The sequence below is a fragment of the Saccostrea cucullata genome, unplaced genomic scaffold (genome assembly GCF_032062105.1).
Source record: "Saccostrea cucullata isolate Sc308-1 unplaced genomic scaffold, CSIRO_AGI_Scuc_v1 ctg312, whole genome shotgun sequence".
NCBI classification, from domain to species: Eukaryota; Metazoa; Mollusca; class Bivalvia; order Ostreida; family Ostreidae; genus Saccostrea; species Saccostrea cuccullata.
In genome coordinates, this window is record NW_026929887.1 from 138,362 (window position 1) to 210,450 (window position 72,089).

Below are 72,089 nucleotides of genomic sequence, written 5' to 3' on the forward strand. Positions count from 1 at the left end.
TGGTGTTGGGGGGGGGGGCTCTATTGATTATATAGTGAAAATGCATGAATTCTTTAAAAACCTTCCTCTCTGCTCCTAGGTATTAAATAAACTAACTAAGTGCATAGTTATGATAAGCAAGAGTGCCTCTACCAAAATTGTGAATTTTGTGGCCCCAGGGTCAAGGGTTCTGGTGTTGGGGGGGGGGGCTCTATTGATTATATAGTAAAAATACATGAATTCTTTGAAAATCTTCTCTGCTCCTAGGTATTAAATAAACTAACTAAGTGCATAGTTATGATGAGAAAGAGTGCCTCTACCAAAATTGTGAATTTTATGACCCCAGGGTCAAGGGTTCTGGTGTTTGGGGGGGGGGGGGGCTCTATTGATTATATAGTAAAAATACATGAATTCTTTGAAAATCTTCTCTGCTCCTAGGTATTAAATAAACTAACTAAGTGCATAGTTATGATGAGAAAGAGTGCCTCTACCAAAATTGTGAATTTTATGACCCCAGGGTCAAGGGTTCTGGTGTTTGGGGGGGGGGGCTCTATTGATTATATAGTGAAAATACATGAATTCTTTGAAAATCTTCTTCTCTGCTCCTAGGTATTAAATAAACTAACTAAGTGCATAGTTATGATGAGAAAGAGTGCCTCTACCAAAATTGTGAAAATCATGGCCCTGGGGTCAGGGGTTCAAGTGCTAGGGCGGGGCAAAATAAGTATACAGTGAAAATGCATTATTTCTTTGAAAATCTTCTTCTCTGCTCCTGGGTATTACATAAACCAACTAAGTACATAGTTATGATGAGCAAGAGTGCCTCTACCAAAATTGTGAATTTTATGGCCCCAGGGTCAAGGGTTCTGGTGTTGGGGAGGGGGGGTGGGGCTCTATTGATTATATAGTGAAAATACATGAATTCTTTGAAAATCTTCTTCTCTGTTCCTAGGTATTAAATAATCCAACAAAGTGCATAGTTATGATAAGCAAGAGTGCCTATACCAAAATTGTGAATTTTATGGCCCCAGGGTCAAGTGTACTGGTGTTGGGGGGAGAGGCTCTATTGATTATATAGTGAAAATACATGAATTCTTTGAAAATCTTCTTCTCTGCTCCTAGGTATTAAATAAACTAATTAAGTGCATAGTTATGATGAGAAAGAGTGCCTCTACCAAAATTGTGAATTTAATGGCCCCAGGGTCAAGGGTTCTGGTGTTGGGGTGGGGGCCTTATTGATTATATTGTGAAAATACATGAATTCTTTGAAAATCTTCTTCTCTGCTCCTAGGTATTAAATAAACTAACAAAGTGCATAGTTATGATAAGCAAGAGTGCCTCTACCAAGATTGTGAATTTTATGGCCCCAGGGTCAAGGGTTCTGGTTTGGGGGGGGGGGGGGCAGGGTCAAGGGTTCTGGTTTGGGGGGGCGGGGGGGCTCTATTGATTATATAGTGAAAATACATGAATTCTTTGAAAATCTTCTTCTCTGCTCCTAGGTATTAAATAAACTTACTAAGTACATAGTAATGATGAGCAAGAGTGCCTCTACCAAAATTGTGAATTTTATGGTCCCAGGGTCAAGGGTTCTGGTGTTGGGGCGGGGTTCTAGTGATTATATAGTAAAAATTCATTAAATCTTTGAAAATTTTCTTCTCTGTCTCAGGGTATGAAGTAGATGAACTACCTATATAGTTATGATGAGCAAGGGCCCTAATCTTGCAGAATTGTGTATTTTAAGGCCCCAGGGTCAGGGGGGGGGGTGGGGGTGGGGGCTCTACTTATATACTGAAAATGAATTTCTTGTTTGAAATCTGCTCCTTTGTATTTATAAAACATTTATTTATTTTTTTGATAGGCAATTTTAAGGGTGCCTTTTAAAAATTTGTGCAATGTTTGGACCTAGGGTCAGGGGTTTATGTCACAGTGTTAGGGGCACTACTGATTATTGCTGAATATTACTGATTAGTTGGAGTGCATTTTTGTTCCCCTACATTCAGTTACCAAGCTAAGCAACTGTTAAGTGTATTGTTATGATGATCAATGGTGCCTCTTTCAAAATTGTGAATGCCATATAGCATCTGGCTTAAAACATGAATCAAATTCAATACACTGTAACTGGAAAGTTGTTGCATAATGCTCAGGTGACCTATAAGGCCCGTGGGCCTCTTGTTTACTTAGAAAATATGGCGAAGATAGCATGTCCACAAGGGAATTTAACTTGACGTGCAACTCTTCGGCAGAAATCCATATCAAATAAAATAGAAATTTACATAGTTCATTTTAAGTCATTGATGCCATCATTTATTAGTTTGGATTTGTTTTTGTTGGGGGTTTCAACCTACTGAAGAACATTATACTTTAATATATGGAAATCTTTAATATATAGATTTTATTATAAAAGTACTTTATAAAAAATGTCAAAAAGTGTAAACTTTTAATATCTGATTATTACTCTTAAATTTGAAAACACTTTAATTAATACAAAAGAATATTTATAGAATTAAATAATTAATACAAAATAATATTTATAGAATTAAATACCCTAGGCTCTTTCTTCTTTTCATTAAATCCTCTGAAATTTTCAAATCCATGAAAATAAATTCCACGCTGCTCAAACTTGGGGACATGAGGATCAAGATACCATTGTGTATCAGACAAAGCCTTTACTGTACTCTTCCCCAGTGTGCCGACCTACAGTATACACAATTATTTTGAAAAACAATACTACTATGAAATTTTCTTGATTAAAAGGGCACGCATGTTATATGACTGTAAGTTTGCTTCTATTATAAGAAGTGCTATTAATGGACAACCAAAGCAATGAAGCTGGTTATTTTTCCTCATGGAATAAATGAGTAACCATATAAGTGAATATTTAAGCGAGACACAAATTTAGCGATTGGATCGCAAAAAGTGGCATTCTATTTTTAGCTAGATGTAATTTTAGCGATTTTTAAATGCTCACAAAAGGAGTTATTATAAATAAAAAGCAATTAATTTTTAGCAATATTCAATTTTAGCAATCTGAGCACCCTCACAAATAATGCCAAAATTAAATTCTCCCTAAAAATTCTGCTTACAGGGTATAATTTAAAAAATATGATTTAATCAATGTCTGGGTTTTTTTTTACCTGTAGAGGAGTAAACCCCACCCCTCTTTCTTTCATGATCTTCAAAACCAGGCTATATAACTTGTCTTTCGAGTTGATCTCATTTCTGAAAATATTAAAAGAGTTCCTTTCAGACAAGATGTTTAAATTATTAATATATGCTGCTCTCCATTTTTTTTTTCTACATGGATCAAAGTCTCATACAAACCCCAAAGTAAGATCCAAGCTTTTCATTTACTGACTAACACCATACTTGACTGGCACAGCATTAAAAAAAATGATAGGATACAGGTTATAGACAGATAAAACAGGGATTGACGGTAGAGTTGAAAGGATTAATATGTGCGCTTATGTATATAAATGAGCTAATGCTAGAAAGGGTTATACAAAGATACTAAATCCAGATAACATTGCCACATTGCAGCCACAACCATTAATATGGACATAGAAGAAAGGGTTAAATATAGTACACACACCTATGTCAAAGAGAAATATTTACCTTCTTACTTGGATATCTTAAAAAAAACCTGTATTGTATAACATATATTCATATTTCATTTCAAAAAAAAAAGTTAAGTTATTTTTTTTTAACCACAAATTTCTTGTAACTGCAGATTCTGATTTTTTAACTGAACTGAACAAGTATTTATCCAGGTTTTAAATATTTTAACTTTCTTTAGCACTATGAATCATTAAAATCTGTACCATATACCAACCTCTTCTCTGGCAGTTCTGTATAACTTTTGTTGATATTCATTAGTATGCTTAAAGCATTCTTTGCTTTAGATCCTGATGAGTCATCAGTTTCTTTTCCCACATCTTAAATTTAAAACTTGATGTCAGAACTATTTGATAGATTCATACCTGTACAAGTCAACATAAAATTATTTTATTTGAAAACATAAATTTTGCAGATTTTTGAAACGCACTTGCATTCAATTGAATACATGCTTAAATGTCATATTAAAACAGCATATGAACTGAAGAAACTAACCTTTAGATCTAATGGTTACAGTTAAGAACTTCGTGCCGAAACCTTTAAGAACAGACACAGGGGTGTCGGGTGGAGTACTACATGTAGTGTCAGCATCTGATTCGTTTGTTTTGACACTTATTTCATCCACCACGACATTCCATTCACTAATGAGACCGTATACAGCATCGCCGACTGTCTGGTCATCCTTACATTTCATGAAAATTGTCCTACACTTACTATTATCTTTAAAGCACTTAAGTTCTGTTTTGAAATAAAAGGCCATGCTTGTTCATGACCTCAAAACCATGCTTATTCATCTTATCTAAAACTACAAAACGCTTGAATCAATACCTTAAAAAGGTCACTATTTTAAGCGTTTACATGATTTTGATCACGAATATGTAAAATTTAAACCACGTACGATCATTTCCGGATTTATTTGTTATAATTGGAGAATAATTCGGTCGACGGTAATAAAAAAAGGACTGAATTGAATTTTTATTTTTATTCCAAAACTACAAAAATGAGGTTGGCGGATCCGTAAAACAACTACATAAAAAAAATGGCCTAGGATACATAATTCTGTGAATCGTTTTTGATGTAGATGAACGGCCTTGCCGTGGTTACTAAAAATAGAAATTTCTTTGAAATTCTTTCAAAATGCTACTCCTCCTACAGTTTTGGTCTGATTTCAGTATTACTTGGCAAACAACTAGAATACACTAAGATACATTATTCTGTGTATCGGTTTTTGATTACAATGAATGGTGTTGTCGTGTTACTAAAAATAGAAATATCTGTAAAATTGCTTCAAAATGCTACATCTCCTACAGTTTTTGTCTGATTTCAATATAACTTGGCACACAAGTATACTACACTAAGATATATAATTCTGTGTATCGGTTTTTTGATTTCGATGAACTGTGTTGCCATGGTTACTAAAAATAGAAATGTCTGTAAAATTGCTACTCCTCTTACAGTTTTGGTCTGATTTCAGTATAACTTGGCACACAAGTAGACTACACTAAGAACATAAAGAGACTTTATCAACGATTATTATTCTATTTAATGCTGTTTATAAAGTTTCAAATCCCAGCTTCTTAAGTATCTTGTCTTCCTTTGCTATAAGTTCAAACCAATAGAGCTTCAGTCTCGACAGAGACTTCTGGTTTATTTAAAAGTTTAAAACAGTCTTGTCATTAACAACACATGGATTAAAGTCTATTGATATATGTATATGATTCTAAATCCTTCCACAATCAACGATAACTAGAACTGTCCAATAGGGACAAATACCCCCCGCTGGGTTTTTCAGAGAAGGTGCCAATTAAAAAATACTTTATGGATCTAGAGATGTTCACAATTTACTTTAAAAAATTTGCAGTGAAATATAATTGCTCATCATGTTTCTTAATGAATGAAACGGAGGTGCAACCAAATGAAACATCAATACTAATACTGTAATACATTGTAATTCCATTGTAACATTTTTTTTTCATTTAATTTTTCTTCATTACTGCATTAAAAAAATATATTGCAATTATGTGTTATGTCACTCTGCAAACTGATTGTTGAAAAAAAAAACATTATACAAAATCAAATTAATCTTGATATATCAATTTGAAATGCATTTTGAAAATAAAGAACTGGTCATCCAGTAATGAAGTGTTTTGACAGACAATAAATTACAATTGAGAGAATAAGAGAAGAGAGATCTTTAATTCTTGTGCCTTATTCCCTGAAGATTTGATAACCACACACACTTGATAAGAGATATGCCTAAACAACTTCCAACACCAAACGCATTAATTTATCTTTAACTGGATGCATGTCCAGTCATTATTCCCAAGAGACAAATGAAATTACATTATCTTCTGTGCAATGTAAAAACTGTTTTTAACACTTGATGTTTCCTTTTTTTAAAAGTTTTTATGAGTAGTTTTAAGCTGTAGTTCACGTTTTTGTACAGATATTCTAGATTCTATGTCTCAAACCTTATACATGAGCCCAAAATGAACAAGTCAATTAAAATTTTAAAAAACCTATAAAATGCAGAAAAATGAACAAAATGAGTTGAAAATTCCAGGTGCACAACTTCATATGGTGAATAATAATTGTACAAATTTTCAGATTAATCTTTGCAATAGTTTCTGAGAAACGGTCCAAACGAAACCCCAAAATAAAAATGAAAAATCACCTGTAAAATTCAAAATAATAATCCAATCAAGATGAAAAATATCAGGTGCACAACTTCATATGGTGAATAATATGTGTACAAATTTTCAGACAAATCCTTCCCATAGTTTCTGAGTAATGGTCCGGACAAAGTCTCGTCTACAGACAGACGGACAGACGGACATGGTGATTCCAATATACCCCCCCTAAACTTCGTTTGCGGGGGGGGGTATAATTAATCTTGATATATCAATTTGAAATGCATTTTGAAAATAAAGAACTGGTCATCCAGTAATGAAGTGTTTTGACAGACAATAAATTACAATTAAGAGAATAAGAGAAGAGAGATCTTTAATTCTTGTGCCTTATTCCCTGAAGATTTGATAACACACACACACACTTGATAAGAGATATGCCTAAACAACTTCCAACACCAAACTCATTAATTTATCTTTAACTGGATGCATGTCCAGTCATTATTCCCCAGAGACAAATGAAATTACATTATCTTCTGTGCAATGTAAAAACTGTTTTTAACACTTGATGTTTCTTTTTTTTTTTAAGTTTTTATGAGTAATTTTAAGCTGTAGTTCACGTTTTTGTACAGATATTCTAGATTCTATGTCTCAAACCTTATACATGAGCCCAAAATGAACAAGTCAATTAAAATTTTTAAAAACCTGTAAAATGCAGAAAAATAAACAAAAAGAGTTGAGAATTCCAGGTGCACAACTTCATATGGTGAATAATAATTGTACAAATTTTCAGATTAATCCTTGCAATAGTTTCTGAGAAATGGTCCAAAATAAACCACAAAATAAAAATGAAAAAACACCTGTAAAATTCAAAATAATAATCCAATCAAGATGAAAAATATCAGGTGCACAACTTCATATGGTGAATAATATGTGTACAACTTTTCAGACAAATCCCTCTAATAGTTTCTGAGTAATGGTCCGGACAAAATCTCGTCTACAGACAGACGGACAGACGGACGGACGGACGGACGGACAGACGGACATGGTGATTCCAATATACCCCCCCTAAACTTCGTTTGCGGGGGGTATAAAAATACCGTCCTTTTGCAGCCAGTTAAGAATGTCCTAAATGTTATTCTTCATTATATGTTTGATTATACTGACATCTTTGTCTCGGGCAGATATGGACCCATCACTGAGATTAAGTGGCCAGTTGTTAACACAATGATCAAGGGCTTCAATAAAGGACGTCCTTTGAGTAACACGCTTAAAAACTGTCTTTGGAAAGAAAGTTTCCACGTACTCTTGTTTATGTAGATGTAAATGTCCCATTCGAAACCAAAATCACCTGATTTCCAGCTGGACTGCTTCCAGAAAGAGTTAGAGCGATCTTTCTTCTGTGGTGCTGTATGACATCAGAACATGTGATGGGTTGGAAACCCAAATTCGCTTACACAAATCTTCTTGTATGGACTGATCGCACAGAACTGATGCATCTTCTAATACTGATTTAGACACATTGAGGAGTTTGGACTGAACTCGATGACATTCTCTTCCTCTGATATTAATTAAAAATATCACTAAACCTGTCCTAAAACATCTTGCTGGAGTGAGTCGAACTTTTCCTTCAATGTAATATTACAAGTAAGTCTTTATACGAGTCCTTGGAAATCCCCAAGAGGTTCACATATTCATCATCACTAAGACTTTCATCGTTATTAAAATCAAGTATAGTTCTCTTGCCTTTGAATCAGAAACTTGACCAGTAGAGCTTTTGTTGTTCTATTTACAGTTATTGTGTCAGAAATCGGTTGAAGATCCCCAATGTTCTCCAGTTCCCACAAAAAATATATTTAGTTTCTTTTATAATCTTTCCAGCTTTCTCTGGAAAGACTCATTGATATTCCGTTGTTTCTTTTATTCCTTATTATTTATTTTTTTTCCGCTGTGTGATTTTTTGTAAAGAAAAAATTTAATGTTTGAAATAAACGAGGGAATGTATGTGTATTACAGAAATAAAGAAATACCAGGGAGATTGTAAGAGCGGGGATTGATTTTTTGTATCGAATGTAGGAATATAACAGAAATATAGAAATACCAGGGGAGATTAATTTAATATAATATTAAGAGCAACCTGATGCACATTGTTGATTTACTTCCTCGAACATTATCAAACGCACCACTCTGTACTAGTGATGGGACATCGGTTAATTTTCATAATCGATCATCGGTTGGAATCGGTTACTACTTCCGATATGATTTTACCGATAATAATCGGATGTCATAGATTGGTGTATAAAAAGCAGACCTGTTCATTTATTTTAAATTTATTTCTTTTACATAAATATATAAAATATGTAATTTTAATGTTTTCGTTGTTGTTTTGTTTATTTCATAATATTTACATTTCCAATGTCTTTGTCCGAGATAAAATTAGCAATTGTAAATGTAATTGATTTCTACATGAATGTCATGGCTCGGTTCCAAAAAAAAAAAAACACGTGCAGGGCGGGACAACACCTAGAGAGAAGCAGGCTCGGAGCCCGTGGATTGGCGGAATCAAGGCATGTAAATATAAGGAATAAATGTCAGATTTTCAAATTCATGAAGATGATCAATGGATTGACACCTTCGGAGTTCATGCAAATTATCACACAAGCCAATCCATTGATCACTTCATGAATTCGAAAAAAATAAGAAAGTTATTCCTTAACTTAATTTCTACATACAATGTCATGAATGGTTTAAACTTAACCAAAATTTCCGCTAGCCACGTGGGCTCCTAATGTTTCAAATTTTGAAGCCCAAAGCTAAATCAGCAATCTCTATGATTTTTTAACACTTTGAATATATCACTGGGTCAATTGATTAAAGTCTAGATATAAAATACACTTGTGCATTTGTTTAAAATAAAAATTGAAGTTCAAATTACTTTGTCAAATAAATTTCACATATATATTTCATAATAGGAAATGAAATTGAATTTAATTAATAATTTTACTATCCTCTTTTGCAAGGTTATATTCTAATCCCCTTTACATCCTCGACAGAAACTTCTTTTCTTCAAAATTGTAGGAGCATGATAGAGAATAATGAAAATAATGTTAATTATGGCTTGTACCTGAAATAAAGAAATTTGAAAACAATATGCATCTTGTTATTTTAATAATATCCATTAAAGGTAAGTAATAATAGACTGACGTATGAGCAGAGCTGAGTATATATAGACTGTACATTGTTTACTGTTCAAGAAGAAACCATGCAACCACTAAAAGGAAGACCTGCTCATTCAGCTAAGAGTAACTACAGAAAAATATTTCAATCACCACGAAACTATTTAGATTGATAGATTAATGTTTTACGCCGAATCGGCAATATTTCAGCCATATATCGGCGATAAAAAGTCAATCATGTGACCAGTCTTTAAAGTTTTGGGTTACTCTGACGGCTCCCAATAAGCCTACTCTTTTTGGAAAGACAGGAATAAAGTATAACATTGATAATAACAACAGTAACATAATACACAAATAATTCACATATAAAGTGTAACATATATAAATCACATGTTAAACACGTTTGATATGTATAAATATACCATATGTTTATTCTTACACATGTTTAACACAGGTATAACAAATGTTTAACATGTGTAAAAATAAACACCCTGTACATGTGTGCTTTTTTATGTGTTTTACAAGTGTAAAATAAATATATGTTAAACACATGTTTAACATGTGTTTAAGACATGTAAACATTTTCTGTGTATTACATGAATTTATCTTGTGGAGAACAAAAATGTATTCATCCCTATAATTCTCTTTCCCTTCCCAGACCTAAGCATGAAGACAAGTGGGGGCTGTTTCATGACAAATAGGTAATAAACTGAAACAAGAGGCCCACGGGCCTTATAGGTCACCTGAGCATTATGCAACAACTTTCCAATTACAGTGTATTGAATTTGATTCAATAACATGTTTTAAGCCAGATGCTACATGGCATTCACAATTTTGAAAGAGCACCATTGATCATCATAACAACAAGAGGCCCACGGGCCTTATAGGTCACCTGAGTATTGTGCAACAACTTTCAAACAATTAAATTTGGTTCATGTTATAAACCAGAGGCTATGGAATTCACAATTCACAATTTTGAAAGAGGTACCATTGCAGCATATATAATAATTTAGACTTAGCATGCTAACTCTATTTACTTAATACCCAGAGGTAGATCAGAGTACAATTAAGAGAAAATGCACTTCCACTTTATAACCAGTTGTACTACACCTCATCCCAAAGGAACCACTGATCCTGGGGCCACATATTTCAAAATTTTGCAAATTTTTAACCATTTTGCAAGGTGCACCTTTCTCCGTCATGAATATATATTTGGATCATAGGCATAAACACAGAAGCAAAGGAAAGAATTTCAAAGAATAAATGCATTTTCACTATATAATCAATAGAGCCCAGCTAACACCAGAACCCCTGACCCTGGGGTCATAAAATTCACAAGTTTGAAAGAGGCACTCTTGATCAACATAGCTATTTAATTACATAGTTTATCTAATACCCAGAAGCAGAGAAGACTTTCAAAGAATTTATGCATTTTCACTATATGATCAATAGAGCCCCGCCCTAAAACCAAAACCCCTGACCCTGGGGTCATAAAATTCACAATTTTGAAAGAGGCACTCTTGCTCATCATAACTATGTGCTAGGTTAGTTTATTTAATACCCAGGAGCAGAGAAGAAGATTTTCAAAGAATAAATGCATTTTCACTATATAATCAATAGGGCCCCACCCTAACACCAGAACCCCTGACCCTGGGGCCACAAAATTCACAATTTTGGAAGAGGCACTCTTGCTTATCATAACTAAGTACTTAATTAGTTTATTTAATACCCAGAAGTAGAGAAAAAGATTTTCAAAGAATAAATGCATTTTCACTATATAACCAATAGAGCCCCGCCCTAACACCAGAACCCCTGACCCTGGGCTCATAAAATTCACAATTTTGAAAGAGGCACTCTTGCTCATCATAACTATGTGCTTAGTTAGTTTATTTAATACCCAGAAGTAGAGAAGAAGATTTTCAAAGAATTTATGCATTTTCACTACATAACCAATAGAGCCCCGCCCTAACACCAGAACCCCTGACCCTGGGGTCATAAAATTCACAATTTTGGAAGAGGCACTCTTGCTCATCATAACTAAGTGCTTGGTTAGTTTATTTAATACCTAGGAGCAGAGAAGAAGATTTTCACAGAAATCATGCATTTTCACTATATAATCTATATAGCCCCGCCCTAGCACTAGAACCCCTGACCCTGGGGCCATGAATTTCACAATTTAAGTAGAGGACTCAATGTTCATTACATTCATAATAACAGTTTGCCTGCTTGATGTCCAGGAGTAAAGAAGAAGATTTTTAAAGATTGCAATAATTTAAGTGGTTTTTGCCCCACCCCCCAGGGGGGCAGGGACCATGAAATTCACAATTTTTGTTCCCCTTCACCCATAGATGCTGTATACCAAATTTGGTTAAAATTGGTTAAGTGGTTTCAGAGAAGAAGCTGAAAATCTTCAAATGTTAACACACGACGCACGACACACGACGACGGACGAAAACGGATAGCAATAGGTCACCTGAGTTACTCAGGTGACCTAATAAACTTAGCAGTCGCTTAGCTTGGTTACTGAATACCCATATGCAGGGTAGGGGAACAAAAAGGCACTCCAACTAATCAGTAATATTCATCAATAATCAGTAGTGCCCCTAACACTCTGACATAAACCCCTGACCCTAGGTTGCACAAATTTTTAAAAGGTACCCTTAAAATTGCCTATCAAAAGGTAAATAAATGTTTTATAAATACAAAGGACCAGATTTCAAACAATTAATTCATTTCCAGTATATAAGTAGATCCCCCCCCCCCCACCCCTGACCCTGGGGCCTTGAAATTCACAATTCTGCAAGATTAGGGCCCTTGCTCGTCATAACTATATAGGTAGTTCATCTGCTTCATACCCAGAGACAGAGAAGAAAATTTTCAAAGATTTAATGTATTTTCACTATATAATCAATAGAGCCCCACCCTAACACCAGAACCCCTGACCCTGGGGCCATAAAATTCACAATTTTTGTAGAGGCACTCTTGCTCATCATAACTATGCACTTTGTTAGTTTATTTAATACCTAGGAGCAGAGAAGAAGATTTTCAAAGAATTCATGTAATTTCACTATATAATCAATAGAGCCCCCCCCCCCCCCCAACCACAGAACCCTTGACCCTGGGGCCATAAAATTCACAATTTTGGTAGAGGCACTCTTTCTCATCATAAATATGCACTTAGTTAGTTTATTTAATACCTAGGAGCAGAGAAGAAGATTTTCAAAGAATTCATGTAATTTCACTATATAATCAATGAGCCCCCCCCCCCCCCAACACCAGAACCCTTGACCCTGGGGCCATAAAATTCACAATTTTGGTAGAGGCACTCTTGCTCATCATAACTATTTACTTACTTGGTTTATTTAATACCCAGGGGCAGAGAAGAAGATTTTCAAAGAAATCATGTATTTTTACTTAATAATCAATAGAGCCCCACCCTAACACCAGAACCCCTGACCCTGGGGCCATAAAATTCACAAATTTGGTAGAGGCACTCTTGCTCATCATAACTATGTACTTAGTTGGTTTATTTAATACCCAGGAGCAGAGAAGAAGATTTTCAAAGAAATAATGCATTTTCACTATATACTTATTAAGCCCCGCCCTAGCACTAGAATCCCTGACCCCAGGGCCATGAATTTCACAATTTTGGTAGAGGACTCAATGCTGATTACAATCATGCAAATAGTTTGACTGCTTGATGTCCAGGAGTAAAGAAGAAGATTTTTAAAGATTGCATTAATTTTAGTGGTTTTGGCCCCACCCCTCAAGCCCCAGGGGGGCAGGGATCATGAAATTCACAATTTTTGTTCCCCTTCACCCATAGATGCTTTGTGCCAAATTTGGTTGAAATTGGTTCAGTGGTTGCAGAGAAGAAGCTGAAAATGTTCAAATGTTAACACACGACGCACGACGACGGACGAAAACGGATAACAATAGGTCACCTGAGTTTACTCAGGTGACCTAAAAAACCAACTTAAATTGTCATTTAATAGTGATGAATACAAAATGTATAACTATACCTCGAGATCTGCCAAGTTAACCAGGTGTTTTGAGGTTATCTTCTTGCGAGTTCTGTTGACTGGCGAACAAGATTCTCTAAACCAGGTCTACTGTAGTCCGTTGCAGATGTGTTAACAATGACTCCAATGACATCCTGCACGATGCTGGCAGCAGATGCGAAAACCTGTAATAGCTATTTGCTTACCCTGCCTTGGATTGATAAATACATGTATAGTCGTTTGGCAATTCGTTTACCGGACGCAAATGCTACCTACAACAGAGCTCCGGAAAATGAATCGTCTGATTTCTCTTAAACTCTTAAACTACTCAAACTTTCTAAACCAGAAGTGTCTGTCGAGACTGAAGCTCTACTGATTTGTACGTATAACAAAGGATAAAAAAGATAGTGAAATTTAACACTGTCCTCTACATTTAACATTTTTTAAACCCTGAATTGCATCATAACCAGAGATTTTAAAATACTATACTGAAAAAATGCTTTTAACGAAATACCCTGCAATTCAATTGGAACTTTAAGGTGAATTAAAACATGAACAATTCTAAAAGTGGTACAACTTTTATCATGTCTTCAATTCGTATACCCTCTGTATCATCCCTCTGACTGACACTCTTTCACCCTTGACTTTCGTTTTGATGGTCATGAGTATCAAAGAATGTCTTACTGATGTATTTACTTTGTCAATGAATTTCTCCGGAAAGAAGAGGTCATGAACTTGTTTGTAGTTTGTTGATTTGCTCAGCGCTGTCGTAATCCCAAAGGAAGAGCCATTTGCATTTTTTCTTAATTCTGCTGGCTCTTATACAGAAACCTTCTGTTGTATTTTAACTAATTTAAAATAAGTTTCTAAATTTAAAAAGTGACATTCGATATTGGGTTCTACTAAACACAGAATTCCAGAGAACTTTAGAGAACCCTAATGATTTTTACTTATTTAGAGTCGCGAAGTAAGGAGTCAATCCTTATGTCGCAGGTTCGAATCCCACTGTGGGACATGGAGACCGTATAAACTGAGGCCTCGTGTCGCAGTAGGTGCTGGAACGAAAAAAATCCCTAAATGATTAAAGGCCATGAGTGCCGATCACGGGACAAAATTTGTAGCCCTCCACCGGCAAGTGGAAGCGGCTCAATATGAGGGAAAACTCTCGGTTGGAACGTTAAACAACATACAATCAATTAACCATACAAACATGTTGATTCATAGAGTACACTGCATGCATCGCTATGGAATTGACATTACTTGTTTCTTTCTTCTTCGTTTATGCATAATTTGTTTTCACTGTCAGTGTCATATTATAGATGTACCTGTAAAACCGGTCAACATAACGGAGGTTTATTAATTTGTGTAGTACGTCATCAAAAAAGTGGTGTATTGGGCCTCCTTAACCCTTTCACATTCGGGCATTTTTGACTAAATTTAAAGGCTGAAATAAGATTTTAAAAACAATGCTTCATACATGAAAGATACACACCTGAAGATGAAATGTTTTGTCTGGATGTCAAGATTAAAAACATCAACTAATATTCTGGTTGCCATGGCAACCTTTTGCAAAGTCGTCACCAACAGCTAAATAACGAAACGAAGTAACGAAAATAATTGAAAACCTGAAATAATTCTTTATAGTTTTTGCTAAAAGTTAAAAAGATAAAACTAACCTGTTATACAAATAGCCACAACATTCATGTTTTCACAAGAAGTGCATTTTTATGGTAACCTTGGCGACTCTTTTGAAATAAATGTTGCTAAGCAACTAGTCTATATGTCCAATGCTTGAAATTTTCCACTTTTTTAATGATAATCTTTGTTTAAACATCATTTAGCAATTATAAGCATGATTACCATCAAGACTTTTTGATAACATTTCTAGATTCAAGAAGCATATACTTAGTAATTAGTGCATGAAAGATATGACTATAGACTTGTAATGCCCCCCTTCGAATATTGCTTTTCTGCTCTCTGTCGGTCGGTCCGGTCAACTAAGTTTCCGTTCATTTTCTTTGCAACCATTGCATATACTGAAATGAAATTTGGTATACAGCTATATCACATGGATATCTAGGTCATGTAAGATCGCGCCATTTTTGACAAAGTTATGCACCTTTAACTAAGAAGAATTTCAATTATTTGCTGTTTCCGTTTATTTTCTTTACAACCATTGCACACACTTAGATTAAATTTAGTATGCAGATATATCACATTAATATCTAAGTCAATTTCTGTTTTGGGTACGAACGCGCTATTTTTCACAGAGTTATGCCCCTTGTACTTAGAAAAATTACAATTATTTGCAGATTTCATTCATTTTCTTCACAACCATTGCACATGCTGAGATGGAATTTAGTACAGTGGCGCCTCATTTATCCGGACGCTTTGGTTCCCAGGCAAATTGTCCGGATAAGTGAAGCGTCCGGATATCTGAATTCTATTGATTTCTCTTCCATGTATACTGTATTTGTATTGTAACTCTTATATATACTTCAATGCTATCAAATAGAAATAATTTATTTTTTTTAAACACTATATCTTTAGTATACATCAGCACTACTTTTACACTTTTTTCAAATATAATAAATATTTTTATAGCTAAAAACTAAATGCCGACTCACGCTCTCTTTGCCGGTGGTGTAGACATGGTTGTAGCTGGACAGAATGACAAACATTGGATATAGATCTAACGCTGCTTATATAGGCAGAATTTTCATTACCCAGTTTAGTTTTTACTTTCTTCTTCCTATAAATTGAATATAGCCAAGCGAATTCTTTGATTATACCCAAGCGAGATGTCAGTATCGAGTCTAATTTTAATTTGAACACTCATCCACACTAAATCTGACATAATAAAAATTCACGCAGTGATCATCCCAAGCGAAATCATTGATTGTCCAAAATTATTCAAATTTGATTGAATGTTTTAGGTTTTTTTTTCGATGATAACTGCCACCAATCTACAGATGAAAATTACAATACAGATTTTTGTGTGCACATGTGCAGACTACCAGATTATGAAACTATGTCGTCCCGTCTATAAATAGAAAAATATTTAAAACGAGCTCTGACAGCCTCTGTACTAAAATTATAAATATCTCGCAGATAAAAAATAACTGAATAGACAATTGTTTTTTGCTACCAACACAGTTAATTGTTTATTTTCATTTGTGTATCGATCTCTCGTATATTATGACCATATCCACTTAGCATGCTTAATCTGTGGACTAATCATCGTAAGTCATTCATAACAGGTCACAGGTGATCGTCTTGTAAAAACAATCAATCCGGACAGTGTTTTGATAACAATTATCACTCAGTTCAGGCGTGAATGTTGACAAGAATGGAAGTACAAATTAAAATTTACCGTCCGGATAAATGAACCAATTTATAACGAAAAAATACATTTTGTAGTAAAAAAGAGCCGTCCGGATACGGAACGCGGAATTCCGGATAAATGAGTCAAAATAACGTTGAAAAAATCCGTTCCCGAGAAAAATCGTCCGGAAGGTGAAGCGTCCGGATATCTGAAGGTCCACTGTATACAGATTTGTTTGATGAATATCTAGGTCAAGTTCTGGTTTAGGTATGATTGCACTATTTTTGACAGAGTTATGCCCCTTGGACTTAGAAGACTTCCAATTATTTGCAGTTTCCATTCATTTTCTTAACACCGTTGCGCATGCTGAGATGAAATTTATTATACAGATTTATCGGATGAATATCTAGGTCAAGTTATGCTTTGGGTACAATCGTTCCATTTTTGACAGATTTTTGCCCCTAGGAAAAATTCCAATTTGGGGGGAGGGGGCATAAGTGTTTTACAAACATCTCTTGTTTTGTTTAGCAAGAGTGCCTCTTCCACAATTGTGAATTGTGAATGCCCCAGAAAAGAAATTCGATGAATTATTGTTCAGTAATAATTGTTATTTTAGTCATTTAAATGGACATTTATAATTCAAAAAGGTACTTTAAAAACAAACAGGTACTTTTTTCACATTTCTGCTGCTTAGCAACCATATTAAGAAGTATGTGACAGAAACTTAGCAACCCCACATTCCAAAATCATTGAAGGAAGGAGTTTGAGAATTTACTCTGTTTTTCTACTCTTTTTTTTTTACAATGAAGTGCTATTTATTTTTGAAGAGGCAATTAAAATTTCCTTTTGACAAAGAAGGATTTTAGTGACTCCAAATGTGTGATGACCTTGACCTGAGGTATTTTAAAATGAAACATTGATACAAGGAGGGGCCCATTGCCACATCTGACAGAACACTCACATTGTATATCTTAAATGAAATAAAAAACAACATATTAACACATGTATCTGTCGAACTTTGACCGAGAGTAATTAATTAAACCTCAAAGTTTCCTTTTTCTTCCCTTATCTTAAGCCAAATCCTGAACTGTTCTTCCTTTTGAAGAATGCCACTTTAGAAAACAGTTTCTCTCTTTCTGCAGACAAAGAGGCACTTCACATTTCGCACAAAAGTACTGTGTCTTGGTACTTGGAAGTTTCTGTTCTTTCAAAGATGCTTCTTCTTTGCAGTATATGCAGTCTTTCCGATTTATCGATATGATCGGTAAGCACTGAAGTTTACATTCATAAGCAGGGAGACGAAGTTGATTTCCATCCAAGTTCATCAAAGAAACTCCAAGACTCTCACGGTACTCAAGCTGGCCGAATGTACCTGAAATCCCATGAATTGAACTTTCTGTCTTACACTTCATAAATTCCTTCATAATAATATAGGAATTTAACAATCATTATGTCTATACTATGAAAAAACAAGCTAATTCAGAGAATTCGTGTCCTCCGCTTAGGGAAAAAGTCGGATCCCCCTGACTGAATTTGTAGAATTATTACATGTATACTGAAGCAAATAAAATACATGTATATTTAATAAATATTTGCTAAATATTCCAATAATTGCAAAAATGTATAGGTAACCATATAATTCAAGATGCGAAACATAATAAACAGAAATGTATGTCAACATTAAAAATTTGCACCTTGAAAACAGTACTATGAAAAATATGTAAAGACTGGTTAAAATTCATAATTATGATGCTGAATATTCCCAAATACTTCCTGCTTTTAAGATCATTTTGAATTGTGAATATCAGGGAAGCTTTGCAGAATTACTGACGACATTGAGAAACGTTCTTTTGAAGTAAAAGAGCTAAAACTTCAAGAATTTTCCAACGTCTCCGCTGTAGATGACCTTGATCTCGGAAACTTCGACGAGATCGAGCACCGAATAGATAATAGTAATGCGCATCACATTTAGAAGCGGGTGAAGAATTATTGTATCTAGCATCTACCTCTGCGCTGATTGGTGAATAACCAGGATGCGCTCATTGGTTAAGTCCAGATTGAGAGTTATACATTTAAAAATTACAATTTACAAAGAAGGGAGGGTATATTACTTTACCGCTGTCTGTCGGTTAAATCAGTCTATCTGTCTGTCAGTCCACCAAGTTTCTCTTCATTTTCAAAGAAATATTTAAAACTAACTGATTTTATGTCGCTAAGGGTAAAAAACGGATAATTTCCCAAGAAGATGGACTGGAAGTTTCCAGGGTAACAATAGCTGGCCTTTGGAGTTAAGTGCTGGACCCATTCCCCAGCCTGAACTAGTTTCCATGGTAATGTAATAGATTTAGGTCATGTACTATTTTAATAAAAGCACATGATGCACTAACAAGTATTTCTCTCCTGTCCATACACGTACGGAAGGAACATATAGAAATGAATACATTATTTCTTGTTTAGCAAAATAGGTTGGCAAACTCTACATCTTTGAAGGAAGACAATGATGTCACACTTCAAGAAGTAAGAATAAGTCAAGTTGGTGACACAAAAATAATACATTACATCCACTTAAAAATTTAAAACAAAGTATCTTTCCCTTCCTCTTAAACGCTTATTCTTTGTACAGATACTACAGCCATTGAGAAGAGTGTCAGAAGCAGAATGTACTGTAAGTAATCTATAAATAACACCTACGGTACAATGTATTTGTAAACTCCTCCTAGACGAAGGGAGGGCATATTGCTTTGCTGCTGTCTGTCAGTCAGTTGGTCTGTCTGTCGGTCCACCAAGTTTCCATTCATTTGCTTCACAACTGTTGCACATACTGAAATGAAATTTGGTAAACAGATTAATCCAAAGAATATCTAGGTAAAGTTTTGTATTGAATATGATCATTTTTAACAAGATTTAAGTTCTGCATTGGGTACAATCAAGCCATCTTAAACAGACTTATGTCCTTTGGACTTAATATTTATAGGAGGGGGCTTATTGTGTTTTAAATACAAACATCTCTTGTTTTTTTAAATATGTCACAAGAATTTCATAGTTATACCAGAAATCATGTCAATGTAAAGAAGAGGGTATGATTCCCATACAAATTTTGCCCTGTGATTTTCTAAAAAATGAAACTGGTGTAAAAGTTGAAAACTCATGCTTTTTAAATAATTGAAATGCAATGCAGAGAAATCATACAAGTCATTTTTCTCACATGTGTTTTAAAATGATAATTATGACGTCATAAACGTGCATTTTCCCGTATTTTCTGAAAAAGTTGCAGAAGACACCAATTTTCAATGGATTTTTTTTTCAGATAACATTGTCCACAGGCATCGCCCACAAAGATCTTGAGATATGTGATTTGTTATTGAATTTTGCACAAAATATAAAATTAACGTGGGCGACGCCTGTGGACATTTTTTTCTAAAGGAAAATCACCCTTCAAATGTGCCATTTTGAGGTTTTTTCTGTTGAAAATAGAGAAATACTCCACATTAATGACGTCATATTTGCAGAATGGTTAACCTTCATGCCATATTCTTTCCTGATTTATCAGAGTCATTTATTTAACTAATATTTAAGCCTGTTTCAAAACTTTTGATGTCATAACATTTTTAGGGCACAATAAAGCTAAAACCATACCTTCTTCTTGGGGCTGGGAAAATACAACTTTTTCTATATGAATAGGATATACAGTGATGTGTCATAAGTGTTCCTCCAAATTCAAAATGGCCGCCAAAGCAACGTGATGCTTCGGAAAAATAAAAAACAGAAATAAAATAAAATATTTTTCTCATCTTAATACTAGCCTTTTGATCTTAGAATTTTCTGTATTCGTGTTTGGATAGACCTAAACATAAAGCCTAGAATAAAGTATCGTTTGTTTGCAATTGCCTACCGACCCACTGAACATGCACCCGACCAAACCTTTTTTAGCCATTTTGTAATATTTTTTCCAATTTTTCAGTGAAAAGAAGCGTTGTCGTCTTAAAATATTTAGTTATTTTTCGATGAAAATGACGTGCTATAAATGGCCAAAGTTGATCGTCAATTATATCAATGTATTTTCGAGCCTAGGTTTATACGGTCTCATCCGAAAGACAGCACTATTTAGTCACCTTTACAACAAGCAAGGGAGTACTGAGGACCTATTCTAACCCGGATTCCTTATGGGGTTATCTTTTGTTTTGAGTTTTCCTTCAATTGCCTGGTGGAGAGATTTGGCTGGTCGGGATGTTATTATAACTTCATCCTTGCCCTCCTCACTCTTTGTACATAATCTCTCCCACCGAGTCGTTTTTCAATATGAAGATTGTTTTTTTTACTCCTAACCTCTTTGCATAAACCAACAAATATTCCATTGGAAAGTATAATGCCACTTTTATTTCTTACACTGATTTTTTTAATGCAAGCTTTCTCCAACTCACCTTTGGTCCTGGTGGAAGGGCTTCAATGTATTTTGTTTTAAATTCCACCTGATCAAAATTGTAATTCTGAAATTTTTCAACATGTTTTTTATGTTTTTTTTTTTTTGTTTTCCCAGATGATACCTCCTTAACATGTGTCTCGCTTCCCCCTTGCAATCTCAGGGGTCTCAAAATAGGTAGCTAATCTATCTCTGTCTCTTTGATTAAAAAAGGTTCCAGAAGAAAGAAAGGAGTTGATTTCTGTTTCATTTGAAACTTGTCGAAAAGTTGCTTTCAAAAATAGGTTCTAATATATTGAGCATTTGTTGAAAAGCATTTGCTGCTCTGGGAGTCAAAGAGTTCATTTCTTCAACTAACTCTTCTGTCTTGGACATGTTTTCAGTTTCTTTGCTACAGATCTGTGCAGTGATGAAACTGTTGGGCTTGCTACCTCACATTGTACACACCCTTGAATTGAATGTAATTTTTCTTCTCTTTCTTTCAGTGCACACCAAGACTTTAGTGAATACTAATGTAGAAACTGCTTTTTTTCTCCATCTGAATTTGCATTTTTCCAGTACTTATTGTTTGTAATGTAGTTTGGAATCTTGAGATATTCTTGTAAAACACATTATATGGCAAATATATTTTAGATATTTGTGCATGACACTTTGGTAGAGCTCATACCGTTTGGGATACGATACCAGATTGCTAAAATATTTCAGGGAAGATGATAGTGTAGATGCTCCAGACTTGGTCTGATTTTCGTTCTCCCATCATTGAATTGACTGAGAATCTTTGGAACATCTTGCTATTACCACTTTAGCAAAGTTACAGTAATTCAGTTTGATGAAGAAAGTTAATTATTTCATTATTTGTACCTTACCATTTTTTAAGGTTGAACATAAGATGCCATGATGCATTCTCTAACAAAAAATTTTTTTTAGTAAATTTTTTTTATTAAAAAATTATTTTCAGCAGCTGTTGATTTTTTTGGCATTTTTAGAAAACACTATTTTATTTTTTAAGGCCCAAAATTGCATTAATTTTTGTTTTTTAAAATATTTCTTCATTTTTGATTTTAATTAAAAGCTTTATTTTCCTTTTTCAGATAAAGCTTCTGATGAAAAAATAATCGAAATGCATTTATATCATATATACTGAACTTTGATGTTGGACACCTTTGTTGAATCAGAGTTTGTTTCTGTTTGATTTTGGTTTAGGGGTTTTTTAAATATTTTAATTTATTTGAACTTTTCTGTTTTTTTATTGGGTATTTATTTCTTTGAATTGTATTTAATGGTCTGTTATGCTGTTATTGTTCCAGTAATAATTTTTATATGTGAAAACGTCTATAATTAGTATTTCAGGAAATGAAGAAGGGGGGGAGGGGGTACCGGTGTGAAGAAGACGTCTTAGCATTGTCCATCTGCATTTACTTTACTTGAACCTCACCTAACCAGATTCCTATGATAAAGGATGTAAAATATGAAAAATAAAAAAATAAAAAAGATTGATGAAAATTTTATTGCTTTTATTCCTCATTGTTCAAGAAATGTAATGACTCCAGTGTGAAGGAAATGTGTATAAAGTCCGTTGTAGGCTTGTTTACGTCCGCTAGCACCAACTGCATATAGCTCAGCGATCCGTTTGGAGCTGAAAGAAATAAATATGTGCTTGAATTAAAAAGTTTAATGATTTATATCTCATGATGAAAGGGGGAAAACCTAAAACAGACAGAAGAAAGGATTTCGTTTTGCTCAAAAAGAAGTGCAGTTATGCCCCTTGTCTGTTTATTATCTCCGATTAATCACGATCACTGATGCGTTTTATTTTGGATTGACCGAGGTTGGAAACGATGTAGGCAATTTAAAACGCTCTATTGCAAGGGCATAACTAGCATGGAATCTTGTGAAATTTCACAGACATGTTGATGAAGGATTGTAGTACTTGGAAACTGCTGCGAACCTCTTGAAATATTCTTCTTTGGATGCATAATTTCATGTTGCTGATGCTAGTGACCACCAAAAGTCATGTTTGCATGTGTTTGCTGGTGTTTTGTGGGATTATATGCTGGAAATATTTTAGGTTCGCAGCACTTTTCGTCGTAAGTGTAAGTTGTTTTATCGCTTTATTGTAAAAAATAACTGATTGAAAAAGGGTTAGCCCTCGCAATACTTGATTTTCTTAATGACATAATTAGTATGTTATATTTACTTACATCACGTGATTGATGGGTCACGTGATAAACATTTACGCATCCTTTGGAAGAGGAACATACGTAGTTGAGAAATAAAGGAGAGATAATTGAAATGAAGTGTTTCTGAGTGTATAAATAATATGAAGTATTCAGTACGTTTTTTGCTCTATTTTTTGCCATTATAAGCCATTGGTAACCTTAACTGTGCTGCGTTTACAGCAAACTTTTAACTTGAAAACATCTGAGTTGAATTTATTTATTTATTCTTTTCATTTTCTCTGAAAAAATACAAAAAAATTCATATAAAACAATTAAGAACTAATATCGACCTTACAATGCTAAAACCCTTGTTTTTAAAGTTTACGACAACAACGACAGACGACGGACAAATTTTGATCGTAAAAGCTCACTTGAGCTTTCGGCTCAGGTGAGCTATTGAATAAAAGGAGGAATTATAATCCTGTATTGAGAGAAATGCTACAACAACACCTTAAACAAGCACAGGAACCCTCAAAACAACAAGAAAAACAGAACACGTCTCCGAAAAACTTCTCGGAATTCCAAACACTATGGAACAATATAACAATTGGGGTTGAATTTAAAAAAAAATTCTTGGGATACTGGTCAAGTAACAGACCAAATAACGACAAACAGATAAAAAAAATCTTTATTATCTTTGGGAAATATGTTTTCAATATTTTCTCAATGTATTTAATCCTATAAATCATTGAAAAGAAGCTTCTCTGACATATGTAAATATCAACTCTCCGCAATAAGAAATCTTTCTCCAACCCTTGACTTCTCGGATATGGACGATCAAAGTATGCTTTTCCAGAAGTATCTGGTACATGACAAGCCCGCACCAGCCCAACATTTGGAGACATCAGAAAAGATATCTCCACCAGTGAGGACCATCCTCAAAAAAGGAAAATCAGCATCATGCAAATCAACAAAAACCAGAATCCACAATTACCCACTCAACGTTTATCCCTATAACACCATCAAAAGAATCGGAGAGTATCACCCCATCACACAACTCCGCCTTCACCATCATCTCCCTAAGAAATATCCATCAAGAAAACGAAGCATTCGCTGGCGTAGAGGATTCTATCCTAACCGAACTAAGGTGAGCAATCAATACAATATGCTTGAAAAATCACATACAATATCATTAACTGAATGCCTGCATGGGAAGAAAAGTTTTGGACTCTGAAAAGGGAGATGTGACAAAAACATTTTGACAGTTATTGATTTCCACCGAAACCAATATCCGCAAGAAAGAAGAACATGGTAGTTTTATGTTGATTCACAACTTTAAATTCAAGAATGTACAGTTGGTTTTATTATAAAACGTGCGAAAAACATTTTCGTGAAGTTGTACTCCACATGTCTTGGATACTTATTCAAGTGTATGTGATTTGCCGGATAGGATGTGGCATCATATACTGTCAAGAATCTTGATGTTTTTGATCTTATGTTTGTAAAAAAAAGTTTTGAATTGTGATAAACAAAGTTAAAGTTAACGTTTTGTTACTTTGTATATATTTATTATGATGTCCAGACTTCCATGGTATCGACTTGGAAGAAAAAAAACTATAATTTGACTAAGGCTTCATTCACTAGAATGGAAAATTATTAATTTTTGTTGTAACTAGAGAGGGTTTTTAATTAAATTCAATATCAGTAATTATCAGATTTAATATATCCTAAATACGGTGTTTAATGGTTGTACATTTTGTAAAGTCACGACAATGTGGGACATCATTTTTTCGTGCATGTGAAGGTAATGTAAATGTTATCTTTTTCAACTTTGACCTTTTTCAGAAAAACCAATTAAACAGGTCGGAGAGAATACTCGAAATCGGGTATTATCTTTGAAATCGCGTATAATACTGGATATTAGGGTATCGTTGAATCCGCGAAATCGGGTATTCCGTGCAACTTTCTTTAAATACTAAAGAATAAAGCAACGGCGCATTATGCCAGTAACTGTTACTTGTACATCAGTATCTTGTGGATTTATTTATATCAAACCTAATTCATAAGGTTGTCAAATAAGTTTAAAATCACACAACAAACACTGCTGGGGTAACAAAGAGGACACAATGGCGTTATTATTTTTCAATATAATTTCTAAAAACAAATAACTACACTTCGTTTGTCTTTATTTCCCATTAAAGTATTCCATATACTTAATTTTCAAATTTGTGCACTATTGACAAAACGTGAAATTTTAAAGAAGTTAAACGACTAACGCCGTGTTATGTATTTTTACTGAAAAATATATGGCGTCCCTTTCTCGTGAAATATAAATTACTCCTAACAGTTAGAGAGTACTGTATATAAGCGAGTCATAATTGTATATATCTGCCATTATAGAATACCAACGTTATTATAAAAAAGAAAATAAAATAAGATGAAATAAATACCCACGGGAAAACAGTTTGAAAATAGCTAATTGAAGCAGAGTATCATTTTTATGTCAATTTAGCATGAAATTTTTAATTCAAAGACACCGTAAATTTTTTGGTTGCATTTTAATCGATACAAAATATACTAATTTACCTTTATTTTATGCATTTGTGTGAAAATTGAGAGCAGGAAGTCATATGAACAGGATTTTCGTGTTTTTTTTTGTGGGGAGGGGGGTATAAATAAAAGTCAAATGTGTACATCTTTTCATGAAGTTAAAATATATTGAATTTCTCAATATAGATCGAGGTACAGTCATATTGATATATGAATTACATAGTCAGGCTATCATTGTCTCTGCTAAAATTTTGAAGACATTTTCTGCAAATATGTTTGAATGATAAATAAAAAAGAAAAGATTTTTTAAAAAAGAGAAAGAGGGTTCTTTTAGCCGAAATTTTAGACATTTTTATCATTACATTATTTAAACATTCAAAAATAAATTTGATTTCATACACAAGATGAATGTGAAAGTAATTAATGAAGCATAATTAATGACGCCTAGATACGATAGACAATCCCTTGTTACATGGCATCATATCTGGTGTGTGAAATGTGTTTCCGTATAATTTGATTTATTTACAAATTGTTCATGTTTGTCGTGTTGATGTGGAATTATTATAAATTCCCGATTTCTGATACTTTACAATTCTGTTGTGTTGGGAATTAACATTAAGAAGATGCATATACTTTCAACATAAGGTAAAATATAAAGCAAATCGAACGCCTTTTTGTGTGCAGATCATGAAATGTAACTGAGCTCCACGGGTATTTGTTGTCCCGAGCGCATTAATCTTGAAGCCCAAATTCTTACTGGGCTAGTGATACCTTTAGAAAACATGTGTATCTAGATGAAAGTTAACTCGGCAACATGCGCCATCCCATTCTTAAAGTTTTATAAGGTGTTTACACCTCCTATACCCGATTTCGCGGATTCAACGATACCCTAATATCGAGTATTATACGCGTGTTTCACGGATAATACCCGATTTCGAGTATTCTCTCCGACCTGTTAAAGGCATTGTAAATAATGAATTTACATTATCTTTACTAGATTTGTAAAGCCGAATTTTCAGGTAGTGCCGGGGTTTATTGTGTTTTTTTAACACAATAATGTGGCGAATTTTTTATACCCCACCTTTTGAAATTTATTGAAAGAAAAATGATTATATCTTTCAATTATTCAATCTTTCTAATTCTGAATTATATGTTTATATGCATGACATTTTGTGATTTTTATATAGTCATCTACAATGTAAATAAATGGCATTTTTCAATTCACACAATCTTATTCTTCGTATCAAACAGGGTTAAACTACCGTCAGTGGATTAACACAAATATTATTCTTATACCTCTACTGATTTTTCACTATTGAAAAGTAAATAAATATTTTGCAGATTTATTCTGTCACGAATCAGCATTTGCTTTACAGGTAATGTCTTTTATGTTTAGATTGTCATGCATGTTTAATGATGAGTTATGTTTCATTTGATTTTAAAGAAATTTAAATCATTTTAAAAAGGTATAATTCCTAGTTCTGAATACTGTACAGCATACACATTCAGATGATTGTTTTGTTTATATTGAAAATATGGAAACACCCTCTATTTCTCCATTGGATGCCACCTATAGAACCACAGTATGCTTTGCCTCTTTTCTTTCTGGCTGTGAAGACAAATGTTGCTTTTCAGCTTTGTGGCAATGTGTTGTCCAGATTGAGACATTAATTGTACAGGGTCTTACAAACTGTCAAAAACTGGGTCAATGGAGATCCAGATAAAACAGAAGGCTGGAAATGGAAACCCAAATTTCTCATGACAGACTCCTGCGATAAAGGGACAATTAAGGGACATACAGTACGTACATGTAACCTGGAGCAGTGATAGAAATCACTTGTTATTTCTTGGTTTAGAATCATTAAACTTTTTCAATTGATGTAATTGTGTTCTCTTTGTTTAAAAATGTCTTGTTTGGCATTGACTGCTACTGCATGCCCAAGTCACAGAAGAAAAATCATGTCACAATTGCGCTTCGGATATATGTGATATACCCCTGATAGAAAAAAAAAATATTTAAATGTGTGTGTTGAAGGTAAAACAAAATGTTGACATTGATGTCATTTGTTCATGGATTATTGAGGACATGAAAACAAATACGCCCATTTCAAAGGCATCTTCTATTTTGAACACTATTAAAGATTGTTCCTTCTATATAATATGACTTTTGTTGAACAGTTTGGAAGAAGTCACTTTTTAAAACATGTTTCACAGTAAAACCACAGATTGTGTAAGACAGCTATTAATTCTTACATCTACAAATGCTGCTGGCGTGGGGTGAACTATGGACCTCCAATCGAAACTAACACGTTCTTTCAACAGATGGGCCGTGCTCTGAAAAATTGATTATGACATTGAAGAACTTATGGTGTCTGACAAATGTAGAAGATTGATTTTAATGAAGTCATACATGTGTGATCATGCTAAAGATGTCAAGGGACATTTTCGTTGCGTCATTTGTGAGAGGAACTAGGCCCTTATAAACACCCAATTGTCAAAATCGAAATAATTACCTGATACTTACCGGATACTAGATTAAAATCTAATGACAGTGATGTAACAACAGCTGGTGACAGGGACGTAGCAACCGGAGGGGGGGGGGGGGCAGCCCCCCCCCCCCCCCACTTTTATCCCCAACATTACCTTTACTATAGTAAATGTTCATTAAAAGGTTGGTTGCCCCCCCCCCCCCTCCCCCCACTTTATGCCATGGTATCGTGATATCAAGGAATTTAAGGAAAAAAATTGTAAATGAAAGTAAGTTGGTTTCGAAAAAGTTGGCCACTACCCTCCCCCCTCCCCACGAAATAGGATTTTCGAGTTTGGTCAACTTTTAATTTTCGTTTTTTTTTTTTTTTTTGCTTGTCAACTTTTTCAGGCAAGTAAAAAAAAAATTCTGCCCCCCCCCCCACTTTCAAAAACGATGCTACGTGCCTGGGTTGAGAAACTGATTGACTGTATTGGTGTATTCATGCAAAGAAAGATACATTGCTTTCAAATATTTGAATTTTTTACGACACGTTGTCCCGTTGGACACTCTAAAAGTATATACCACAGCATGGTTTTTACTTTTATTTATATGCTATGTGTCACTCTATAGGTGGGAATCAGGTAGCGGACACTCTAACACTCATCAGTCTACATTGTCTACTTACACGTCCAGGATTGAACAGCATATACATGTTTAACAGCTACTTTACTGACACGCAGACGCCATTGAAAAAGCATTATTTTTGCAAGAATTTTATGACAAACATTAACGAAATTAACAAAGTCTACCCACCCATAAATCATTGGAAGAACGTTCAATTGTGTCAAAAACAAGGGTCATTTCAATATTTCAAATATCCTCAACAAAAAAAAAAAGAGCTGAAACTCGTATTTGTAATGGATCCCGCATACAAAGATATATCTTTCGATGGAGAGGAATTCAATGACGAAATTCCGGTGAACACTTAATCTGTAACTGACATGTGTGAGGACATCGCAAGTGACGATGAATTTAATTTAATGGACGCAATGGACTTCTGTATGGACCCCGAGTTGTTGAGCTCTACCAATGAAGCTACTGGAGACATCCTCAGCATAGTAGATGACCTTATCACCCAAAATCCGGGATAAGTCGATTTCCATGAAGACCCCTTAAAACTGCATGCGCAAAGGAAGAAGAAGAGACCGTAAACTGAAACAAGAATTGTTTGTCTATGCATGACTACCACAGTAAAAACCTATCCAGACGGTAGAAGAGAAGAGTTGAGAAACACGTCCATTACTCTTTACGAAAATGTGAGCATCGATGAAATAACTGTTACCGAAGTTGCTATGGACATTTTGAACGAAATACCTCGACATTTCGCAGCTCCAGCAATCCACATAATCAAAGACGATTAATTATTTCGGTAAATTAATGAACTGTAAAAAAAAAAAATGTAGAAATCAGGACTTCACTTGTGAAATATTTTTACTATTGTGTTTAAATTTAAATTTCATATTTAATTGTTTATATGTACAATGACTACTACACGCTTTTGTAAAATTGTTTAATTTTTCTCTTGTGTGTGATTTGTTTTCAATTTATTATAGCAATTGTGAATATGACTTATTGCTACCATAAATTTAAATGTACGTATATATATATATGTTTATGCGTTTGCGTGTATTGACTCCTGATCTTAAGGATCTTATTATAATGTGCTCCTGATCATCAGAAGCGGATCTTGATTTTATATATAACGCGACAGAATTTAAGAAAAGCATAGAATAGGAAAGAGAGAGATAGAAATATAGAGGACTTAGTAGGTAGAATGGTTAAAGATAGATAACACTTACTTGGATTATTACCTATGACTTGGAATTATACGTACATGTGATTGTTTTACTTTACAACTGTAGACTAGAATTTCGGCGTCTATTTTCAAGATGAGGAACAAGGATTAATTTATTCATGCAAACTGAAATCATGAAATGTGTTGTAACACCACTCGGTGCGGCTCTACACTACCCGTTTTCCTAATCTACAATTGTTCAGTTAAGCTGCCACTCCCATTCCCTAGAAGAAAAAAATCTGTAATAGCTGAGAAAAAAGTCACAGTCCACTGTTTATTCTGTGACATTAATGAAACCAAAGAGCTGTTTAATCTGTGACATTAATGAAACCAAAGAACTGGCATTTCAGGCTTTCTGGAAAGCCAAACTTGCAAACAGTTAAGATTAGATTGATGTTGATCTTCCTCCAGTTCCCTTTCCGATTGTTTTGTCCTTATGTAATAGTGATTAGTTTTATGTTGTTTTAATTATAATATTCAAATGTATAATTTATTACTTATACATTATGAATATGCCACAACTGATTTTAAACTCTAAAGTGCATTAAAAATGTGTGTCAATTATTGTTGACCAAAACAAACAATTTAGACTCAGATATTGCAATCTTCCATTTAAACACACAAAAAAAATTAAATTAAACAAACCAAATGAAACAAAACAAATGAAATAAACAATCAGCTAAAACTTTAGATCCACTCCTTTTCTATTTCTACACCTGTATTAAGCTACCTGAGTAGAATTAAATTTCCTGAAATCCTATTGGTCAAGACTTATACCTCAAAATTCTGGACAACAGACAAAGACATTTTCCAGTTTGACCATGCATGAGATTAGATACTTTTATATTCATAATTTCTTCTGTCTGAAATTAATAAACTAAATGAGAGATTTTTGGAGTGAGAGATTAAATTTATTTTGTAGAGTCCAGAATTATTTATTGCTTATACTCTGCTATATCTTATTTATAGAAACTAAGAGTCAGCTTTATTCCACAAATACGAGGGTCATTCAAAAAGTTGTACACTTATTTTAACAATAAATCTAAATAATTTGAGACAAAAAAAAATGGAAAATATCTTGAAAACTATCAAAATTATCAAAGATTTAAGACAGAAAAAAATTGGGTCACGGAGCAGGGTCAAAATTGACCTATTTTCTAATTATACACTTGATAATGTCTGGAGTCATACCTCTAATAAATGGCTCTTAAACAAAATAAATTTGAAATGTTTAAATTTAGAATTGTTCAATTACTTTAGATGCTAAAATTTAATGTAATTCATCGCTTCGTTTAAAAGATTTCAATCTTTAAAGGCAGATGGCCTTCATGAAAAAAAGCAAAAAAAAGGACGTCGAAGGACGTCACGGAGCAGCAAGTACCGATAAAATTTTGTTTTCCATTCAGGAACCCTTTAAAACAAACTCTGAGAATGCTTGATGAACCAGGAAATGATGCAAAATGTGCTATGCATTTGTTTATAATGGGAATGACTATTTTTTGAGTGTTAGAGAATTGGAATCGGACTATGATTTATTAAACTTTAGCTAACAAAGTGCAACTCTCTTTCCTTTTAAAATGTACATATTTTATTGTTTTTCATTATTAAAAAAATATTTAAACATGTTTTAAGTTCTTCTATATACTAAAATAATCGCAATATTAATGCCGCATAAACGAGGGTTATCTATTCTATAAATAGACTACGCAGAGAGTAAACATTAAAATGAGGTCAACCGAAGATATTAACTTGTACGGTGTTTGTTTCCGATTAAGTAATAAATCATTTATATGTTTATTAATTTATTTAAAAGTTATTTATTTTATATCTATTTATTTTATTGATTTCGTCATTGTGTTTAATTTTTCAACATGCATGTTTTCAAAAAGAAAAATTTACTTTTTCCATATGTGATCGGGATCGGAATTCAAAAACTATACACAGGTCAACCGAAGATATTAACTTGTACGGTATTTGTTTCCGATTAAGTAATAAATCATGTATCTGTTTTATCAATTTATTTAAAAGTTATTTATTTTATATCTATTTATTTTATTTATTTCGTCATTGTGTTTAATTTTTCAACATGCATGTTACATAAAGAAAAATTTACTTTTTCCTTATGTGATCGGAATCGGAATTCAAAAACTATACACACGTGGAAAAGAGAACAAAGGAATTTTCCCGCCTCTTTGACGGAAGACAGCGAAGCGAGACGGTGAAAATGGTAAGTACAATTTTTGCTAATTTTCATCAAGGTTGTCAACAATTTCAGCCGTTTAATGGAATACAATGTACAGCTGTTGCGTTAATAGCTTTGTTGATGTTTATGAGGCACAGTCCAAATGTTGAAAATATAACTTCAGCGGATTTAAATGATACAATTGTACAGGGGACAGATTTGTATCGTCATATTCACTCTAGAGGTGACGTAAATGGTTATTTATCTCATAGGGATTTGCCTTCCGATTTGTCTACTTGGAATGGTTTATCGGGTGAAATAACGTATCATTATGACATCTACTTCGGTACCGTTTCTCATGTTGCACAAGACGACTTTGGTCAAACAACGTTTGATTCTGCATTTCACGAAGGCATTCAGTTGTCATCTTATCATTTAGCCACTTTCCAAGATGTCACTGTCGCTGTTTATTATAGCTCAGTCACAGGCTCTGTTTATTTGTTTGATTCACATCAAAGGAATTGTTATGGTCTCCCAGATGAAAATGGATCTGGTATTTTACTGTCATTTTCAGATGTTAATGAATTCTTAACTTACATCAATACAGTGTATTATGATAAAGAATTTGTTTGACACCCATTCATTTTCCTTATTGGTTGAATGCAGGAGATGTTTTAGAATGTTCTTCTAAGAAAGAAAACACAGCATATCATTTTTCATCTCTAAGTGATAATAAGGCAAATGATCAGAGTTGTTCATCAAGTTTTTGTCTTGACCAGAAAAATAAAGATCATAACTCTAAATCTGCCTGTGAATTAGGAGGTATTGCAAATAACTTCCATAATTATTATGATAAAACTGGAAAGAAAAAAGAGAGAAAGAAAATGAAAGTCCATGATGATTTTAAGTTGCAAGTAAATTGCCCAATCATTTCAAACAATTGCATTCCAGAAATCATTGATGAACATCTTAATGAAGTTATTGATGGCATTGAGATAGCTGAATGTGTTACAATTTCTTCAAATGATTGTGAAAATTATTTAAATAATGAACTTCATGAAAAGCAGTATGAGGCAAACATTCTAAAGCGAGCAAATTTTACCTGTGAATCCTGTGAAAAATTTTTATTTGAGGATCAAATTCATTTTTTGAAAAAAAAATGTGACACTCTCTCTTGCAGATGAAACATTCAAGAAAAATTTATCACTTTGTTCATACTGTCATAATAGAATTGCTAACCAAGAAATCCCCAGCATTTCAGTCAAGTATAATAATCTTTGTATGGAACCCATACCCAATGTTTTGAATTGTCTTACTAATATCGAAAAAAAATGATATGTTTTTATAGAAATTTTCATGACTGTGATCGTCCTTCTAGGTGGTCAATTTGCAGAGAAAGGATAAATATTAAATCTACCATCAGATGTACAAACGGTTGCAAATCAATTGCCACATGACTACAGAAACATGGATCTAATGGCTGTACATTATTTACATCAAGATAAATATGAACCAGTTGAAAATATAAATTACAGGGTCAGGCCGGCTAAATTAAAGGATGCTTTGATTTGGCTGAAACAAAATAATGCTTTATACAGTGAGATCAAAATTTGTAGCAATGAATTAAACCGAGATAAAAATAATAATACAAATGAAAATGTCACAAATTTTGAATTTGATAATATGGAACATTGTACAGTAACTCCTTTGGATGCTTGTATTCCATTTACAAATGTTTCAAATTTTATGCAAAGTAAGGATTCTGTTATTAAAATTCCGAGTATTACAGAGAATCCTGTACATGTGTTTGAAATTGAAAATGGAGAAGAAATGGCATATCCATGGTTGTTTCCAAATGGTAAATATGGATTAAATTTTCCAAGAGCAATAAAAATTCCTAGAGCAATGTATTTTAAGCAAAGATTGTATCACAAAAGTTGGCAGTTTCGGGAAAATATGACATATCTACTTCATACAGCAGTTTCTCTAGATTTAAGTTTGTTAAAATCAGAAATAAATATAAAGATGAGAATGAGAAAGAATGCAATGCCTACTGCTGGACAGATACGAAATATTGAAAGAAATCCATCTTTAGTGGAAAATTCTTACATGTTTATGAAAAACATACGAGGCACTGTTGCTTACTTTAAGAATCATTTGTATAATTTACTTGCAATGTTTAAGGCTTTAGGACCTCCAACAATATTTATGACTTTATCTGCAGATGATATTCACTGGAAAGAATTGCGCAATCTGTTACTGAACAATGCATCTGAGACAAGCAATTTTCTTGGTGTTAAAAAAGATCCCTTAATGACAGCAATGCATTTTGAGAGATTTGATGCCTTAATGAAGTATGTTTTATTGAATGGCATTTAACCTTTAGGAAAAGTTCGAGATTATTTTGCTCGTGTTGAATTTCAAAATCGTGGAAGTCCTCACATTCACATGTTTTTTTGGATTGAAAATATTCCAAATAATATTGATTCTGAATCTATTGTGCAATTAAAAAAATACATCAATGATACAATTGTTACAGGTGTTCCTGACCAATATTTAGATCCAGAATTGTATGATTTAGTGAAACGATTGCAAACTCATAATCACAGCCCTTATTGTTCAAACAATTACAAGTCAAAATGTCGTTTCAATTTTCCAAAAAAAGAATGCAATGAAACAAAAATTTTCTCAAATATAAATTTATCAAAGAAAACCAAAGGAAAATTTTATGTGACTCTTCGAAAAAAAGATGATGTTATGATAAATGCTTTTAATCCTGTAGTTTTAAGACACTGGAGAGCTAATATGGACATTCAACTGATATGCAATGCAGAAGGTGCTGCATATTATGTATGCAGTGCTACATTTTAAGCTTAACATTACAATATATCGCTAAATTAATCTATGATTAATAGAATTTTTTGTCATACATATTTCTATAATTACATTGAAAAGAACATGTAAAGCCTTAAATCCGGAAATTTGAACGGGACCACTTTCGAATCTAAGGTATCCGCAAATAGGCGGAGACATTTAAACCATGGTTGTGGAATGAATTAAAAAATGCTCGAATTGAAATGGAGAAGAGAGAGAGATGTTAATTTACACAATTATTAAATGTATGTTTGAAACAAATCCATAGTATTCCAATGAACATATCTAATGAAAAGCTGTTGAAAATAAAATTTGGCAAAAATCTCCCACTGTTTTAAACACAATGAAATTTTCAATGAAAGCGTTAGCGTAGAACAGCAGAAGGTCATGAGAAAGGTGATTATTATATCAAGCTCAGTGACCGGAAGACCCTAGTTTGCATGAAAATAGATTAAGCGCAACTTGGCCAAATTGTCCTTTGGATATGTATAAGTTAAAGTTAAAATACATATTCTGTGATACACACAAGAAAACTGGTATGCATATGAATTTGTTTGATCTTCAAAATACATTATTTAATGCTTTCATGTAATATAATATACCAAAAACCTTCCTATAAAACATAGATTTAATGAAGATTTAAAATTTTGCACTCATTCTTTAATAAAAGTGAAACAAAAGAAATTCAAACGATTTACCAGAAAATTCATACAGATGTTTTTACACACAAGCAGAAGATTTGTTTATCTTAATACATGACAACAGATGTTTTTCATGATTATTATCAACATCGTCCTCACAATATGGAAAATCTCTCTCTGTATAGATTTTGTTCTTGGTATGAAAAGACTAATCTTGGACAACCAAAACGAAAATGTTTAGAAAGGATATATATTGCTAAATATGATATATGGATGAAAAAAGTTAAAAAGCCCTTTGTTATTAGAACTCCAACACATCCAAGTTATTCAGAAGATTACTTCTATAGTATACTTGTATTATTACTTCCACACAGGTCTGACAAAGAAATAATGCATCCATTTTCCTCTGCTAAAGAGTCTTTTATCAACAAGTATCGTTTACTGGATGATTCAATTGATTTTACACATTTTTCATTCACTGAACAAATTGAAAATACTTTAAGAAGAATCAATTTAGAAGAAGAATTGAATAATTTGTCAACAAATTCTGAAAATGATCAGACATCAAGATATGATCAAAATGAAATATTTGAAGCATTTTCTTGTATGAATGATGAATCAGATGAACAGAGGTCTGATGACATTAGTTTTGAAGATGATTTGCATATGCATTCACTTGCATGTACTATGTCTCTTGAAGAATTTCACAATTCGGTTAAAAAATTAACACTATCTCAGTCAAAAGTGTTAAAATTTTTGAAACTTAAGTTTCAAAATAAAGAATTTCCTTTTTATATGTTCATATCCGGTGGTGCTGGTGTTGGAAAAACATTTCTCACAAAAGTTATTGTTGCTTATTTGCAGCTGTTTTGTTCAAAAGTCTCTAATTCTAATCCTGTTTTGGTCTGTGCACCAACTGGTACAGCTGCAAACAATATTAATGGCGGAACAATTCATTCTATGTTAAAGATTCCGGTTTGCAAATATTTGCAGTATAATTGTCTGTCAGGTCACTCTTTGAAACAATTAAGAAAAAAATTTCTTAATGTTCACACAGTAATAATAGATGAAATAAGCATGGTAAGCAGTAGCATGTTAACATTCATAAGTAGACGGCTCTCAGAAATCAAGGACAACAATTTACCATTTGGGGGATTCAACATAATAACAGTTGGAGATTTTTTTCAGTTGAGACCAGTGAGGGGAACATATGCATTTGAAAATGTGTTATTATGGCATTTATTTGAACCATTTTTTTTATCAGAAAATATGAGACAAAATGGTAATTGTACTTTTTTCTCATTGTTGAATAGAGTTCGATTAGGTTTACCATCTGAAAAAGATATGGAGTGTTTAAAAAGTAGATTGTGTATTGAAAGTGAAGAATTAGAAAAATTTTTACACATTTTTCCTTTGAGACGACAAGTTGAAAATCACAACAACAGACTCTTGGCAAAAATGGTTGAAAATGTTTTATCCATACCTGCTTTACATTACTTTTCACAAGCTGACCAAAATGCATTAAATTCTGTTGAAGCTCATTTAATTCCAAAAGATGATAGAGATGCTGGAGGCTTGTGTAATATTTTGCAGATTGCTGTCAATGCTCGAGTTATGTTAATTAGAAACATTCAGACGGGAAGAGGTCTAGTAAATGGTGCAATGGGCACAGTTACTAATATAGACCATGAAATGTCAAATAATGAACAATCTGTACCATCTAAAATATATGTACTTTTTGATGATTATAGAGTGGGGAGATTAAACTGTGTTCATAACATGTCAATGCATAATCCTATTCCAATAGAACCTGTTCAGCATGAGTTTACTTATAGTGGAAGGCAAATAGTTCGAACACAGTTTCCATTAGTATTAGCATGGGGTTGTACTGTTCATAAGGTACAAGGAATGTCTTTAGATTGTGCTGTTCTTGATGTAGGTTCTCACGTGTTTGAAAAAGGTATGACATATGTTGCTTTAAGCCGGATTCGTAGTTTATCAGGATTGTACCTAATAAGTTTAGATTTAACAAAATTAGCAGCAAGTGAATGTGTAATTGACGAGAATGAGCGTTTGAAAGCTATCATTAAAAGGCAGAAATGATTTATGTGTAATATTTTAAAAAAACAATTATGTAAAACTCGTTGCCTTAGATTTTAATTTTGTTTAATTGCAATATGTTAATGAATTGCATGTAAATAATATGCTTAAAGGTCATGTATAATATTTTTGTGAAAATTCATAATTATTCATTATTATCAGCCTCTGGAACAATATGACTGACATTCTGTGGTCTGTTTAATTTTTTGTCACCATTTCCCATCACTCATTGTTGATATTAAAATAGAAAGTGCACAGTGACAATATGATTTAAAGATTCTATGTAAATCTCATTAAATTTTATTCATTGAGGGGTTACAAACAAAGAGATCAATACTAGTACCCCAAATATCATACAAAGATCTGTCAAGTGTCTTATAACGTCACAAAAAGGGGAAGTAACTCTATTGATGAACATTATTTTTAGCGATATTTAGGTAAATAAAGAAAACAAGGTTTAAAATTAAACGAATATTGTAATTGCCTCTTTTTAAGTATTATTTACAACATATATCATTTACAAGTATATCTATTTCCTATGAATTTGAGCTTAATATTATTATCATTTAACAAAGTGCTTAAAAATTTACATATGAGAATGTTTGTGTCATTATTGTAAGCCATGGTTGCTAATAAAAAAGGATGTGCTATATTTAGTAATGCATTTAAAGAAAAAATAATAATTGTAAATCACATTTTTTTTCTGCATGATTTAGGCACAGCAATCTGAGACATTTACCAAGTGCTTAAAAGTTATTAAAAAGAGCAAGGCACTGCAGTCATACACAAATAAAACAACAAATAAGGAAATGGTATATTTCAATGTAGTGGGACTGTGTGGAGAAACTTTCACTCATATCAGAGTATACCAAAAAGCCAAATACAACCTGATTAAGGAGGGAACATCTTTCAAGTTCTCCAATATTGTTAAGAAAGATGAAGAACTTTACTGGGCAACCTCATCATCAGTAATTGCGTATACCAGTATTGTGGAGGTCAATGAAGAAACTGAAAAAAAAAACACCATCTTTGCCAGAAGAGAGACCAATTGGGGGATTAGAACAAGATTTGAAGGGTGCTTTAAATTCTCCTGAGAAGTCCACAATAACAGGAAAGGTTGTCATGGTAAGTTTTAGTATAATATTTGAGAAAAAAAATACTTCTTATTACTTTTTCTAATGAGATTTTACTTGTATAATTTTCCAGACAAATGTAAAACTAATAAATGGAATGGCTGTTAATAAAAACCAGTACAAAGTTAATATAAATCGGAGAAGTCTATTTTAATAATTACTTTTTTTTAAGGTGTCCCCACTTCGTTATCGTCAGGAGGGGACCTTGGCAGTAAGGTCTTTAATTCTCAAAGACCAGAAAACAACAGCAAAAGTATGTTTGTTTGCCAATAATGCAGAACTGCATTTCAATCATGGAGATGTTGTCAAAGTGTCTGCTGTCTATAAAAAGCAGTACAACCAAAGAACGCAGCTGACATCAAGCCCTGGTACAGTTTGTGAGGTATATAATTGTTATTATGTCCATTTTCAGTTATAAGAAATTTAGACTTAAGGTGTGACACACCATCTGAGTATAAATTTTTAATAATACCAAACTGTTTTTTTAATCCATGTTGAAAAAAATTTATATTTTTCATTCCAATTGTTATGTTTTTGATTCCAATTGTTATCAGATGGTTGGGGATTCTCTTCAAGTTGAGATAACCGAAGAAGACAAGCAAAAGGGAATAGAAGATCCTGACTTCTCTGATGTACTACCAGAAGAAATGCAGACCAAAGACATCATATTGACAGATTTCACAGACTGTGATGTCTACCAGTGCTGCGATATGCCACGTAATTATCATTTCTTTATAACAATTTTTAATTGTATTCTACAAAATTTATTTAAAACTTAATATCTGGCATATTAGCACTGCTGTGTATTTCATAAGAAAGAGTTTTTGTAATTGATAATGCTTTGTTTACAATTACAGATGCATACTGATACACAAAGAATTGTGTCATGATATATTGTTATTTAATGTGTAATATATGAAATGTATCCCTTCACACACACAATTTTTAGAAACAAGTTCATATCCATTATGTATTAAAATGACTATACTCAAACACATTGCTTTCTAAATAGCTATTTCAATGATAGTACCATTAACAAATTTTATAACAATATACAGTAAGTAAAAACTTGATCCCTAGTATTATAATGTGTGTTCAATTGTCTGATTAATGAAAATCTTTTTTTTGTATATATATAGCCTGCAGGAGAAAGAAGATTTCTGGTAATAAGTGCCCATTATGTGGCAAAGAAAGCAACAAGTCTGCAAAATCGTACAAAGTTCAGTTTCTATACGAAGTAGACGGGAAAAAAGATAACATAGTAACTTTGTTCCAGAACACTATAGAAAAAATTATTAAGGAAAGTGCAGATTTTGACACCAAAGAGGACATAATTTCTACGATAATAGAAAAGTTGCCCATCCGTTTCAAGGCAGCAATCAGCAACAACAGTTTTGTCAACGTGTCTCATTAAAGTGACATTACAGTGATTATCTGAGGGGATTTTTATTTTTGTCTAATTATGATTGAACTGTAGGATTTGAAGAAGTTCCTTGAGACAACATCTTCATTAAAGGTGCAATTGATTTTTTTTTTCTCTGTTGCCAAATGATGCAAATTGTTTTTCTTTTTTTTTGTGTGTCATATGACACGTCTTTTTATAAACATTTGGCTGAAAATGATGTTTTGGTTTTCTTATACTGTGCTTAGAAACAGCCAGTAACATGTATTTTAGATGGTTGTAGTTATAACTGACAATACAGTATGTAATTTTGAAGAAAAAAAATACATGTTTAATTTTGAAGTTTGCCAATTGAATTTTTTTTCTCTGTTGTCAAATGATGCAAAGAAATTGTTTTTCTTTTTTTGTTGTCATATGTCATGTGCTTTTACATACATTTGGCTGAAAATGATGTTTTAGTTTTCTTATACTGTGCTAAGAAACAGTCAGTAACATGTACTTTAGATGGTTGTAGTTTTAACTGACAGTACCATATGTATTTTTGAAAGAAAAAAAAATATGCATGCTTAATTTTGACGTTTTTTGAATTGTTGCATAATGCAAGTAGTTTAGACAAACATGTAATAGGCTTTTTGATATTAGTCGTAGAATATACTGTAGAAAAGGTTTATTTTTGTCCTTTACTCCCCATTTGTTCACATAAAGTGCTTTTAAAAATAGAGACAAATTTTAAAATTCAGTCAACCTGTAAGAATTTAAATCTAGTCGAAATATATTGGACAAAAATAACCATATAGTGTATGTGCAATGTTCTCTAGTCATTGTTTACTAATTAATAGCCTTTTTTTACTAGAACTATTACAAGTTTTTGTTAATGCTTGCATGCATGATATATATTGTAGTTTAGAAATTGTGTTCATTATGTTCTAGTCATAATGTTTCTTAAATTGTTAGCATTACATTGCATGTTATTAAAAAAAAAATCAGACCAAAACTGTAGGAGGAGTAGCATTTTGAAAGAACTGAAATCTAGTCCATTCATATATATTTTTTTTAAGGGTGGTGATCAAGGAAATCCAAACCATATATTATTGTAATTAAACCTTTTTTTAATGTACACAAAATACTTTTTTCTCATGGAAATCCAAACCACATATAATTGTTAACGGTATTATTTTTTTTTAGTTGTACCCATGTTCATTGTTTTCTAAATGGAGCACTCCTTTCAAGGAGAACTAAACCTTTTTACAGTTTAAATATTCAGAAATGTCCATAACTTTTTTAATGTTTATTATAAAATATGAATTTATATTCCACAGTTTTTTAAAATATTAAAACATGATGATTTCACTAGTCTTGTTTGATTCCTTATGAAATCCAAAAAGGATAATGTTTAACTTTACTTTAAATGCAGATAATCCACCCCAATTATGCTAAATGAATCATTTTCCACCAAGAAATTGGATAAAAAGTTTCATTTTCACTTCACTGTACAGGAGGCCCTTATTTCCTGACAATTGAAAAATACCTAAGGCGGCGCTTATAGGGACAGGGGTGGTTAATAGGGATTATACGGTATAATTTAATTACCATTTGCAACTTCAATGAATTGTAGTAATTGAACAAAAATGAATCAACACCAAGATTTTGGATTATGGATTATTTTAAGTAGACTTTCCACAAGGAAATCGATGACAATCTTGGAAAAGGATAATGAACTAACAAAGTTCTGACTAAGCTAAATATATTAATTGTTTGCACCAATATGGAATTTTTTTTTATATGGTCCATCGGGTCCATAATTTTGAGTGAACCTGAGGGTTGGTATGTCAGATATGAACAGGCAGGCATCCATTCTTCTAATTTATAATCCAAGATTAATTTGTGTTTGAAATAGGTCCCTCTGTACTCTTCATGCTTTCAAATGTGTAATTTCATATACCCATTATTTAACATAAAATGATATAAATTGTAATCTGCACCATAAGACATATTTAAAAAAAAAATATTTGTATTTTAAATATGATATTAGACAAAGATACGTGTACATTGGTTGGCTAAAAAAACATTTCCCATCTGTTTAAAGTGTCCTTAAAAGGTTTTGCGGCCTGATATCTTTGACGCTTGCGTCAAGATTGTTTTCTTGTTTCTTGAATGAAATTATAAAGGAGGCCAGTTATGGCCAACAGGATAATTGATTAGTAACTGTTCAGCACAATGAGAAGCAATCATACTTACCTATGCCTCACTGCTCACACAGTTACCCAAACAATGGAAATTCTTATTTTGCTTAAAGTATTCAACAGCAGCAATGTAAGAATTTTCTATGATTTAGGTTGTATTTTTGGTAGTCAATAATACATATATGAATAGTCAAATACTTGCGACTTTTTGTTTATTTCTTTCAAAAAATGTTTTTGTAAAAAAACTACATACAAATAGCTTTATCAAGCTATTCTGAGTAGCTTAATAAAGCTACATAGCTTTTTAAAGCTATTTAGCTTAATCAAGAGATTGTGCTGGACCTGTCAGTGACTTAGCAAATCCTACATCAACACCAGTATATAAAAGCCCTTGAAACTGCAGAGCAACTTGACAGTACCTGTAGAAGACTTCTTTGAATTTAAGTAGCTAAACAGGGTAATAAAGTTTCTGAATTTCAAAATATAATATTAGCAAATTGGAACAGGACTACAATAATGCTTTGATATCATATGTACTAAGAGTGAAAAAAAGAATGCAGGATCTAAGAATCCATCTAATTCATTCTCAATAGATTACGCATGTAATTTTTAAAAATGTTTAAAGTTTTAAGTTTGGCTAACAGGTACTTCCAATTCCTTCAATTTCAGATCTTTATTAAATCCAGGAAACAGTTGTCTTGCTCCTTATAATGAGAAAAATCCATTCATCAATCAGTTAAAAGCTGGAAACTCAGACCGTCTGCAGAATATTATTAAATCTTTTAATTGCCAAGTTAAACTTCGATATTTACCCTGAATATTATTCAAATGACATTCAAATGAATGTGCAAACTATACAGTGAAGAACATAATTAAATTTATATAATTTCAAATATTAAATGGTACTCATATTAAACAATGTTTGAATTAAAAGTTGTCATTTTTATAAATAACAACATTTATACAAGTAATGTGTATTAATATTAAAAAAACATATCTTGTAAGTTGTTTATTGTTTTGTTTTATACTACAGTGAAATGTGACGTGACTTTTTATATGTGAAAAAGGTCGTTGCTAGAATGATTTTTGTCTTTTTTTTTTTTTTTTTTCGTCCTCCGACTTGACCTTTCTTGAAAAAAAATCCGTAAAACTAAAAATCAAATTATGGTCGCCTTATGAAAAAATTGCCATTGCAATGAAAAAAAAAATGGTAAAAAAGTAGGTGTTATTGGGATGGCAGCATCTCTAATACAAGGCATGACAGTTCACAAATTTTTTGGACTTTTTGGACTTGGGGATGGTCGGTACTCCAATGAGGAATTGACTAAACGAATTATGAGAGATGTAAATTATCATGATGTCAAAACTCCTATACAGTCTGTAGACTGTGTAATGATTGATGAAATATCCATGTTATCGTGGAAGATGTTTGAACAAGTAGAATATGTCTGCAGACATGTTCAAAGGGAGAGCAAGCCTTTTGGAGGCATACACTTTTTGAGGTGAGCTCTGGAATCTTTTGATTATGTTTGTTTTTCTGTTTCTCAAAGGACTCTGAAAATACAAGCTCCAGTTGTTCAGTAAGGCCACCTAAAATGTGAAACATAGGTAATCAGAGATTACAGAGCTCACCTCAATGAATGTTGTCTTTAAGTTAGGCAAAATCACACAATTAACGAACAAATGTGTACATCCAAAAATGCAAAATTTTATGCAATTTATGCAATCTGATACTTTGGAATAGACCTATATAAAAACTTCAAACTAGTTCTTCATCATGAAAATGTAATGAAATCGGTCTTGCCGACAGGACCGAAAGATTTCAAGAACTCTGGAAGAAAGCAAAATGGTGAGCGACAGTGAAGAATCAGACTTTTCTTGCGACAAAAACTTTGATGATGTTGGAAATTTTGACTTAGTAAACCTTCCAAGACGACAACAAATTGCACTTGAAAGGCAGTTCTGAAATATAGCTGGCGAAAGTGATGAGGATTTGGACTTTGAAGCTGAGGATGCATACAGGACCCTCGAGTTTGTTGACTGGGAGAAGACATAAAACAGAAGGGATATTCATCCATTTCGTGAGCGTGTTGGTCCCAATCCATGTTTTGAATGCTTCATGCAAAGCCAGAGTTTTTTCAAATGTTTTTTACAAAGGAATTATTTGAAAAAGTAGTGGAATATACCATCCTAAGCGCTGCAACAAAACAGACCACTGACCCAGAAAATCACAAGGGGTCTTGGACTGATGTAACCGTTTAACCCATTCCTCGCAATATACGACTGTGGTCGTTCTACTCTCACCTTGCGAGCTACCACTACAGTAGTAGTTTACATACCTGCATCAAACTTGGTCTTTAAATGCAATTGAAATGCCCAGATGTTTAAAACATTTTACAGACTAAGAAAAAGTGGGAAAAGACCTTGATCATGTGCATATAAAAGTGAAACTAGATAGTATTACTTATTTATGAGGGGAAAACCTGGTTAAAACAAAGAAAAATGGTGCTTCTGATGCGAACAAGATTTCAAATTGGCGGAGCGAGGTGAAGATTTGAGCGATGGTAGCAATATTGAGGCAGAATATGACGTAGAAGATGAGGATATGTTTTAGGGGATGTTTTAGTTGGTAATGTTGATCGTGAAGTTAATCAGGGAGACGTTGATGTTCGTTTTTTTAATCTTTTTGTTGTGAGGATAGTGATGATGATGAAGAATTTCTTGGCTTTCAGAATATTAAGTGAATGAAGGTAAATTTCGAACCCCTGATGCAGAATTGGTACAAAAACTTCGGTGGGGCCTTTGTAGAACACCCTGAAGAGGCATCGGCAGGTCAATACATTGAACTATTTTGGACAAATGAACTCAATGACAAAGTAAATGAAACAAACATTTACACTCACCAGAAACGTGAAAAAAAACCCTCCCCCATTTCCAGCAAAATGGACTCCAGTGGAGTCAAACGAAATGAGGGCATTTCTGGGACTGTGTTTTGCGATGGGCATACTGTGTCTCCCAGAAAAAACAGATTATTGGCGAAAAAATAAATCGCTATTCTGTACTTCATTTAATGAAAGATTATTATTATAATTTTATTTTTATATAAATAAATAATTTTCATCATATTTATTTTGTTGTATATATTTAAATCATGTCAATGCCTTTGGGTATTCTGTGTTATTGAGATATGCCTTATCTGGGCCTCATCTGTAGTTATTTATAACCCAGCCTCGTTTTCAGTTTCACCATCTTAGCATTCGTACCCATTTTGGAAACTTGATACAATTTTAATCAACTACCATCCTTGCATTTAAGAATTACTGCTAGATCATGATTTTTCAGTTATATTGACATCGGTTCTGTTTTCCTGTGAAACGATTTTATGTTTTCACGTTTTATTTTGTGACTTATTGAACTTTAACTATTGACCTAGAAGTTATGTCTATGGTTCAGCGAACAAGCAAACAAACAAACATAACCATGTCAAATAGTGATAATCCCAGTAACTGGACAGTCACCGAACTGAAGAAAAGGCTGTCAGATAATGGAATAAACATTAATGTGAATTTTAGTCACAGCATTCTCAAAAGGATTTATGTAGACAATGTTCTATCCGTTCAGGGTCAGCAAGCAGCTGCAGATGTCGATCGCAATCAAGGGAATCAATTATCTAACATTACCAATGTAATTCAAACTACCAATAATCGTGATATTTCTCACATGCGAAACCCTGTGTCATTTTCTGCACCTACACCTTCTGCAAGGCCTAGTACAATCGAGGGTACAAGCACTTCAAACATCAAAGTTTATCCAGAACAAGGAGTTCCAAGCGGTAGAAGTTCTGCTATTACCTCACTTCTTCCCAGCTCGACGCTTCCAACAACAACAGTTTCCACAGTATCTGCGATGTCAGAATCCGTCATTCGGAGTACTCTTCAGTTATGTCAACAGGCTATCACATCATTAACGCAGTCCAACAAAAACAGCGAAGCTAAGTACAGTCTTCAAACAGCCATGTCAACGAACGCTGGGACTCCTGCAGTGAATATTTCTGGAGTAGACATGGTTTCGCCAGATCTAAACATGTTGCTAATCCCCAACTACACAACCCCTTCCCAGAAAAAAATCAAAGAAAATGATGAATGCCTTATTGTTTTGGTGTACAAATATTACAAATTCTTTAAAAATGTTTCAACAGTCATGCATTCTTATTACTTGTTTGCTTCTTATGTGTTACCATGTACACTTTGCCACTGTCCTGGAGATAGATCAGTTTTGCTAACACATTGTTAAGTCGGTTGTCAGTCCCCATGATCCAATATGTGTTTTGTATATAATAAACTTAGAAAATGTAACATTGTTTGAGTTTTATATAAACAGGATAATGTCAAGGGATAGATTTCACCAAATATGGAGATATTTACACATCCAAAATAATGATGACCAACCACAGATTCCACACAAACTGTGGAAAGTTCGATGGTTCTTGGAATTCTTGGACAGGAAATCTGGTGAAATTTATATTCCACATGGAAATGTAACCATTGATGAATCAATGATAAAGTTTAAAGGAAGATTATCCTTTCGCCGGTACCTACCTGCTAAATCTATAAAATGGGGACTGAAAGTCTGGGCAATGGCAGAAAGCGACACTGGTTATTTGAGCAAGTTCCAGGTGTATACGGGTAGGTAGGGAAATCAGGAAAAGGGACTATCATATATAATGGTGATGGACTTGTGCAGAAATAGTTGTGATGGACTCCTGAATGATAGATCAGAACTGTGAGTGCAAAAATTTTTCCTCCAGAGAATGAACAAAGGTGTGTTGCGAGTGTTCGCTTTCTGGGCCGTAGGGACAGAAGAAAGGAGTCACAAAATTTGGGTGTCAGCAGTGTAACGTTCCAGTGCACTTCAAAAGCAGTTCAAAACAAATCATGAGAATGTTGAGAAAGTGAATTGTGTTCAGAAATTTGTGTTCATATGGATAATTTCTATGGACTTGTTTTTTTTTTCATAAATTTTATGTAAGTACATTTGAGTTTGAATTTTTAAAAATAGATATTACTTTTCTTTCATCATGTTCATTATCTGACAGTATATAAACTTTGACCAACAGATAGCTATACATGTATTAAAAATTGTTCTTAAATTCATTTTTTTTCTAGGTTATAGTAAATTTAAAGTGAAGCAAGTGAATCATGTTTATATCAAGAAATAATCCATTTTTAAGAAATGTAATAACTTTTTAATTCTTCAAGATAATACAATCAAACAACTTTCATTTCCGTTGTTAAAAAAATCTCAAGGACTTGCACAACAAAACTTTCACAATTAGCAGCTGCCATCCGAGGTTCAATCTGAGAAGATGCCACTCGTACAGCTACAAGAGGAAGGAAAGAATATGCCAGAAGTTTCAAAACGCCATCCAGGGGTACGGGAAGAAAACGGAAGTGAGAGAGCATAAATACAAGACAGGGCGAGATGTCACTGGGGACCCGTCGACCACATGGCGATGACATGCAACAGGACATCGCCGACAGTCACACACCAACGGGGGCCATCATCAATGTGGCCAGTCAGAGTCAGATTGACGGTCAGCCTCAGGGAAACGAAGCTACAAATCAGGAAGTGGGATTTCAGCTCTGAAAATCTCATTTGAATTTTAATGAACGCAAATAAATTTGTAGCCATACTGCACCATTTCAACAAAAAAGTTTCATATGAACAAATGTTTTAAATTGTGTTTTAATTTAATTTTACTAGACGATTTTATATCTTTTTTTACACGGTAGAAATTATTTTTTATCTGCGGCCAAAAAAAAAAAAAAGATTGGTTCTCAGGCCCCACCGCATTAAAGTTAAACCCACCACATATAAATTTTTTTGGTAAAATTTATCAGAGTATTTCAGAAATCGTTACTTTGTCATGACAGATTTTAAATTTAGAACGTCTAGATCTCTATCATGAAAGTGTTTTGAAATACAAACCATTAACTTATTATAGGACACCGCTCAAAATAGACTTAGATTTAATAAACATGCTTTGGTGCGGTGACGGAGAGTCATGGCACTGTTATCGTGTCAGATTACTTGTGGAGCCAATATTCTGATGCCTTGGAGTATAATTGGAAATTACAGCACCGATTTATATCTCTTGGAAATTTATTTAATGCTATTTGAGACGGTCACATTGGACCAGGATGGTGGACTTTTCCATCAAAGTACACAAGTTATGCATTTGAAGCATCGATTGGAATATCAAATGTCTTGATCTTGATTCTTTTCACAGAATGATATTGTCGGTTGGCATCAACGAAACTGTTAATTTGTATGGAAGATATGTCAGATTTAATCTTGTGGAAAATTCAGATGGAGTTAAGAGTGATGACAGACAAAATTCAGAATCAAGTCAAGGTAAGGCACAAAGTGCTTTTGATGATCTCATGATGGCACACAGGAAAATGATCTTAACCAAACCATACTCAGAAGATACAAAGATCTCAAACAATACGAGAGTGCTGTTCAATAAGATTCTGTGTATGATTCAGAAAGCAGGGTCTGCCATCATAAAACTTTGAGAATTCTCAAAAAAATTCTCAACTCAAGTTTTGAGAATTACTCAGCTGAGAATTTAAGAATAAAACAGAGTTTAAAGGGTAATGGAAATGCGTGACAATTCTTTTATATGTTTTAGAACGCGGCGAAATAAAACCAACAAAAAAAACCGCATCGAAATCGATGCACGATTAACGGAGTTATTGGAAAACCCAAATTCACACCTGAGCGACTTTGTGAATCGCGCGGTTTTGGCCCTTGGCACCCACAATGCAACAGTGTGACTTCACTACATGGACCGGCCATTTTGAAAACAAAGGAAATAGTAAATTTTCAAGGACATTTTTGGAGCTTTATATATATTTCTAGTAACTTTTGTGGACTTTTGTTGCATAGCGATCGTAGTATGTAGTGTTTAGTTTGTGTAAAATTAGTCTTTAGATTTTTTTTCATCGGATTTTTGTGACATTTTCGTGTAAACTGAGGATGTCGGAGACCCCCGTCCCCAGAGCAGATTCCAGAGGGAGACGATGTGTCGCGGGCGGCTGCAGCAACACAAAGATGGAGGGAATTAGCCTACACTACTTTCCCTTTGACAGGCCTGCCATTTTGCGAAGATGGACACAGTTTGTGCAGCAGTACAGACGAGATTGGAAGGGTCCCTCGAAGACGTCCACGTTGTGCTCCGTTCACTTCGCTGAGGATGCGTACCCTGCCAAGTACAGGATCATGGAGTCGATGGGAGTGACAGTATCCAGAAAGGACCTCAATAAGGATGCCCTTCCTACACGGCAGACGAAAGTGGACGAAATTTTATTTTTCTCAACTTTATTATGAGTCTGAGAATTTTGGATTTGAGAAAATTCTCAGACTTGAAAGCATTCTCAGACTTAAGTATGTTTTATAACGGCAGACCCCACAGGATCATGGCAACCCAACCCAAAAGGAGGAGACATGCAAAATCCTCAACAGCGGGACCATCCCCAACTACAGCACCCTCTCTGGACGCGACACCACCACCAGTACCTCTGGACGTGACACCACAAATAACAGCGCCAATTCCTCAAATGGAAAACATGATTAAGGAATGTATGCAACGGATGCTTCCAACCATTGAGGACACCTTTAAGCAATATATGAAAGACTACCATGAGGGATCACAAAGAAGGACCGGCAGTCAGCAAACAACTCCTTCGTTGTTACAAGAGATCACGTCGCCACCATCAGGGGTGGTGTGGTCCTGCAAGGATGGCAACTCATGTCCCCACCCTCACGTCTGCCAATATTGTGCAGGAAAGCATCCCCGCAAACAATGCCACAAATCCTGACGTTTCGGTCCAACCCTACAAAATAACAAAGATGCCTCAAAATCCACAGCAACCTACCCAGCCAAACAATAACGCAAGAGCGGTTTCCACAATAAAAGTCTCAGAATTTCCCAAGTATTTGCAAACATTTTTAATTGATGGCTTCACTTTTGGTTCAGGATTTAGTATACCATTTACAGGCAACCGTACCTTTAGACTCTCAAGAAATCTTTCATCTATTCGGGGTAAAGAACATATACTACATCAAAGAATTGACCAAGAGGTTCAAGCTGGACGAGTAGGTGGCCCATTTTCAACACCACCTTTTCCAAACATCCAGGTATCTCCATTAGGCCTAGTTCCTAAAAAATTTCCTGGAGAATTTCGTTTGATTCACCATCTGTCCTACCCTGACGGAGACCCCATTAATTCCCATATCCCTCTACAATTCTGCACAGTTCAATATCAGTCTATTGATACAGCAATTGCCATAATAAAACAATTGGGAAGAGGGTGCCTGCTGGCAAAAACAAACATAGAAAATGCCTATAAACAGGTCCCTATTCACCCAAACGATTTCGAACTGTTGGGGTTTAAAGTAGATGACAAGTTTTATTTCGACAAAACCCTCCAATTTGGTCTCAGTTATTCCTGCAACCTCTTCGAACAATTCAGTTCCGCTCTGCAATGGATTTTAGAAAACAAATTTGCAGTCTGTCATTGTGTTCACATTCTCGATGATTTTCTTTTCATTGGTCCAGCCAAATCGTCAAAATGCTACAGCGCCCTTATAGCCTTTTACACCCTTGCAAGAGATATTGGACTACCCATCAAAGCAGAAAAAACTGTGTATCCAACTACAACCCTAACTTTCCTAGGACTAGAGTTAGACTCGATGAAGTTCGAAGTTAGGCTTCCTGAGGACAAATTGGTTCGGTTGAAAGCTGAAATACTTCAATTTCAATCTTAATCCTCAGCTACCCTTAAATAAGTCCAATCATTAATACTAAATTTCGCATGCAAGGTCATCCCTTACACATTCATCTCTGGAATCAGGTACAACATTAATACACACCCTCACAGACTGTTTATGGTATATAGATCCCTTCTCACACAGAATGGAAGAAAGACACTGTAATCTCCCTCTCATATTTGAACATCTCGCAGGTTTCAATAACCAAGCTAGACACAAGCACAAGAAAGAAGATATCAGATATCCTGCCTTGCAGTCTCATGTAGCCAAATTAGAGTTAGCTTTAGAGAGTACATTTCTTAATGGGCCTCTGTGGTATTCCATCAAGAAAGCTTTGTGTGAATTGTCGGAAATGTGTAACAAATACTGTATCTATTTGAAAGATGATGCTTAAAGATCCAGTGAAAATACAGAACAGATGTTTCCTGTAAGAAATCGAGAACACACAGTCTTTAAAAATCTTGTATCCAAAGTATATTTTCTGCCCAACTGTGATGTCACGATACAGAATTGACAGATCATTTATTAACTGCTGATTTCTATGTCCCACTATGCACTGATGAATACACTCCTGTGGATACATGCAAGCACAGGTATTATTTGGAAAATATTTATCATTTTTGGAACGGACACTACAGATGAGCATAGACCTTCTCAGATGTGCCAAGTGACCCGCATTCGGTGAGTCACACCCGCAAAACTGACTATTCACCGGCAACTCATGTTAACCCATGGCAGGTCATCATTTTCACCAGCAAAACCGATCGTCCCCATTTTTTAACCCAATTTCTGGTAAATAATCCGAAGAGATATAAATCTAATTTATTCTCAATTTTCGACACCAGATGGTGCCTTTAAAATGGAAACGGAAGTGTAAAAAATACCATGAATACAGCCAGTGGCTATGTTTTTTAAACAATCATTACAGTGTATGAGCTGTGATCACCAGAAAACAGGTAATTATTTGTTAGAGAGTTAACAATCAGTTTGAAAATGTCTTAGGTAAGGAAAAGATATGATGAGCTTACAGATGAGGTCACGGACTACCAACTTATGGCAGATGCTGAACTACCAGATAGAACATCAGTTGAGAGATATTGGGGAGAATTAGCTGAAATGCAGGACACATTCACCAAGATTTCCTTGTTTAAGCAAGTTTGCGATGGTGCGTACCCTGTTTGTGATACTCATACAGATAAAGCTCCCTTGAAATGTAATATTTGGAAAGAAAGAAATGCCCCCCCAAAAAAGAAAGACAAATGACTATTTTTGTGTTAATTGAAATATCTGATGTTATTCAGTATAAATATTATTAATTTCAGTAATACCGTACAATCCTATTAACCGCCCCGGGCGCTTAGAAAATTGCAAAAAGGAGGCGGTTATTTTGGTATTCTCTTAGTAATATTTCATATCATATTTTAACTTCAAAAATATTTTGGAAAAAGAAAATAAATTCAAAGAATCTCCAAAATAAGTACTAACTTTACTTTAAATGAAGATCATCCACCCAAAGTGTGCTAAATGAATCATTTTCCATCAAAAAATTGGAAAATAAACAAGTTTCATTTTCAATTCATTCAAATTTTTGCAGAATTTTGATACGATTCTAGTCTTTCTAGATAATTTTAATTACTGAACAGGGCTCCCGTATTTCCAGACAATTGAAAAAGACCTAAGGGGGGCGCTTATAGGGGCAGGGGCGGTTAATAGGGATTATACGGTAAGTGTGCAGTTTTGCATAAAGTCACAATCTTTTTCAACAGATGCATCCAGTGTAAACATTTCACTTGATTGGTCAATTAATTATCATTATTGACATGGAAAAAGTCTGTTGCACTAGCAACCAATCAGGGATTAAAAAAAACTTCCAGCTGTAAAGCTTGTAGTTAGAAGGCATGTACTATTTAATACTTTGAGCACAGCTGTCATCATAGGTTATGACGTAATGCAAAATTGAACACTTTGACTGAAATTGTTAATATGAAAACGATATTTTGAAAATAATAATTAAAAAAAAATTGCCTGCCTCATTTGATTTTCTAAAGGATGGCCTGAGAACCAATTTTTTTTTTTTTGCTTGGCCTGGATTTTAAAGTTAGATAAATCTAACATTTTTAAAATATATTTTTTGTGCATGCATGATTAAATAAATTAATTTTTTTGGTTAGTTAAAGCTGACATTTTTTTAATATAGTTAATCATGTTTATAGTGAAGTGGATATCGTTGAACTATTTAGATTTCTGTCATTTTAGGTCATTATACAACTTAGCCAAGTATTAACATTCGCATCTACAAGTACTAGTCCCTAAATCCCCAAGAACATTTACACATTAGATACGGCCTTTGCCCACATTTCAACATCAGTGGCCACTTCATTAGAACAAATGTCAGAACTGCAGAGATTCTGGCTGAGTCCCTTCCTCTGGTGAAGACAATTTTGCCATACTTTAGCAGCAAATCAATGGTGAATGCAGGTAAGGACGTCAATCTGACATCACTGCTAGCCTAATCCCTTATTACACACCTTCCTAAGGGAAAGATGAAAATAAGAAGCCAGAAAAGACTTTTGCATTTGCTAACTATTAAGAAATTTATTAAGGCTTTCCAGATTTACAATAAGAAACACCTCAAGAAGACAAAAACTAAATATGAACGAACAAGATATCATTGATATGGCTACATATTATCCAGGAAAGGAGTTCTCCAAAAACCTTTGTCAACTCAGGCTCACGGCCACCAAATTGAAGGAATAACTGTTCCCATTTTTTTCTCGTTTCATGATGTGATCAATTGAGTGGCTTACATGATAATTTGCATAAACGCCTTCAGCATGTTCCCCCTAAACTTTAAAACTAAAAAAAGGAAGCAGTTATAACTGTTCAGTCTTTTATGCGTCACTGTCTAGACCAAAGGAAATAAAGAAAAATGAAGAAGTCAGCTTGCATTAATTGTATACAGAGTCGATTTAAAGCTTACCATGTCATGAGTCAGACTCAAAAAAAATACCTTACTCTTAAAGAAGCAGCTAAGACCATACAGGCCTGCTACAAAGGCAAGAGAACCAGAGGCCTGTACAAAAGAACCAGTCTATAGTGCTGCTTCAGGCTGCATCCAAAGGGTTTCTAGTCAGAAGCCAGTTAAAGGGATACCATGCCCTTATAAAACAGGTATATGGGACAAATTATCATTTTATATAAATATATATCTATATATATTATATTATTTTAAAAACAGCATAATCAAATTCTGATGATAGCAAGATGTGTTTGAAACATTGATGCTCCCATAGGGTAGCTTAAGGCAAGGGTTGAAGTGTCTGAGATGCTACAGTGCTCAAATCAATGTGCATATACAATGCAAAATAACACACTGATATTCATCTCTAGAAAATTATATACTTTTATATAGAGAAGATGAATGCATTTGTGGAAGGAACCAATTACACTAGATTGCTGGGTCAAACGAACACAGCTGATCTATTTTATGCCCCAAGATCATGATTTTTTTTAACTGAACACCTAGAGGAAGCCATGACAGGACAGCATTTCAATTCAAAATGGACAGAGGAAATGTGGGACATGTTTGTCAAGAAACTAATATATATGTTTGCAGTAAAAGAGCGTGAAAAAAATGCATCCCGTCCATCTACATCAAAGTGGACAGAGGTAAATAAAAGTGAAATGAAGGAATTTATTGGACTTAGTTTTGCAATGCATGTGATGCAAATGCATAGCGTGATGACTGAGAACAATAAATGACTTTTCACATTGTCCTTTGGAAGAGTTATGCCACAAGAATGTCATGCAGATATGAAAATACCTTGAAACAAATTATCAGCAACAGAATAAATGGTTGTTCTGCACTTCCTTTAACAGTCAGAAAAAGAAATGCAACCGCAAATTTAAACAAGCAAGCAACCTCAAGAGGCACAATGAACTTCAACATAATCTGATTGTAACCAGATACTACTACTGCGATATTTTTAAAAAATCTTACTGTTGTAAAGATATAATTCAACGGCATTTCGCTTAAGATTATCCACATACAGATTTTAAGAAACCTTGACATTCACTAGCACCAATCCTAGAGAAATGGCTGAAAAACCAAAGGAATGGAAATGCCCTTTTGAAAGCCGATCAAGAACCATGAAAAAACCAATCTTTAGAATATTACCAGGCTACCAGCCAACAAACCAAAATTTAATCATCCCACACAATCAACATCCACAGAAACTGTCTGCTTAGATGAGCTTCCACCAGGATGGACTATTTAATTAATTATACTACACAAATATTCCATGCATTATATTGTAAATCATACATAACTTTTTATTTACAATGTCAAAGAATTAAAGGAGGTATAAAAATAATGTAAATCCAATATGCATGCCGTACAAATCTCCCGCATTTTATTTGTTTATAGCAACATCATCCGCATTTTTTACTTCAGAAGATAATATGTAAATCCAATCAGCTTGCTGTATAAATCTTTCACAATTTTATTTGCTTATAGCAACATCATTTGCATTTTTTACTTCAGTAGATAATATTTTTGTATAATTGTGCATTCTCATGATGTGTTGGTGTTCTGTTTGTTTTATTTAATTAAGTCATGAAAGGAGACAGATTTCAAAAATCTGGAAATATCTGCATGTCCAAAACAATGATAACCAACTAGAAATTCAAGAAAAAATGCCAGGGTTGAACCATTACCAGATGTCATAACTCTACATCTGAAACTGTATTGAGATTGAATATATTGAGATTGAAACTGAGCTTGTCTTAGTTTTATTACCCAAGGGCCAGGATGTTATTTAACCCATTGTGCATGTGATACGACCTCAGTTGTAGTCTACCTTTTCACCCGAAATACTACTGTAACTGCAGGTGTAGTCAACACACCTCTTCTCATTTTAACAACTTGAAGATCTCTATCCGAATGCATTTGAGTAAGATTAAGATTTCTACTGCTCACGCGACATGTGCAATTTAAGAGAATTTGTTGCAGAATTTTATTGCTCTTAACACTGAGAATGACAATTTTAGACTTCATAAACATTAATTTGATGTACAGTTTCTTTGTGAAGGAGTTCTGACTTTTGTTCGCATGACTCGCAGACCCAAATTTACGACAGTTGATCCGCCTTCCCAGATCGTTTTTATACAGATTGGAGGAAATGTCCTAGATAATACCTATCTAGGCTGTAGACACCTTGTTGAGGAAAATCCAGTTATGCAAATTACTTGGTTCTGGGATCTGGAGTGCGCCATGTTTGTATCACTCCCGGGTTGTCGAGGCTAATCGCTGTCTACAGAATTGGGCCTTCTCTCTTGACCATAACTCGTTTCATCATCATGGTTTCTGGAAGGACTTATCATTCCTAAGTACAGATGGCGTACACATCAGGTATTCCTGCACCAGCAGATGAGAATTACCTTCAAAGTGTAGAGAGGGTCAACTTGCGAGCCTCTCGATCCATTTTATTCATTTTTTTATTAATATGCATGTGACAATTAATGCATTGCTGCATGCAAATCCATTTCATATAGCATTAGAAAACCATGATAACATTCACAGCATTATACTGTAGATTCCTAATTATACGCTAGATATAAAATTTCCGAGTAATTTCAACAGAAGAAAAAGTCACGAAAAAATATTACTCGCTATTATTTTTATGGTGGTTAAGTCTATGTATCATAATTATCACAATTTGACATTTAAGAGTCAGTTCGCGATAAAAAGTACTCACGAAAAATAAGGAATTTACAGTAATAAATTACTTGAATATGCTACATGAACTCAAAGTTACTCATTATTGCCACCAAAGAAAAGGCAAGAGTCTGGGGCTAGTGGGCAGACTCCTAAGAGAAAGAGGAAACTGAAGTCAACGAATGACGATTCACTACCCACAATTGATTATGACAAACTGACAGAAGCAATACTGAAGAAGCAGGGTCAGGTGACCAGAACAGACAACAGGGAAATTCAAGTATCTCCAGGGCCTAATAGGTCTCTGACACGCCACAACAAGTGCCTTCAGCAACTTAATTTCTGTCTTCTGATTGGCTGATATAAAGTCTACTATTGTGTTAACCCATTTCCTTTGTGGTACAACTGTAGTCGTCATGTGCGCTATCTTCGGAGTACCACTACAGTCGTTGTTTTCAAATAAGCGTCTAAGAGGGTCTTGAATTACTACGTTAAAGCCCTATATAAATAAAACGTTTGCATGATTTAGACAGTGGAAATTTCCTTTGCTCATGTGTATTAGAAATGAAACTTTCCATCCACGTCTTGGAAATGTATTCAGAAAAATTGGTGGTGCAACAGTTGAGCATTAGGAAGAGGTGTCAGCCGGACAGTACTTTGAATTATTTTGGACTAACAAACTTTTAGTCTAAGAAACAAACAATTATGCCCAACAAGAACGAGAGAAAAACCCATCCCCTCTGTTTGCTCCAAAATGGACGCCCGTTGACATGATGGACATTAACTTAAAGGGGTTTTTAGCCCTATGTTTTGCTATGGGCATCCTCAGATTACCAGACAAAGCTGACTACTGGATGAAAAACAAATGGATGTATGTTATAAATTTCAACCGAGTGATGTCCAGGGACAGATTTTTCTTGATCTGGAGATTCCTCCATGTGCAGAATAATGAGATTCAGCCAGACATACCCGACAATCTGTGGGAGATACGTTATCTCTTGGAGTTTCTAAAAAAAAAGTTCGGAGAAATGTATGTGCCCTATGGGACGCGACGGTAGATGAGATAAGATTATCATTTCGGCAATTCCTACCCCCAAAGCCAGTCAAATGGGGAGTGAAATGAGAATGTTGAAAAAGTGAATTGTGTTCAGGAATGTGTGTTCATATGGATAATTCTGTGGACTTATTGTTTTCTTTTCATAAATTTTATGTAAGTACATTGAAGTTTGAACTTTTTAAAATAGATATTTCTTTTTATTCAGTATCTAACAGTATAAACACTTTAAACAGCAGGCCTGGGGGCCATAAAACTTAGATGAGCTCACTTTTGATCTCAGTCTCACTTTTTCACTATATATTCCTTTGGTAAAAGTGAGACTGAGATCAAAAGTGAGCTCGTCTAAGTTTTATGGCCCCCAGGCCAGATTGTTATAGTTAAAATTTGTTGATAAAATAATATATTTCTTGGTTATAGTAAATTTGAAGCAAAGCAAACAAATGATGTTTATATCAAGAAATACTCCATTTCAAGAAATCTAATTATTTTTTTTTTCCTTCAAGACATTTTTATTCTGTAAACTTTATTTGAAGAAGCAGAAATAGTTATTTTATGAATTCATGCAAAAAAAAAAAAAATGTGCTGTTTACATCCACTTTTTTGAGTAAAATGCATGTAAACAAAAATAATTTGAAAAAAAAATAGTGTTTACAAATTTTCTTTTATTTACTCAAAGTATTATTGAGGATAATATTGCTACTTCATTCTGAAAATTATACTGTAAGCTGGAGAATTTTTTTACAGCTTTTAGAAAATATATACTTACGAAAGCCATGAAGGGACACGTCGATTTTTCAAAAAAGTAAAAATTCATTTGAGATCTCAAAATTACACAATCCGTTCCCACGGATTACCTATTCGTTCCCTTGATTTATAATTCAAGATCTCGAAATACACAATCCGTTCCCATGGATTATCAATTCATTCTCACAGATTATCAATTCGTTCCCTCAAATAACAAAATCCACTATCTCGGATTGTAATTCATTCTCTCAGTTTAAAAAATTCGTTCCCTCGGAATGTAAACCCTTCTCATGATTTCATTCATATCAGCTATCTGTAAATATCGGATACGGCAATACGTGTTTAATGAATAGAATATTGTAGGTGTTTAGATCCTACCTTTTATATTACATATTACGGTCCAAAATGAGAAAATAACATGAACATGACTCAAATCTATATTCTAGTATTGATATTTATATAAAAAGTCCTGGTTTGTGTTTTACGTGTTTATAAGAATAAATGAAAGTCCTATATATTAAACATGGCTCCTGTGTAATTGTTTTTTATCTAAATAAATATACGTTGATTTAGTTATAAAAGAGGTTCGGAACGACCGCGGTTGCTGAAACAAAATACATGAATCGCATTAATTGATTCATATAGTTGGATTTGAATGTATCAAACATTACATATATATGTAACAAGAGGCCCAGGGGCCACAGCGCTCACCTGAGCACATCGGGCTTGAATTTACTCCCCCCCCCTTCCAGACGTTCATCATTTGAACAAACTAGAATCTACACTACCTGAGGATGATTCCATATAAATACCCCGGATATCACTAATCATAGCTTTGAAGTACTTGAAAAGAAGATTTTAAAAGGTTTCCCTATATATCCCTATGTAAAACTTGGGTCGGACATTTTGGCCCCACCCTATCCCCAGGGCCGGGGGTCATGATTTGAAAAAACTTGAGTCTACACTACCTGAGGATGGCTTCCCTATCAGTTTCATCTTTCCTGGCCCAGTGGTAATTGAGAAGGATTTTTAAAGATATTTCCAATATATTCCTATGTAAAACTTGGGTCGGCCATTTTGGCCCCACCCTTGCCCCGGGGGTCATGATTTGAACAAACTTGAATCTACACTACCTGAGGATGCTTCCAAATGAGTTTCATCTTTCCTGGCCCAGCGGTTCTGGAGAAGAAGATTTTTTAAAAATGCCATTAATTTTTAACAAAGTCATGATTATCCCCCCTTGGAAAAGGGTGTGGCCCTTCATTTGAACAAACTTGAATCCCCTTCACCCAAGGATACTTTGTGCCAAGTTTGGTTGAAATTGGCCCAGTGGTTCTTGAGAAGAAGATGAAAATGTGAAAAGTTAACGACAACGACGACAACAACGACGACAACGACGACGACGACAGACAACGGACAAATTTTGATCAGAAAAGCTCACTTGAGCCTTCGGCTCAGGTGAGCTAATAATTGACGAGCACTGATTGCCAAAATTATAAGACTGATGTTACAAATCGAGATCTCGAATTATTAATCCGTGGGATCGGATTGTGTAATTTGAGATCTCGAATCATAAACCGAGGGAACGAATTAGTAATCCATGGGATCGGATAGTGTAATACGAGATTTCGAATTATAAACCAAGAGAAAAAATTGATAATCTGTGGGAACGGATTGTGTAATTTTGAGATCTCAAATTAATTTTTACTTTTTTGAAAAATCTACGTGTCCCTTGATGGCTTTCGTATATACTTCATATGTCTGTAGATACTAGACAGTAGCTATCTAATTATCCAGCAGAATGTTAGCATGGTGCTAATTGACTTAGCATTCTCAGCAGTAGCTCTATTATTAGGGGTGGGACGATATACCGATACGTACCGATATTTTCCTCCAAGATACGGTTTACGATACAAGCATCCAAATATCGGTACGAAACGATACACGAACGACCCATCCAAAAATTTAAAATGTAAGTACCTGTCCTTTGAAAATGGCGGCTTGTACGAAGTGAAGAGATTATTTTGATATTGAAGACACACTTTAGAACTAATAAGTCGTTGATTAGAGGTAAAACGTTTTCACTTTTAAGCAGGCTCGGGAGATTGGACAAGAAAAGTTCAGTATGAAATGTGTTCTATACACAGAAAATATCATTTCCAGGACATCTGATATTATAAATTGTTAATCTATCTCGTACTTTTTTTGTAATCTCAACTTGGCGACACACTTTCAGCAATGATTTAATAATAATGTAAATATGATCGATGTTTTTAAATTATAATTTATCATAATATCGAGATACGTATCGTATCGTGCCAATATATCGAGATACGTATCGTATCGCAAGATGTGTGTATCGTCCCACCCCTATCTATTATCCTGTATTACTTAGAAAGCCCAGCTGAATTAACTGCAGAAGGAAATGGGTCAAAGAGCCATTCTGCAATAATAAGTACTCACGAAAAATAAGGAATCTACAGTAGTTATGTTCCCCAAACGAAGTTGGGGAACATATTGTTTTTACTCTGTTTTTTATTATTATTATTTTTTTTCTTCTTCCTGGGTACTTTTTTGTCCGCAAGTGATCTTGTAAACTGTTCATCCGAAGTAGGTAAAACCTTTTTAGGGTTAGTATACATGTTATGTAGATTTGCGGAATCAAGGTCATTTTCCGCGCACGTGCTTGCAAGAGCGTGCACGTGCAACACGTGAAATGACCAGTATAATAGATATAGCCGTAACTTTTCTATTTTTTGACTATATGCTTTGAAACTCATAATATAAGTATATATTAGTTGTATATGCATAATGACATGTTCCTCGCCAGGTGCTTGCAAGAGCGCGCACGTGCAACACGTGAAATGACTAATATAATAGATGTAGCTGCAACTTTTCTATTTCTTGATGAAATGCTTTGAAACTCATAATATAAGGATACATTAGTAGTATGGACATGATGACATGATCAAAATAGCAAGATCTCACGCGCATGCACGTGCGCTTCGCTCTGATTGGCTGAAACTAAAGTCTCAATATTTTTCATGTTTCTTGTCATAATCTTTTGAAATTTTGAACAAAGTCTTAAATTATGAAGATCTACAGCATGATATATAAAAATTTTCATGAAAGCATGCGCATGCGTGTGTGCTGCAATCTGATTGGCTGACACTTTAAATGGCTATATCTCCTTTGTTTTTTGACGAAATGCTTTGAAATTTAAAACATAGTCATGCAGTAGGATATCCTACAATACGATATAGAAAGAAAATCATGAAATCACGCGCATGCACGTGTGCTGCAATTTGATTGGCTGAAACTTTAAATGGCTATATTTATTTTGTTTTTTGACGAAATGTTTGGAATTTTAAATATAGTCATTCATTAAGATATCCTTCAATACGATTAAGATAAAAAATTCATGAAATCACGCGCATGCATATGTTAAGATTTAGAACAAAGATAAATATAAGGGACTCCTACAAGAAGGTGTATTCATCTTGCACTTGCTTGCACGTGCGTGCACGTGAAATGAGTAAAATTAAAAATACACTCGAATGAGTGTATTTTTTAATACTTTTGGAAAACATCTTTGATATCAAGTATATTAAAATATATAGATAGTGTAGACAAGATAATATGGCCGTTACGCACATGAACAAGCGTACAATGCTTAAATTTAAATATATTTTGTATTCTTCTGGGAAGACCTTGATAAGTTTAAATTCCATTAAGTATTTCTTATTTAATAGAGATTACAGGGAATATGGCACCAAAAGGGAGTTGGGGAGCGTTTGGGGAACATCTGTAACGGTCCCCGTTACAATTAGCACTAGTTCATGTTATTATTAAAAGTACTGAAATAAAAGGTAGCTATATTGTGCTACTTTAAACTCAATTTATTTGACTGATGATTGCTTATCAATCATACTTCTCACTTTTCAAGTGATTTGACTCACCATGTCCTACCTAAAGAGAAATCCAGAGAAAGTTTACAATGGTTTCAAGAAAGCTGGGATTTTAGCTCTGAATGGGGGGTTCAGGTAACCCGACTTACCTATGTAATCGTGCCATTTAAACATAAAGTGCCACGCCACAGCATGATACGCCCGTCAAAAAATTACAATTAACTTAAACAGTTTAGAGTGCAAGAAAATCATGTAAACCTTGATTCTAAAATTTCCATGATTTTTTCTATTCCTTAAAATATTTGTTTATCCATCGATATCCCCTGTGGTGTAGGCATTAATTATAACAAATTACATCATTGATAGATTTCTGTACTGGTTGTATTAGACCTTAATTGTCAAATGCTCATCATATTAAACAATATCAAATTAGTCTTAACAACTTAATTTAAACCAAATTAATTTTGAAAATAAAAGGCTGGGCCATCAAATGACATATGCTATTTAAACTGACCAGCAGTTCTTCTGTCTAATTCTCAAAGGACACAGATAAGAAGATGCTAGCTAGCCTTCCTAAATTGAACTCATTAATTAATCTTTGACTGGATGCTTGTCTTCTCATTACTACAGATGAATGAATCTGCACTATCTACCATAAAATATTTTTAAAACATTTAAAATACTCAATGATTTTTTTTTTTAACATTTAATGTCAGAAAGGTTTAAATATGCAATTTCTATGGAAAATGGACATGCTGATTCCACCCCTATGAAATTAGTTTTTTAAATTAATAATATTATATAATATTAGATTAGTTTATAATGCAATATCAAATTAGTGTTAATTACTTTTCATCAAAATCATTTTAAAACTTAGGCTAGCCAACAAGAGCTATTTTTAATCCAACAGGCTTACCCATCTGCCCAATTCCCAAAGGCACATAGATAACACCGATGGTCTCCAGTTTGCTCCTCACACTAAACTCATTAATTTCTCTCTAATTTGACATGCAATTTTCTGTTATCAAAACTCTTGACCAGTGCTTGATAATTACACTCATGGGAGACATGGGATTTCTCTTAACATACATAATATCTGTTATAGGTTGCTGTCAAGTATATGCTGAAAAAAATAAGTATTTTCTTGATTTAACACTTTTTTAATAAGGATACAACTAAAAATTTGCATTTTTTAGAATTATGAAATTCAAAATTTAAAAGACTTAGTTTTTAAAAAAATTTCACTTAAATTAAAGGTCACAGTGACCTTGAAATAGGTCGCGACACACCTTCTACCCAAGATGTATACATTTGCCAAGTTTGATAGTTCTAGGTCTAATAGTTTACTAGTTATGAGCCGGACAGGATTTTTCCATATTTGGCCATAGCATCTTAATTAAAGGTCAGAGCGACCTACTTTTAGTGCGCGACACACCGTCTACCCAAGAAGTATCAGTTGACAAAGTTTGATAATCCTAGGCCTATTAGTATTGAAGTTATGAGCCGGACAGGAATGGACAGACGGACAGACGGACGGACGGACACGAAGCCTATAACATAATACGTCCCGTCTTAAGACGGGCGTATAACAATTTATCAATGTTTATAAACGTAATTTTTGCATTATTATTCATATTTATCTAGAAATTAAATATAATGAATTTTTTCTACATTGTTTGAACTTTAGTATAATATGTGTGTTATGTCATTCTGAAGAGTTTGCATTAAAAATTAACCCGGTCGAAGTTTCCCCTTTGATGCATGGCACTGTAGTTTTGTCTCCGCGGCGTTGATAGCGTCATTTTAATTGGCTTTCCGGGAGGCGATTTTTAAGGAATTAACGACATTGACCTATCAGAGGAAAGCTTACATTTTGAAGATCAACATTGTTAATGTTGCATCTCAATGCAATGTGCAGAAGTTTATGCATTTTCGTTTCAAAGGAAAGAAGTCAATTTTACTACGGTAAGTAATCAAAATATTTTTATGCAACATACACTATTAGAAAGCTGAGAAAATTACCTATCTGAATATTGTGGTTCTGTAATAATTTCGGAAAATAATTCACCCGGATTTACAATCAAAAGTCGTCACCCCGACGCAACTTTTGAACATTTTCTATGTACCTTTAAATTCATGCACATTTTTTTATCGTAAAACCACAAAAGAAAATAGAAATGCGACATTAAATAATATTAAGATCGACTTATTGGAAAAAAAAATCATTTCCTACAATGTACTACACATAAACATGGTAAACATGGACCTATAAACGGCCCCTGATATACATGTAAATGTACAAATTTAATTCTGTTGCCAGGATTTCCTCTAGATTCTGAAATACATATAATGTACTGTATAATAACTGAATAACCCGAAGTTCTTCTAACTAGGCCCTATAAAAATATTTTTGTTATTAACATGATACTTTGTGGTTATTATTTTTTTTTTCAGTGAATATAAACAGCCAGGCTTCGGGAAAATGCGAGAATCATTCCATATCATGATTATGGTTCCCGCCAATAGTAGCAGATGTTATTCAACTTGTCCAGGAAGCATGGATAATTTAGACTGAATATATACAATTATTGATTGATACCGAAAATTTGATATCGTTTTTTGAAGATGATCTATTTAAATTTTAAATAAAGTTGTGAATTAACTATAGTGAATTCTTTTTTCCCAATCTTTGCCATTTTCATATTAATGTTGACAGCTTTCTTCTTTGAAATTTTATTATTTTTTTCCTAACTTAGACTTTGAAAGCATTTTACTAGAAGGACTATCGGCCATTTTCAATATTGGTGGCCATATTGGATATTTTGCTGCCATCTTGGATATTTTTTACCTGGCATGGAAACAGAAAATTAGGGCTTGCATAGACCTTTCCGATAATATATAGTTTGCCATACTTCCAAATAAAATTAGACTTGTTACATAAAAAAATACCTAGATTTAACGGATTTTTCTTCCTTTTATGTGCCATCAATAGGTACCCTTTAATAGTTAAATTTCCTTACATAAAATAGCAGTATTCACAACATTGATAATTTCATAACTTCTGTTCTACTTGGAATTTTTTCACCAAGTAAAGTTTTTTATACTTCTGAATGTGTCAATGTTTGTGCTAGAATCTATTTATTTAAATATATCTCATCGAAAATTTATACCTGAACCCCCTACTATGAAAATCTCAAAAAAAAAGTTTCATGGGAACCAATGTTTTAAATTGCATTTAAATTTAATTTTTAACTAGACGATTTTATCTCTTCTTATACACGGTAAAAAATTTTTTTATCTGAATTTAGATAAATCTGACATTGTTTTAATACATTTTATGCACATGCATGCTTAAATAAATTAAACTTCTAAGGTTACTTAAAGCTGACATTGTTTTAATATTTAATATAGTTTACTGTAGATTCCTAATTATACGCGAGGAATTAATATCCGCGTAATTTCGCAAGAAGTTTCATTAGCGAAATAATATTACACGCTATTATTTTTAGGTACTTGTGAAAAATAAGGAATCTACAGTATAGTGAAGTGGATATCGTTGAACTATATAGATTTCTGTCATTCTAGTTCATTATACAACTTAGCCAAGAATTAACATTCGCATCTATAAGTTCTAGTCCCTCGGTCCTCCCCAAGAACAATTACACATTAGATACAGCCTTTGCCTGCATTTCAACATCAGCGGTCGCTTTATCAGAACAATAAATGCCTTATTACGTACCTCCCTATAAGAAAGATGAAAATAAGAAGCCAGATAAGACTTTTGCATTCTCTTACTATTAAGGTAGGATTCTTCTCATATTTCTAATAGTTAAAAATTAATGAAATTTTCACAGAATCAAGATGACAATATCAGTAAGTGATAGTATCAGTGAAATTAAATTTGACCGTTTTATATAAGAGGCAAGGTCAGGTCAAGTTCACTATCTTTTTCCTTGACATCAAGAATAAAAATAACTGTTGCCAATCATGTGATACCTACATCTATTTCAGAAGTTTTAATAATGATTGTTATTTTTGCATAAAAATATATTACTATATCAGGTCTATAACATGATATTACCAAATTTACATGAATAATTTAACTTAACTGGATATTGGCTAATCCGAATTTTCTCTGTTTTTCTTAATTTTTTTAGGATATATTACTTATTTTCATATGCTTCCTACATTTAACTTTTTCTTATTTTCACATATAATAAAGTAGTCTTATAAATGTACAAAATGATACAAAAACAAAAAGTTTTGATCGTTTACTAAGAGAGAAAAAATACTTTTTATGGATTTTTGGCTTAAATCTGCACATTGATGGGAAGCGTTAAAAGCTTATGAATTTCTAGTTTGTTTGAAAAATCTTATTTATTTGTTATATTTTGAAAGTTAAGTCCCTCATTATTAATCTAACTTACATTTGAAAATTTCTCCAAGTCTTCAATTGTGTAAAAATTATAACTAAATTCATTGGTCTATTATAATTTTGAGAGGCAGAAAAGAAGACATTTTCATACGCCACCATTCCGCCAAAAATATAGTCCCTGCTAGTTTTCAAATGCAGTTTACCATTTCTATTTAAAGTTGTACAACTGTGATGAGGAAAGAAAAATATGGTCCTTTAAATTCCTTACACCTCAATATATAAGACATATAAGCAAATATACTTTGAATGTTTCATCTAGTCAGAAACCAGAGAAGAATCCTATATAAAGGCTTTCTGGATTTACAAAAACATACACCTCAAAAAGACAAAAACTAGATCTGTATGAACGAGATATCATTGATATGGCTAAACATTATCTCTTGTCCTCTTACGTACATTCATAGCTAAATATGCAGTATCCAGCACATGCACAGATAATGACCACTTATTCATAGAAACAATAATAGATTTCCCGCCATTACCCATCATAGTTAATTCAGTGTTCGCTCAGAGAAGACAACCCACGTTGTGTAACCCAACTCTTTTTTATTTCAACTTATTTTTGAACGTTTTTATCTTTCATTTTGTGTGTTATAACTTTATTATGGATGACAATCAGGATAATATTATAATTCAACATCAATCAGACTCTCCAAATTCATGTACTGTGAAAAATTCGACAGCGACGGACCAAGAGATTGCTGGTGCCATTAATTAGCATGGCAGAGCACGCTGCCTCAGAGCAGCTTACTAAAGTGCCCACAGAGGCTTCAAGGCCAAACATTTGTGGTTCAGATCCCACCTTTTCTGTGGCAATGCCACAACTGAGCAACGCTAGCTCAAATTTAAAATGGAACTTGTTTTTCGAGGCAACTACAAGTTGAGGATGGGTGTAATTCGAAACGCCATCCATTTAGTGGATCTGCTTTGGCGCAAGGTTCACAATATCCAGGAAAGGGGTTCTCCAAAAACATTTGTCAACTCAGGCTCATGGTCGCCATATTTAAGAAATAACTTTCTAAGTTTTTAGTTTTATGTCTTTCATGCATCAATGTATAGACCAGAACGAAGAACAGTAAAATGAAGAAGTCAGCTTGCATTAATTTTAAACATTTAGAGCATACCATGTCTTAGGAGCCAGACTCGATAAAAGTACCTTGCTCTGAAAGAAGCAGCTAAGACTATACATGCCTGCTATAAAGACAAGTGAGCCAGAAGCCTGTACGAAAGAACCAACCAGTTTATAGTGCAGAACTACAGAACAGGGCCTCTTCTCTCGACCATATATCATTTCACCATCACCATGGTTTCTAGAAGGACTTATCATTCCTAAGTACAGACGGCGTACACATCAGGTGCTCCAGCACCGACAGCAGCCAGATGAGAAAATACCCTCAAAGCGTAAAGAGGGGCGTCTTGCAAGCTTGTTTTATTTATATGCATGTGGCAATTAATGCATTGCTTCATGAAAATCCATTTCATATAGCTGTAGATAACCACGATAACATTTATAGCATTATACATTTCTTGAATATGCTATATGAACTCAAAATTACTTGAAAATGCTATATTAATTTAAACAGCTTAGGTCTTGTGCAACAAATCTTAACTAAATTGATAAGTTTACTAATTTCATTTGTTTACAATACACAGATTGAAATCAATATTTGATTTTTTTTTTTTTAAAGTTTTAAGAAATTCCAGTATCCCCTGGGCCCAGTAAGGACTTAGACATGCCACAACAAGTGCCTTCAGGGAATAGTTTGCCTGACACAACTTACACAGCTGTGAATACAAACAATGTTTTAGGTGCAGCCCAACAATCAAGTTTCCACCAAACTTGGGATATTTTTTGGGGTGAGTCTATATTGTAAGTAGTTCAGTGGATGATAACAATTTTACACCACTGCAGTTATCAGGGGGTATACCATTGGGGGCAACAATTCCCTTGCATGTAAAGCAAAAAATCTGGGCTAACCAGTATAGTGACTTAAGGGTGTTACTGCCTTTACACAAACAGGAAACTGTATCTGTACAAATTGATCATGGATCAATCACATTAAATGCCAAACATTCAGTGAAACTATCAATGGACAATTGCCTTTATAACTTTCAAGTCAATCTATATTGAGTCAAATTCACAGTCAGCCTCAAATTTGCTTAAGTACATGTCAACAGTCCGTCACCTCCATGCCTCCAATAGTGATTCAGCCTGGAGGTTATATGATGAGCAGTTTAGGAAGTTGCGTGAGGTATCAGACCTGCCTTGGCAACAACCCCTCAATGAGTTAATCATAAGAGTAACAACAATGTCAAAATCACATACTGTAGAAGCACAAATTTTCGTGGGGATAAAATTTCGTTGATTTGTAATCAAAACCAGTTTCGTGGGCATTTAATTCGTTGTTTTGAGAGTATGCCTATACAATATATAGTCAATTAAAAATTTTGTGTGGGATTTAATTTCGTTGATAATTGATAACAACGAAATAAACGAAATTTAATCCCCCACGAATATTTGTGCTTTTACAGTAATCAAACATCTCCATGCAACAGAACATCAAGCAATCAGTCCTTTCGGGGACAAATCAGGTTTATTCATGTGGAAAGTGTTTTCCATCTAACTAGTCAACATTTTACTGTGTTCCTTTATTATTAACACCATGGGAAAGATATAAATTTTGTGAATTCAGAAGATATCAGAATACTAGAAGAAAACATTGCCATTTTCAGAACTCTTAGGAAACTCCACATTAAACTCTATAGAACAAATAAAACACCTTGCATACTGAAATAAATGCCAACAAGGAGTTCTCTTACCAAAGATATTAAGAGCCAAAATCATCCTACAAATCCCAGACAGCAATGTCACATTCCTCCTAAAATAGGAGGACGCACACGAGAATTTCAGTAGAAGTACCAGCCAACAAACTAAAATTTCAGAATCCCTCACAATCTACATCCACACAAACTGTCTGCTCTGATAAGCTCTCACCAGGTTTATAGCATAGATCAATCACAATTTATTGAATTTATGGACTATTTAATTAATCTCACTACACAGACATTCAATGTATTCTACGTTATGTTATGTATAAGAAGAATATGAGTGCTGCTGACAGGGATAACCAGATAATCAAGTATCCAGTCTTTAAAGGGAAAACTATCAAATAGTGGAAGAAAATGTTCTTTCACTTGCAGCTGATGATGTAAGTTTTGAATGCGTATAACTACCAAAAATCCCACCATGAAAACAACTACCGGAAGATCGACAACTAAGGAAAGACTCATAACTACCAATACACTCTTTACAAGGAAGACTGCAAGAAATATCAGAAAAATCCTGTCCTTCAAAGAGTGTTCAGTAGGGAAATTGTCCGTCATAATTAAATCAAAACACAGGAAATCTCTTAGAATAAAGTATTGTATTTTTCACAAAAATAAACTGATTAAAATCATCTTTACGCAAGTTCTGTGGTCGCTACAATGACCTTGTCGGCAAATACAATATTCCATTAAGTCAAATGCTGACTAACGTTTTTCATACTTGTTAGACCATTTTTTACACAGCGAACTGACTACCGTTTCTTCCGTCCCCCCCCCCCCCCCACCAAATTAAGACAAAGAGAACACGGCAGGTGCGACCTGTCGGCAGGGGATGCTTACTCCTCCATGGCACCTGATCCCACCTCTAACACTTTAGAGGTCCGTGCTTGCTCTACTTTGTATATGTATATTTGTTTTATGGACTTTCGAGACGAATAACAGTTCGTTAGTGTCATTTTTCATAGGTTTATTCAAAAAAAAGCATCTTTTGTATCCATTGATTCTTTGTCGTTGGTGCTTGCATGAAAATTGTAACACTGGCTTAACTTTCATTTTATTTGAGAATTTCTGTTTACAATTCTGTTCTTTTCTAAACTGAGAATAAATACCAGTATAATGATTTAAAAAAAACCCACTGCAATCTGAAATATGACAGGTATTTGTAAATCCTGATGAATTTTTTGATGTCTGTAGTTGCAATAAGTATTTTTCATGGATCAATCATATTTTACAGCAGGCGATTCTTAGTTAATTAGATCTGCAAGTTAATTACTGTTTATTTATGAATGAAGAATTTTACAACTATTTTGTGGAAAATCGGGAATAATAAAAGCCTCCCTTGTCTATTTTAATGCAATTAAAAAGAAAAAAATAAAATGCATCATTCTTTTTTTCTTTTTTTTTTTTTGTTGAGAAAATTGGCCCAAGAACCTAAGAATTAATTTTATTTGGCTTACTTATGATCTATTACAGGGAACGTTAAAACATGGTATGGGCGGTTTGATATTTTAATTGGAAAACTTGCAAAGGAGACAAGAAGATCTAAAAGGCAAAGGTTTGAAAATGATGTTGATGTAGGTGCAACTGTAGTTCCAGAGAATTTGGATGCAGATTCATCGGATGAAGATTCCACGCACAATACTCTCTCTCAGATAGAAGTGAAGTCTGATGACCTTAAAAAATATTTGTCGCAATTGTTTTCTCAAACTATTGTTTTTTCTTTTTATGAGAAAAAATGTCACCCATTTCTAAGTCTTGTGCCATCCATTGCAGTGAGCAAGACCATTTTTATGATTCTCATCAGGACCTGAATCTTGCAAGTAAAGAGATGCCATTATTTTATTTAGATAAAACCTTGAGATTGCCCACAGTGATTGCT

At 33.9% G+C, this 72,089-nt stretch overlaps 3 protein-coding genes and 1 pseudogene across 3 annotated transcripts; 3 read left to right on the plus strand and 1 right to left on the minus strand.

Moving 5' to 3' along the window:
• Window positions 1-2,548: 2,548 nt before the first annotated feature.
• Window positions 2,549-4,350, minus strand: LOC134282378 (uncharacterized). The gene is made up of 5 exons (XM_062764776.1): window positions 4,087-4,350; window positions 3,809-3,911; window positions 3,592-3,607; window positions 3,114-3,198; window positions 2,549-2,673 (listed from the first exon to the last, which is right to left on the minus strand). Exons 1-4 carry the CDS (start codon window positions 4,283-4,285, stop codon window positions 3,193-3,195), a joined length of 324 nt encoding a protein of 107 aa, XP_062620760.1. The 5' UTR covers window positions 4,286-4,350; the 3' UTR covers window positions 2,549-2,673; window positions 3,114-3,192.
• A 27,391-nt stretch (window positions 4,351-31,741) lies between these two features.
• On the plus strand, window positions 31,742-41,343 carry LOC134282379 (uncharacterized). Its single transcript, XM_062764777.1, has 5 exons — window positions 31,742-32,401; window positions 38,688-39,096; window positions 39,277-39,486; window positions 39,659-39,821; window positions 40,244-41,343. The coding sequence occupies exons 2-5, from the start codon at window positions 38,971-38,973 to the stop codon at window positions 40,516-40,518; spliced, it is 774 nt and encodes a 257-aa protein (XP_062620761.1). The 5' UTR covers window positions 31,742-32,401; window positions 38,688-38,970; the 3' UTR covers window positions 40,519-41,343.
• Window positions 41,344-47,910: 6,567 nt separating this feature from the next.
• Window positions 47,911-51,934, plus strand: LOC134282380 (uncharacterized). Its single transcript, XM_062764778.1, has 2 exons — window positions 47,911-49,245; window positions 51,576-51,934. The coding sequence occupies exons 1-2, from the start codon at window positions 48,980-48,982 to the stop codon at window positions 51,916-51,918; spliced, it is 609 nt and encodes a 202-aa protein (XP_062620762.1). The 5' UTR covers window positions 47,911-48,979; the 3' UTR covers window positions 51,919-51,934.
• Window positions 51,935-71,676: 19,742 nt separating this feature from the next.
• LOC134282392 (uncharacterized) overlaps window positions 71,677-72,089 on the plus strand; it is a 758-nt pseudogene continuing 345 nt past the window's right edge.

Bases quoted from the DNA above. Each gene is read 5' to 3' on its own strand.
- LOC134282380 (XM_062764778.1), top strand. From the start codon at position 48,980: ATGATATTGTCGGTTGGCATCAACGAAACTGTTAATTTGTATGGAAGA. The intron at 49,246-51,575 runs GTCTGCCATCAT...TTCGCATGCAAG, and splicing joins TGTATGATTCAGAAAGCAGG to GTCATCCCTTACACATTCAT.
- LOC134282378 (XM_062764776.1), bottom strand. From the start codon at position 4,285: ATGAAATGTAAGGATGACCAGACAGTCGGCGATGCTGTATACGGTCTC. The intron at 3,912-4,086 runs GTTAGTTTCTTC...TTTAAATTTAAG, and splicing joins TGTAACCATTAGATCTAAAG to ATGTGGGAAAAGAAACTGAT.
- LOC134282379 (XM_062764777.1), top strand. From the start codon at position 38,971: ATGAAGAAACTGAAAAAAAAAACACCATCTTTGCCAGAAGAGAGACCA. The intron at 39,097-39,276 runs GTAAGTTTTAGT...CTTTTTTTTAAG, and splicing joins TAACAGGAAAGGTTGTCATG to GTGTCCCCACTTCGTTATCG. The intron at 39,822-40,243 runs GTAATTATCATT...GTATATATATAG, and splicing joins CCAGTGCTGCGATATGCCAC to CCTGCAGGAGAAAGAAGATT.